The following is a 72,089-nucleotide window of genomic DNA, read 5'->3' on the forward strand; positions in this document are numbered from 1 at the left end:
CGTTTAACTTCCTCCTTCACCCAGTCAATCACTCGGGAGATTGTTTCGTTAGGAAATTGACCCAGAAACTCCTCCAGAACACGAGCTGACCGTGGGGAGGAGAGACCAGCGACAAAACGGAGAAATACTTCAAATCGCCCGTCTGTCGTGCTGTGGGCTTCAGACAGGAGTTTCACGATATTCCTGGGATCTACAGTCAGGAATTGTGCGAGTGCGGCTACAAACTCTTGGATGGTGAGGTGCGGGAAGGTGTACACCACACTCTGGGCTGAATCCTCTCTCTCCAAAATTTCCATCAGGAACCCGGACAGGAACACAATGTTCTTATTGGACACTCCAGTGAAGGCCATCTGACCAACCCTCAGTAACACCTCACGGGGGCTCTCAATCTCTCGGCCGTGGTTTTTCAGGATGTTGTAAATAAAGTAGCAATATAGTTGGGTGATGGTCTTGGGAACTTGCTGCGGGTCCCGGTGTGTTTGTGTGAAGAAGGGACCCAGTGTCAGGCCGAGGATCCAGCAGTAGGAGGGGTTGTAGCTCATGGTGTACAGGATCTCGTTCTCCTTTACATGTTTGAAAACAGCTGCTGCCACCGACTGATCTTCAAAATACCTGGTGAAATATTCCTTCCGTTCCTCACCAACAAATCCCAGGATTTCAGCCCAGACACTGATCTCTGCCTTTTCCAGTAAATGTAACGCAGTGGGGCGGGTGGTCACTAGCACTGAACACCCTGGGAGCAGCTTGTGCTGGATTAAACTGTACACAATGTCAGACACTTTACACCGGGATTCAGGATCTGGGCACATGTGCTGAGGTTCTGTGTCTCTCTGACTGTCAGCAAAATCAATTCTGCCCTTGAATTCATCCAGACCGTCGAATATAAACAGCAATCCCTCTGGGTTCTTCCAGACCTCTCCTAGCATATTCCCAAAGTAAGGATACTGATCCAGAATTAGTTCCCTCAAGTTTACTCTGCAGTTAATAGTGTTCAAATCCCGGAATTTAAAACTGAAGACAAACTGGAAGCGTTGGTATATTTTCCCCGTGGCCCAGTCATGAACAATCTTTTGCACCATTGTTGTTTTTCCGATCCCCGGGACTCCGGCCACGGCAGATGAACTCCCAGATCGGGACTTCCTCCGGGAAAAGCTGCTGTGGAACAATTGATCAGTCCTGATTTTTTCCAGTTCTCTCCGGAGACATTCATCTCTCCACTCTTCATGGTCCCGACCTCTTGCCAGCAGCTCATGTTCCACCAGTGTCCGATCTCGAACAGTGGAGATGATTGTGAGCTCAGCGTATCGATCAAGCAGCTGGAAAACCTTAACCTTCTCCTTCATCAGGATGGTGTTGACGCTCAGTGTTTCAGTCTGTGCTCGCAGAGTCTCCTTGTGTTTCTGTTGAACATCTTGCACGGGAACAGGCAGATAATGGACACAATGTTAGATGAAGACTCAAAACTCAACATTCAAGATTACAAGAATGAGTTCAATGCCCTTCAATTAAATCAATTCACTGATGATTTTCAGTGGAGTGAGGTAAACCTGGTTACAGACACGCGAGCCAATGCTGAACTAATAACCAGCCAAGCACATTGTGATATTAACTGCGCTTTGAAAGTGAGACCATTCCTCGGACAGTTCACTGGTCCCTGCATGTTCTGCAGTAGATTCTCCCATGACAAACACAGCTAACATTTTATTTTGGGTTTGAACACAGTTTTGAAGAACCCAGTGTTGATCTGCTGGGCACAGACAGGGTGAAGGACATTGGGTGTTCTGTCAGAGGGACATCTGGAGGTAAATACCCAGCAGTTCAGGCAGCACATGTGGGGAGGGGGGGGAATGAGGGTGGGGGGAAGGAGGTGGGCAGGGAGGAGTAGCAGAATGGGAGGGAGAGAGAGAAAGAGAGAGAAGGGGGACATAGGGAGAGGAAAAGGGTGCAGGGGTGGAAGGGCGAGAGGGAAGGGTGCAGGGGGAATGGGACTTGGAGGGGAAGCAAAGCGAGGGGAGGAGGAAGAGATTGGGAGTTGGGGAAGGGGAGAGAGCGAGTGGGAGAAGGAGGTGGGAATGGAAGGGGAAAGGTGATGCTGATCATTGAAACATATTGCGATCAATGTCGATTGTTCAGAGTCATCGGTGAAAACTGCAAATAGCTTCAACTAGAAAGACATGTTGTGTCCCTTCATGGTTGGAAGCAAAGTGGGGAAAGGACAGGTGTTCATGGGGAAGTGACATTAGAAATGGAATAGACAATAGACAATAGGTGCAGGAGTAGGCCATCCGGCCCTTCGAGCCAGCACCGCCATTTAATGTGAGCATGGCTGATCATCCCCAATCAGTACCCCGTTCCTGCCTTCTCCCCTGATCCCCTGACAGTTTTGAAGAACCCAGTGTTGATCTGCTGGGCACAGACAGGGTGAAGGACATTGGGTGTTCTGTCAGAGGGACATCTGGAGGGAAATACCTCATGATAGGGCTCTATTTTTAAGAGCCCTATCTAGCTCTCTCTTGAAAGCATTCAGCGAACCTGTCTCCACCGCCCTCTGAGGCAGAGAATTCCACAGACACCACTCTCTGTCAGAAAAATTGTTCCCTCGTCTCAATTCTAAATGGCTTACCCCTTATTCTTAAACAGTGGCCCCTGGTTCAGGACTCCCCCAACATCGGGAACATGTTTCCCGCCTCTAGCGTGTCCAAGCCCTTAACAATCTGATATGTTTCAATGAGAATGCCTCTCATCCTTAAAACTCCAGAGTGTACAAGCCCAGCTGCTCCATTCTCTCAGCATATGACAGTCCTGCCATCCCGGGAATTAACCTTGTAAACCTACGCTGCACTCCCTCAATAGCAAGAATGTCCTTCCTCAAATGAGGGGACAAAAACTGCACACAATCCTCCAGGTGTGGTCTCACAAGGGCTCTGTACAACCGCAGAAGGACCTCTTTGCTCCTATATTCGATTCTTCTAGTTATAAAGGCCAACATGCCAACACTCAATTCACTTTCTTCACTTCCTGCTGTACCTGCATGCTTACTTTCATAGACTGATGTACAAGGACCCCCCAGATTCCATTGTACTTCCCATTTTAATACACTAAACTAAGCCAAACCTGAATCTACAGTCAAAGAAACAATCCATAGTGAATCCCCGTGTCAGTCTAACAATTGCTTAGCCTTTGATCTTCTAATTTTCCATTCTGCAAAACTAATAAGTTTCAGTATTACATCAATTAAATATTCCAACGCTGGATAAACAGGAGGCGGTAGGAATGGAGGAGCTAAATACTATTAAGATCACCAAGGAGGTGGTATTAGGGAAATTAATGAGACTGAAGGAGGATAAATCCCCTGGGCCTGATGGATTACATCCAAGGGTCTTGAGGGAGATAGCAGTGGGGATTGTAGATGCATTAGTGATAATTTTCCAAAACTCCCTGGAGGCAGGAACGGTCCCAGTGGATTGGAAAATGGCCAATGTAACACCTATATTTAAAAAAGGAAGTAAACAGAAGGCGGGTAACTATAGACCGGTTAGTCTAACATCGGTGGTGGGTAAAATGTTGGAGACAATTATTAAAGAATCACTAACGGGCCACTTGGATAAACATGACTTCATCAGACAGAACCAACATGGTTTTGTGAAGGGGAAATCGTGTTTAACGAATCTGCTCGAATTCTTTGAGGAAGTAACAACCCGAGTGGATAAAGGGGAACCGGTGGATGTGGTATACTTGGACTTCCAAAAGGCTTTTGACAAGGTGCCACATAAGAGACTATTGCTAAAAATAAAAAATTGTGGGATTGGGGGTAATATATTAGCATGGGTAGAGGATTGGCTAACGAATAGGAAGCAGAGAGTGGGGATAAATGGTTCATACTCGGGATGGCAACCGGTAACTAGCGGGGTTCCGCAAGGGTCGGTGCTGGGACCCCAGTTGTTCACAATTTATATAAATGATTTGGAGGAGGGAACCAAGTGTAATATATCAAAATTTGCGGACGATACGAAAATGGGAGGGAAAGTAGGGGATGAGGAGGATAGGAAGAGTCTGCAAAAGGATATAGATAAGCTAGGTGAGTGGGCAACAACTTGGCAGATGAAATTTAATACTAATAAATGTGAAGTCATTCACTTTGGGGAAAAAAATGATAGGGCAAGTTATTTTCTAAATGAGGAGGAGCTGCGTTGTAATGCAACGCAAAGGGATCTAGGGGTATTAGTACATGAATCACTAAAAGTCAGTATGCAGGTGCAGCAAGCAATCAGGAAGGCCAATGGAGTTTTGGCCTTTATTGCTAGGGGGATTGAGTATAAAAACACGGAGGTCTTGCTGCAGCTGTACACGGTATTAGTGAGACCACATTTGGAATACTGTGTACAGTTCTGGGGTCCATACTTAAGAAAGGATGTACTAGCCCTGGAGGCAGTGCAGCGAAGGTTTACAAGATTAATTCCTGCAATGAGGGGATTGACATATGAGGAAAGGTTAAGTAAGCTGGGACTCTACTCTTTGGAGTTTAGAAGAATGAGAGGCGATCTCATTGAAACGTATAAGATCGTAAGGGGCCTTGATCGGGTGGATGCACCGAGGATGTTCCCAATGATCGGGGAGGCTAGAACTAGGGGACATAGTTGCAGAGTGAGGGGGGGCTCTTTTAAAACTGAGATGAGGAAGAACTTCTTCACCCAGAGGGTGGTTAGTTTGTGGAATTCACTGCCCCAGGGAGCAGTGGAAGCAGAAACGTTAAATATATTTAAGTCAAAAATAGATGGTTTTTTAGCTGCCAAGGGGATAAGGGGCTACGGGGAGAGGGCAGGGATATGGACCTAGGTATGGTTAGTATAGTAGGCCTGAGTGATCTCCTGGACAAGTGTCGATCGCCTGGATTGGGGTCGGAGAGGAATTTCCCGGATTTTTTTCCCGAATTGGACCTGGGTTTTTATCCGGTTTTTTGCCTCCCCCAGGAGATCACGCGGTTCTTGGGGTGGAGAGGGGTGATAGCGGTATAAAGGGGAGGGTAGTGTCTTGTGTTCTGTGTCTTGTGTCTACTGTTTGTGGGTAAGTGTGTCTGTTTAGTGTTCAGCCATGAGTGAATGGCGGTGCGGGCTCGACGGACCTGGTGGTCTACTCTCGCACCTACTTTCTATGATTCTATGATTCTAATTGGAAAGTCATTGGTGTGAACTGTACATTTCAACTCTCACCTTCCATATGAGAGGGTAATTCAGATAAACCTCTGATGATGTTCATATATTCTTGTGGATCAGGACCTGTTCAAATCAACAAGCATTCATTAAACCAGACTTGAATAACATTGTTAACTCCAGTATTTCAATGTGATATTCAGTTCAGTGTGTTGATTTACCGTACCGAGCTCCTGGATTTCTTTCAGTATTTTGTTCAGCTTTGGTAATTCATTCTGCATTTTCACAAAGGATTCCCACATCACGCGCCGGGACCGGTTGCCTTTTTCCATTACCAGACTGAGGAAGAGTATGGAACTGTCTCTGCGGTTTCCCTTTACCACCAGCTCAGCGACACTCTGTGGAGAATAACAATGAATATATTGGCAAGTGTCTGCGACAATGCTGATTAGATGTTGAATGATGGGATAGTCTGGACGTTTTGAGCATAGTGGCAGGCATTGGTTTGTCCCTTCATACACCCACGACAAAGTGCTGACAAACTGTGTACTCCCAGAGCCCTGACTGAGTGAAACTTGCTTCATACCTGGCTGTGTCCGCAAACACAGCAGCGTACAGCAAGTGAACAGGCCATTCAGTCCATGTGCAGACGTGGCGTCGACGGACAAGAAGCCAAAGCAAAGAAGTGGAAGCCAAATAACCGAAAGGAAACGAAGCTGAAACGCCAAATGACCGAATGGAAACAAAGCCGAAATGTCAAATAACCGAAAGGATGGGATGCTAAATGCAAATTAAGCAAAAGGGCGGGACACCTAAAAGCCAACTAACTGAAAGGCTGCGTCACCTAAAAACAAACTCACTGCTCTGACGAAACGCCACCTACCCGAAAGGCGACGTCGCTTACAAGCCAACGAACCGAATGCCGCTCAACAGAGAAGTCCAATAACGGACATGACGTTGCTGGGGGGCAGGACTTGTCAGCGATTAGTCTAGACCCCCGCGTCCATCACAACACAATGGAGGTATGAACATTGTCCTATACCTCCAATCCACCCTACCCGCAGCCCGCGGAGGATGGCCGTGGGAGTGTGGGGGCTGCCCCGAGGGATATACACCTTCAGCCGCTTACAACTTGGTGTTTGGATTCAGATTGCCCAGTCACCTATGGCTTGTGTGGGAAAAAGACCCCCACGCTCCTGTCTCCCCTTTCTCTCTCCCCTCTTCTCTATCTCTCTCCCCACTCTCTCCCCCCCCTCTATCTCCCTTCTCTCTCTCCCCTTCTCTCTCTCTCCTCTTCTCTCTCCCCCTGCTCTGTCTCTCCCCCTCTCTCCCTTCTCTCTTTCCCCATCTCTCTTTCTCCACCCTCTTCTCTCTCTCTCCTCTCTCCCACTACTCTCCCCCCTCGCTCTCCCTTCTCCCTTTCTCTCCCATCTTCTCTATCTCCCCCTTCTCTCCCCCTCACTCACCCTTCTCTTTCTCTCCTTCTCTCTCACCTCTCTCCCCCCTTTTTCTCCCTTCGCTCTCTCCCCTTCTCTCTCACTTCCTCTCTCTCCCTCCTCTTTCTCCCTTCTCTCTCACCACTTCTCTCTTTCTCCCATTTTCTCTCTCTCCTTCGTCTCTCTCCCTTCTCTCTCTCCCCCCAACTTATTCAGAGCGGCAATGGAAGTTGAGAAAACTGGCACCGACAGCAAAGATAGACACAAAATGCTGGAGTGACTCAGTGGGACAAGCAGTATCTCTGGAGAATTGCCTGATCTGCCGAGTTACTCCAGCTTCTTGTGTCCATCTTCGGTTAAAACAGTTTCCAGATTCTGGTGTTTTGTGCATGGGAGCTTGCTCTGTGTGTTCCGAGGGAGAGTGGGGGCTGTCCTGAGGTATATGCACCTTCGGCCACTTACAACTTGGTGCTTGGGTTCAGATTGCCCAGTCACCTATGGCTTATGTGGGAAAATGATCCCCACCCTCCTGCCGGTGGAGACGGAGGAGAGAGAGGGGGAGAGAGAGAGAGAAGGGGGAGAGAAAGCGAGAAGGGGAGAGAGAGGAGAGAGAGGGGGAGAGAGAGAGAAGGGGGAGAGAGAGAGAAGGGAGAGAGAGGAGGGAGCGAGGGACGGGAGAAAGAGAGAAGAGGGTACAGAGACGGGAGCGAGGCCAACACTGTACACAATACTCCAGATGAGGTCTTACCACAGCCTTATACAATTGCAGAAATCCTCTTTACCCCTTTACTGAAATCCTCTTGTTATGAAGGCCAAGTTCTACTGCAGTTGTACAGGGTCTTGGTGAGACCACAACTGGAGTATTGCGTACAGTTTTGGTCTCCAAATCTGAGGAAGGACATTATTGCCATAGAGGGAGTGCAGAGAAGGTTCACCAGACTGATTCCTGGGATGACAGGACTGTCTTATGAAGAAAGACTGGATAGACTTGGTTTATACTCTCTAGAATTTAGGAGATTGAGAGGGGATCTTATAGAAACTTACAAAATTCTTAAGGGGTTGGACAGGCTAGATGCAGGAAGATTGCTCCCGATGTTGGGGAAGTCCAGGACAAGGGGTCACAGCTTAAGGATAAGGAGGAAATCCTTTAAAACCGAGATGAGAAGAACTTTTTTCACACAGAGAGTGGTGAATCTCTGGAACTCCCTGCCACAGAGGGTAGTCGAGGCCAGTTCATTGGCTATATTTAAGAGGGAGTTAGATGTGGCCCTTGTGGCTAAGGGGATCAGAGGGTATGGAGAGAAGGCAGGTACGGGATACTGAGTTGGATGATCAGCCATGATCATATTGAATGGCGGTGCAGGCTCGAAGGTCCGAATGGCCTACTCCTGCACCTAATTTCTATGTTTCTATGTTTCTATTCCATTAGCTTTCTTCATTGCCTGCTGTACCTGCACGCCAACTTTCAGTGACCGGTGTACAAGGACGCCCAGGTCTCGCTGTACCTCCCCCTTACCCAAACCCATTGAGATTATAATCTGCCCCCTTGTTTTTGCCGTCAAAGTGGATAACCTTACATTTATCTATATTCTACTGCATCTGCCACGCATCGGCCCACTCACTCAACCTGTCCAGGTCATCCTGCAACCTCCTAACATCCTCTTCACAGTCCACACTGCCACCCAGCTTTGTGTCATCCACAAACTTGCTAGTGTTGCTCCTAATTCCCTCTTCCAAATCATTAATATATATGGTAAACAGTTGCGGCCCCAACACCGAGCCTTGCGGCACTCCACTCGCCACTGCCTGCCATTCTGAAAAGGACCCGTTCACTCCTACTCTTTGGGGGTTGGGAGGAGAGAGAGAGAAATGGGAAAGGAAAAGAGATGGGGATAGAGAGAAGGGAGCGAGAGGGAGAGAGAGAGAGGAGGGGATAGTGAAGGGGAGAGAGAAGGGAGAGAGAGGGGGGCAAAGAGAGGAGGGCAGATAGAGGAGGAGAGAGAGAAGGGAAGAAAAAGAAGGTATAGACAGGGGGAGACAGAGAGGGGGGGGGGTGAGGAGGAGAGAGAAGAGGGGAGAGAGAGAAGGGAGAGAGGGGGAGAGAGAGTAAGAGGAGGAGAGAGAGAAGGGGGGAGAGGGAAAGGAGAGAGAGGGGGCAGAGAGAAGGGAGAGAGAGAAGGGGGGTGAGAGGAGAGGGAGAGGAGGGAGAGAGAGGGGGAGCGGGAGAGAAGGGAGAGAGAGAGAAGGGAGAGAGAAAGAGAGGAGAGAGAGAAGGGGGGTGAGAGGAGGGGGAGAGAGGGGGAGCAGGAGAGAAGAGAGAGAGAGAGAAGGGAGAGAAAGGTTATTTGGCGTTTCGGCTTCGTTTCCATTCGGTTATTTGGCTTCCGCTTATTTGCTTCGGCTTCTCGTCTGTCGGTGCCACGTCCGGGTGCCAGTGTTGTATTATTTAAGCTGTCAAATGCTTTCTCAAAGTCAATGGAGTTGATGTACAGGGACGTATTCCATTAAATATGTTGAATAAGTTAGGTCTTTATTCTCTGGAGCGCAGAAGGTTAAGGGGGGACTTGATAGAGGTCTTTAAAATGATGAGAGGGGTAGACAGAGTTGATGTGATCAAGCTTTTCCCTTTGAGAATAGGGAAGATTCAAACCAGAGGACATGACTTCAGAATTAAGGGACAGAAGTTTAGGGGTAACATGAGGGGGAACTTCTTTACTCAGAGAGTGGTAGCGGTGTGGAATGAGCTTCCAGTGGAAGTGGTGGCGGCAGGTTCGTTGGTATCATTTAAGAATAAATTGGATAGGCATATGGATGAGAAGGGAATGGAGGGTTATGGTATGAGTGCAGGCAGGTGGGACTAAGGGAAAAAAAAATTGTTCGGCGCGGACTTGTAGGGCCGAGATGGCCTGTTTCCGTGCTGTAATTGTTATATGGTTATATGGTTATATGGTTAAATAGACTGCTCAATGATAATGCGTAATGTTGTTATGTGGTCTGTGCATGAGCGATCCTTCCTGAATCCTGCTTGTACTTTTGTTTATTTTATTTGTGTAAATGTAATTTTATTTATTTTATTTGTCAATTGAATGATAAGCAAACAGTTCAATGTCTTAGAGTAATTCAGCAGGTCAGACAGCTTCTCCAAAAACAGAGTTATATTGTGCAGCACATTGTGTGTTTTTCTGTAAAATAGAATCTGTGCTTAATGAACTAAACTAAATGTGACCAATGAAACTGGTCACACTTGAAAAGTATTATCGTTATTGGTACAGGTTTACTGCTCCTGACCGTTGAGCTAAGATGCATGGGTAGGAAGAACAGCTGGATCAGAATGGACAATTCTCAGATATCCCCAGGTTAAAGTTTTATTCCTGATAGCAGATCAACAGGATACAAACTGATCAAAAATCAGCGCCTCAATTGCACTGTTCAACCCAGGGAGTGCAAGGTGAATATGATTGCTTTGGTCACTCTTCCCCCCTTGATGCCTTCAGTTCTGTGACAAAAAGAATTGTCACCGTGTTCTTGTTCACTGAAATATCCGTGCCATCTCATCATGAAGCCGAGACTCTCAACCCTTTCTTCAATCGCCTGTTTCAGTCTCTCCCGATAGAATTTTGTCAGCTGGAACAATTGGTACTCGCTCCACTGTGTCAGGAGCTCAGAGAATGTAGACGTTAGATCTGTGTATTCAAAGAGAGAAACTAAACACCATCTAAACCAGTCCCCTTGGCTCCTGCTACAACAGCAATCCTCATCCTGACTGTTCCTGCCCCCTAATTGCAATGATCAAAACTGAATATCGGAATAAGACAATGTGCTGGAGGAGCTCAGTGGGTCAACCATCATCTCTGGAGAACATGGATAGGTGACGTTTGGACCTTTCTTCAGGCTGATTGCGGTGGAGGTGAGTGGGGAGAAATGTGGACAAGAGGAGGGAAAGGTCAAAGCCTGGTAAGTAAGGTGGATACAGGTGAGGGGAGTTTTTGATAGGCTGATAATTGGACAAAGACCAGAGATGAAAAAGTGGATGTGAAACAAGGAGTGAAAAGTTGCAAATTGTGACGCAAGACTAATTAATGTATGTGGAAAGAGAGGGGAAGGGTGAATTCTGCACAAGGAATAAAAATGGTTAGCAACCTGAAAATCCAGTAGGTCCAGGAATGTTCAGCAATACAGTCACCGAAAATCCCAGTCGCCGAGTCTATGCATTGACTCGCCAATTGCGAACCATTGTAATTCTATTCCCATTGACATTGCAACCTGTCTGTCCTTAGACACATGCTTACTGGAAGAACAGCGCCTTAAATTCCGCTTGGGTAGCCTACATTCCAATTGTATGAACAATGAATTCTCCAATTTTAATTGACAATCCAAACCGCACACCCGCCTTATTTCCTCCCACTCTCTCCAGTGTCTTGCACCGCTTACTGCCCCCCCACCCATTTCCTTCCTCCTATATTCCTTTCATTATTTACGCAATTTCCAACACTCAATCCTTCTGCCTAACATCTTAATTTTCCATCTTTATCCTTTGGCGAACCACCTACCTATCAAAAAACTCAATTATATCCATCTCATTTGCCAGGCTTTGTGTTGCCGTTCCTCTCTGCCAGCCTACGGCTGCCCCCTACAATCAGTCTGAAGGATCGTGGAAGCCGAGTGAGAGCAGGGGAGGATGGGACAGTGTGTGACCCAGGGAGCATGGGTCCCAGGGGGATGGGACAGTGTGTGTCCCAGGGAGCATGTGACAGTGTGTGTCCCAGGGAGCATGGGTCCCAGGGAGCATGGGTCCCAGGGGGATGGGACAGTGTGTGACCCAGGGAGCATGGGTCCCAGGGAGCATGTGACAGTATGTGTCCCAGGGAGCATGGGTCCCATGGAGCATGTGACAGTATGTGTCCCAGGGAGCATGGGTCCCAGGGGGATGGGACAGTGTGACCCAGGGAGCATGGGTCCCAGGGGGATGGGACAGTGTGACCCAGGGAGCATGGGTCCCAGGGGGATGGGACAGTGTGCCCCAGGGAGCATGGGTCACAGGGGGATGGGACAGTGTGTCCCAGGGAGCATGGGTCCCAGGGGGATGGGACAGTGTTTCCCAGGGGGATGGGACAGTGTGACCCAGGGAGCATTGGTCCCAGGGGGATGGGACAGTGTGTGTCCCAGGGGGTGGTGACAGTGTGTGTCCCAGGGGGATGGGACAGTGTGTGTCCCAGGGGGATGGGACAGTGTGACCCAGGGAGCATTGGTCCCAGGGGGATGGGACAGTGTCTGACCCAGGGAGCATGGGTTCCAGGGGGCTGGGACAGTGTGTGACCCAGGGGGTTGTGACAGTGTGTGTCCCAGGGGGATGGGACAGTGTCTGACCCAGGGAGCATTGGTCCCAGGGGGATGGGACAGTGTGTGTCCCAGGGGGTTGTGACAGTGTGTGTCCCAGGGGGATGGGACAGTGTGACCCAGGGAGCATGGGCACCAGGGGGATGGGACAGTGTGTGACCCAGGGAGGATGGGCACAGGGGGAGTGTGATAATCTGCATAGCTGGTGTTCAGACAGAGAACAAAGCACAGTAGACAAATGCACTGATGAAGAGGTGCAGATGCACTTATCACCTGAGGCAACACTGTAGTTGATGCCAGCTAATCTCCCCAGGATTATCTTCCACATGCATGAACCACCCAGTTTACTCATGGATAATGGACACGCCTTGCAATTGCTCTCCTTCAACCAAGTGTGTCCTACCCATCACCATCGCTCCACTATCTGTGGCCTCATGCTCCCTGGCTTCAATACTTTGTCATGTGTACACAATTTCAGTGACCATCCTCCTCTACACGAGGATCAGGATAGGAAAAGTTACACTATATATTATCATTGGGGCTATCCCTCAAGGTCGAAGATGATGGTCTACTTTCTGTTGTGTTTATGGACTCTCAGGTGGCTTTGGAGTCCAATATATTATAGATTATATATAGTAGATAAATGCACACCATCTTTCACGCAGACGAGGAAAATCAAGAAACAAATGACATAGGTTTCAGGTGGGGTCGGGGATTTTCTGGTAAAATCGGTACATGGATAGGATACGTTTCGAGTGACATGGGCCTTACGCAACTTGTGGAACTATAGTAGCTAGAAACATAGAAAATAGGTCTTTAAAATGATGAGAGGGATAGACAGAGTTGACGTGGATAAGCTTTTCCCACTGAGAGTAGGGAAGATTCAAACAAGGGGACATGACTTGAGAATTAAGGGACAGAGGTTTAGGGGTAACATGAGGGGGAACTTCTTTACTCAGAGAGTGTTGGCTGTGGGGAATGAGCTTCCAGTGAAGGTGGTGGAGGCAGGTTCGTTTTTATCATTTAAAAATAAATTGGATAGTTATATGGACGTGAAAGGAATGGAGAGTTATGGTCTGAGCGCAGGTATATGGGACTAGGGGAGAATACGTGTTCGGCACGGACTGGAAGGATCGAGATGGCCTGGTTCCATGCTGTAATTGTTATATGGTAGGTGCAGGAGTAGGCCATTTGGCTCTTCGAGCCTACAACGCCATTCAACATGATCATGGCTGATCATACAAATCAGTATCCTGTACCTGGCTTCTCTCCATACCCCCTGATCCCTTTAGCCACAAGGGCCACATCTAACTCCCTCTTAAATATAGCCAATGAACTAGCCTCAACTACTTTCTGTGGCAGAGAATTCCACAGATTCACCACTCTGTGTGAAAAAAAAATTCTCATCTCGGTCCAAAAGGACTTCCCCCTTATCCTTAAATTGTGACCCCTCGTTCTGGATTACCCAACATCGGGAACAATCTTCCTGCATCTAGACCTGTCCAGCCCCTTAAGAATTTTGTAAGTTTCTATAAGATCCCCCCTCAATCTTCTAAATTCTAGCGAGTACAAGCCGAGTCTATCCAGTCTTTCTTCATATGAAAGTCCTGCCATTCCAGGAATCAGTCTGATGAACCCTCTCTGTACTCTCTCTATGGCAAGAATGTCTTTCCTCAGAATAGGAGACCAAAACTGTATGCAATACTCCAGGTGTGGTCTCACCAAGGCCCTGTACAAGTGCAGTACAACCTCCCTGCTCCTACACTGAAATCCTTTTGCTATGAATGCTAACATACCATTCGCTTTCTGCACTGCCTGCTGCACCTGCATGCCTACTTTCAATGACTGGTGTATCATGACTCCCTCGTCTCGTTGCATCCCCCCTTTCCTAATCGGCCACCATTCAGATAATAGTCTATTTCCTGTTCTTGCCACCAAAGTGCATAACATTTAGCCACATTATACTGCTTCTGCCATGCATTTGCCCACTCACCCAACCTATCCAAGTCACCTTGCAGCCTCCTAGCATCCTCCTCACAGCTAACACTGCCTCCCAGCTTTGTGTCATCCGCAAACTTGGAGATGTTGCATTTAATTCCCTTGTCCAAATCATTAATATATATTGTAAATAGCTGGGGTCCTAGCGCTGAGCCTTGCGGTACCCCACTCGTCACTGCCTGCCATTCTGAAAAGGACCCGTTTACTCCTACTCTTTGCTTCCTGTCTGCCAGCCAGTTCTCTATCCACCTCAATACTGAACCCCCAATACCATGTGCCTTAAGTTTGCATACTAATCTCTTATGTGGGACCTTGTCGAAAGCCTTCTGAAAGTCCAGATATAACACATCCACTGGTTCTCCCTTATCCACTCTACAAGTTACATCCTCGAAAAATTCTATAAGATTCGTCAGACATGATTTACCTTTCATAAATCCATGCTGACTTTGTCCAATGATTTCACCACTTACCAAATGTGCTGCTATCCCATCTTTATCAACTGACTAGTATTTTCCCCACTACCGATGTTAGACTAACTGGTTTGTAATTCCCTGTTTTCTCTCTCCCTCCCTTTTTAAAAAGTGGGGTTACATTAGCTACCCTCCAATCCTCAGGAACTACTCCAGAATCTAAAGGGTTTTGAAAAATTATCACTAATGCATCCACTATTTCTGGGGCTACTTCCTTAAGTACTCTGGGATGCAGCCTATCTGGCCCTGGGGATTTATCGACCTTTAATCCATTCAATTCACCTAACACCTCCTTCCCAACTAACCTGGATTTCACTCAGTTCCTCCATCTCATTTGACCCCCGGTCCCCTGCTATTTCCGGCAGATTATTTATGTCTTCCTTAGTGAAGACAGAACCAAAGTAGTTATTCAATTGGTCTGCCATGTCCTTGTTCCCCGTGATCAATTCACCTGTTTCTGACTGTAAGGGGCCTATATTTGTCTTTTTCTCTTCACATATCTATAAACGCTTTTGCAGTTAGTTTTTATGTTCCCTGACAATTTTCTTTCATAATCTATTTTCTCTTTCCTAATTAAGCCCTTTGTCCTCCTCTGCTGGACTCTGAATTTCTCGCTGTCCTCTGGTAGGCTTCTTTTTCTGGCTAATTTGTACGCTTCATCTTTTGTTTTGATACTATCCCTGATTTCCCTTGTTATCCACGGATGCACTACCTTCCCTGATTTATTCTTTTGCCAAAATGGGATGAACAATTGTTGTAGTTCATCCATGCAGTCTTTAAATGCCTTCCATTGCGTATCCACCGTCAACCCTTTAAGAATCAATTGCCAGTCTATCCTGGCCAATTCACGTCTCATACCTTTCTTTAAGTTCAGAACCCTTGTTTCTGAATTAACTATGTCACTCTCCATCCTAATGAAGAACTCAACAATATTATGGTCACTCTTGCCCAAGGGGCCACGCACAACACGACTGCTAACTAACCCTTCCTCATTACTCAATACCCAGTCTAGAATAGCCTGCTCTCTTGTTGGTTCCTCTACATGCTGGTTTAGAAAACTATCCCGCATACATTCCAAGAAATCCTCTTCCTCAGCACCCCTGCCAATTTGATTTACCCAATCTATATGTAGATTGAAGTCACCCATTATAACTGTTTTACCTTTGTTGCACGCATTTCTAATTTCCTGTTTGATGCCATCCCCAACTCCACTACTACTGTTAGGTGGCCTGTACACAACTCCCACTAGCGTTTTCTGCCCCTTAGTGTTTCGCAACTCTACCCATATCGATTCCACATCCTCCAAGGTAATGTCCTTCCTTTCTATTGCGTTAATCTCCTCTCTAACCGGCAACGCTACCCCACCTCCTTTTCCTTTCTGTCTATCCCTCCTGAAAATTGAATATCCCTGGATGTTCAGCTCCCAGCCTTGGTCACCTTGGCGCCATGTCTCCGTGATCCCAACTATATCATATTCATTAATAACTATCTGCACATTCAACTCATCCACCTTATTATGAATACTCCTTGCATTGAGACACAAAGCCTTCAGGCTAATTTTTACAACACTCTTACCCCTAATGCAATTTTACTTCGGTGTCACGTGAGTGACTACGTGAAGACCCCGCCAGCACGCGTGCGCGACATAGCGTCTCACGCAGTGCAACAGCGACGGGCGGGGGTGGAGCGCTCCTGCGGCAAAATTGAAAGACGGACCTAGAAGGTAAGAAGAAATTTATTCTAAAGTTTTATTTCTTCCCCTTGCTGTGCTTTATGTTGCAGCACGTTGGACAAGGGGAAGAAAAAACGGGCACCTGGACCGCAGGCTGTGGGGAACCAGGTAGATCCCGGCAGCCAACAACCATGGACGACCAGTGGCTCCAGGACCGCAGGCTGCGGGGAACTAGGAAGGTTCCGACAGCCGACAGCCATGGGAGACCAGCGGCTCCAGGACCACAGGCTGTGGGGAACCAGGAAGGTTCCGACAGCCGATAGCCATGAGTGACCAGCGGCTCCAGGACCGCAGGCTGTGAGGAACTAGGAAGGTTCCGACAGCTGACAGCCAGGTACGACCGGCGCAGGCTGAGCCCAGCACCGCAAGCTGTATACCCGGAAACAACACAGCGGGCTGGAGGCAAGCAGAACAGGAATCGGTCCGGCCGATTGACTCAGGGAGTCCGGTCAGGAGGAAGGGCTGCCCAAGGGCAGTGGAAGTGACCGTTTGGAGTGGTTACTAAGGTTCACTTACCAACTCCAACTCTGCTAAGCTGAATCCAGCGCCATGAGTCGTACAGCTCAAATCAGCGCAGCAGGCTGGAGGTAAAGCCCAGCAGGATGCAGCCCGGCCGATCATACTCATCTGCGTCCGGCCGAGAGGACGCGCTGCCCGAGTGCAGCGGAGGTCCGCCGTGACTTGCTCCAGGAGATGGAGCAAGCTCACTATGGGAGTCTTCGCACTCCCACAACAGCACCTTATCGGGGGCTGTAAAACAATGCATCTCCCTCGACAGCATTGCGGACCAGGGATGGGCCGGTCCTGAAGAAGGGGACGTGGCTGAAGAAAACGGCAGTGTGCAGGGGGTGCAGAATCCTAAGGAGCTACTGGGAGTGGTCACCAAAATTACGGATCAACGAAAGCAGTAGTACCATTGCAGACCAAGCTGGCGGCCAGCATCGACTACCTGTACTTCCATCCTCTGCAGGAACAGGTAACAAAATTACAGAGAAGTATATGCCTACTGTGAACTTTACTTCGTTAAAAGTGCCTGCAGCAACCAATGCGATCTGGGGGTACAGTGGGCCTGTCTAACTTGTCTAAACAAGTAAAAAAGCTCAACAAAGAGTTTAAAGTGGTCAGGCTCATAACAGCGTCATCAGCAACGGGCAGACCACACACCTCAGACGGCAGCACCCCTATGCATCCACCAGCAGGCATCAACACCAGGACGCTGGTGAAAGCATGAGGGCCGCGCAGCAACCACGAAGGTCCTTTTTAGGCCAAGGCCCAGAGCAACCCTCATGGAAAACGTGCCAACCCCGCACTCCAACACCTCTTCCGCAGAAGAGGCAGAAGTTGAAGAAAGGGACGTACCACCGGCAACCAGGGAGGTAGGTGGATCTGGTTCCTTCCAGAAGACAAAGGTGTACGACCTGTACTAACAGTGGGAATGTTACACTTGTTTTGGGAGACATGGAGGGATCATTGTCGATACCTAAAATTTTACTGGATAGGGCAACTATGGCAGAGTATAGTGTTGCCTAATGGGCTAAACTTCAGCCCCAAGACTGTTCACCAAGATATTAAAACTGGCCTTAGCAATACTCAGGAAACAAAATATATTTCATGGCATATCTTGATGATATATCAATTGTGGGGGAAAACCCTGGAACTAGCTAAATCAGCAGTATTAGCTATCAAACATTGGGTTGAAACTCTGGGGTCATCTCCATCCAGATAAATCTAAGTTGACGGCATCCACAACTATGGATTTACAATTAACATTATCCATATGTCTGTAACATTGCCAAAGAGTAAAGCAGCAGACTTGGTGGAAGCCTACAACAAAATTAATTATTATAAAATAAACCTTCTATTCGACAGGAGACAAGAGTATTTGGGAAACTAGTAGCAGTATTTCCAGCCACTCAGTTTGGGCCTTGCATCATTAAAGCTCAAAAAGGGCAAAAGTGCAAGAGCAAAAACACCTTGCAGGTAACTTTGATCGACCTATGCAGTTACCAGCCAAAGCAATTTGGAGTTATAATGATGAAAGGGAATACTTGGCATAGTTCCAGCCCATCATTATTAGTAATCATCATTCACATTACAAATGGAGGTCAGCGTCATGGCTGGGGAGCTACTAACACTATATCCAGAACTGGTGGTAGATGAAACATTAGGAATCATAATTACTAAAAACACTGGGTATAAATTATTTAGAGATGTTGGATGCGTTTCATGGGCAAAAAGCATATTGCTCACAATACACCATCTGCATGTCCACCTACAAATTGATAATACCACAGTGGTGGCATATATAAATCATATGGGTGGAATAAAATCGATATAATGTGTCAATCTGGCCAATACAATCTGGCAATTGTGTGTTAACATACATATTTGGTTATCAGCAACTTACCTACCAGGTAAGCTCAATACAGTGGCAGACACCAGGTCATGAAAATTCAATGACAACACTGAATGGCTGTTGGACCACAAAAAAAGTTTGCTGATATTACTAAAAGATAGGGACACCAGATATCGATCTATTTGCATCTAGACCCAATCACCAGTTACCAACATATGTCGCTTGGGAACCACACTTGGGGCAGCAGCAATGGACGTTTCTCACTGAATTGGGGAAAATTGTTTACAATGTTTTCCCCTCCTGCCTCATCAGTCGGATCCTATGCAAAATACATATGGTCTCAACATCAGGTGTCTTGAAAGTACATGATTGGCCTACACAGCGATGGATCCCTGTGGTCTCGGACATAGTCTCTGAACCATAGACCACCATGCTAAGATCCGGGCTGGCGGACAGGACCATTAACATGATCACGGCGACCTATCAAGAATCAACAAGGACTGGTGTAGCGTATAATACAGCTACAACCACCAACGTCCTGGGAATTCCAATCCAGCCTTCATGTACATGAAGGTCTGAGCGGCAGCGCTATAATTGGGCAGCAGTGCCCTGTCAACTTGCTGGTGGCGGGCGCCACGACAACTTTCCATGGGATCTCACCCTCTAGTTGCCAAACTTATGAGGATTATTTACAATACTAACCCTCCTACAGCGAGGTACTCCCAGATCTGGGACGCCAGTGTTGTAGTAACATTGCTAGAGGCACCAGCAATGTCTCTGTCCCTGGGGGGTAAACTGGAATTCCAGGCATACCCACCTGACACCCGACTGTGTGTAATGATACACCTTCTACTATACCTTAAGACTACTAAAACTTTAAGAGGAAGTAAATTGGCACTATGATCAGCCATAAACAGCCTAATGGCCGGGTATCAGCTCAAACCATCTCTAGATGGCTCAGACAGGTTTGGGAGCTGCTGGGGTGGATACTGACATCTCCATCCACAAGGGAAACAGCAACACCGGCAGCAGGAGACAAGGATGTGCCTATGGACCATATCCTGGCAACAGCAGGCTGGTCTAGATAAAGACCTTCGAATTCTTTATAATAAGCCCATAACCAAAACTGCAGTGTTGCAGAATCAAGTTTGAATTCTGTAATATATTTAGCCCTAGGGAGCATTATTTTGTTAAAATAAATTGTTATTGTTTGAATTGGATACATGTCTGAATACGATAACATACTTCCTCCTTTGAATGACCGGCAGTGAGTGAAGCATGGACTGTTCCACGGCTTGAAATCAGTGATCTTTAAAATCTTCACGTAGTCACTCACGTGACTCCGAAGTAAAATAGTAAGATTAAATGAGAATTTACCAGTTTGAAGTTTGATCTTTATTTTATGAGGAGTTACGATGAGGGATTACGTGCCTCCGCTCCCGCCCTCTATTATGAAGGTCAACTGGTATATTAGTTCTTCTTATCTTACTATGTTTATTTCAATTACTATTACTGTGATTCCACACCGCTGCTTTGAAGAAAGTCGCGCACGCGTGCTGGCGGGGTCTTCACGTAATCCCGCATCGTAACTCCTCATAAAATAAAGATCAAACTTCAAACTGATAAGTTCTCGTTTAATCTTACTATTATGTTGAAAAGTGGCCCTTTTTGATTTTTGCCCTGGATTTGTCTGTCTGCCACTTTTACTTTTCACCTTGCTACCTATTGCTTCTACCCTCATTTTACACCCCTCTGTCTCTCTGCTCATGCTCCCATCCCCCATGTTGGTTGACGTGTCCAAGGTGGACCGAAGAGTCTTGTTCCATGCCGCATGCCTCTATGTCTCTGAGGCACACCTTGCACCATAATACATCTAACAGTGCGGACTACACAGAGTCCAAACACATAAGAGTCGCCACGTTTTATGTACCCTTATAATCTTCTCTCTTCATTCCTCAGTTACCGCTTTAATGCACATCTGAATCTTCAATGAGGATGATTCATCACCTCCACGATCACTCCCTCTGTCCTTTCAACTACTGCCTGCAGATGTTAACATCCTCTCTTTCTCAGTCCCTTCCTTAATCCCCTATCCTTCTGACCTGTGGACCATGTATTAGATGCAAACCAGATATCAAGACAACATTTATATTGTGAAGAATTCTGCAACACACCTGTGTCTGCCTTTGTTGTTGAGGTCACTGGAGCCACAGTCCTGTTTCCAACTTCAGCCGTGGTGTGGATAGGTGTTACCATATTCTGCTGCTCTGCAGTAACCCGAATAATAATAGTGGGATTAGACAATGATTAAGTCGAGAAGGAAAAGATTACCCAGTGAACCGTGAACCACTATCCACCACTATGATCTCCCGGTGTTGGTGGTGGGAACGGGTAGGTCTTGGGGGGGGGGGGGGGGGGGGGGGGGCATGGAATGTCAATATTGAACCAGAAACTAAACTGAATCAGCCATTTCCATCCTGTGGCCTGGTGGTATAACAGTATTGAAACCTTGCACTGAGCGACTCGCTTCTTCACATTCAAATCTTTCCCCATGGACCACAAGGGACACATCAAGAGATGTGACAGCTCCTACACCATCCAGGATAACACTGGCCACTTGCCTGGCAGCTCATTCACTTGGATAAATGGGTCAATAACTAGACCGATGCTGCAAAGGCCAGTGCTGGGTCTCCCGGCTTTACAGCCTATATTAATGACGCGGATAAAAGGACTTCACAGTTTAGCAGGGCACTTGAAAATATGGCACGTGGATTGTTTGGATCGTCGAAATAGGCTGATTGAGCAACTAATGAAATGGAAAGATGCAGCCTGTTGGGAGTAGTTGTATTGGTAGAGTGGCTGTGTTGAGATAAAGTGCTGCGTAGAGGGCAAGTGCGAGTTTTCGGCAAGGAGTCTAAGAAGATAAAGGTACAGTCTGTTGAACATGCGTGAGATTGTTGAGCTTGTTGGTTCTGATTTCAGTGCCGTCAACACAGGTCGCTCCTCCCTCTGTCACGGCTCCCGGGCCTCTGTTGAGACAAGCCCCGCGATGGGTTTTTAACTCACCACACGGAGGTCGCTCCGTGTGGTGAGTTAAAAACCCATCGCGGGGCTTGTCTCAACAGAGGCCCGGGAGCCGTGACAGAGGGAGGAGCGACCTCCGTGTGGTGAGTTAAAAACCCATCGCGGGGCTTGTCTCAACAGAGGCCCGGGAGCCGTGACAGAGGGAGGAGCGACCTCCGTGTGGTGAGTTAAAAACCCATCGCGGGGCTTGTCTCAACAGAGGCCCGGGAGCCGTGACAGAGGGAGGAGCGACCTCCGTGTGGTGAGTTAAAAACCCATCGCGTGGCTTGTCTCAACAGAGGCCCGGGAGCCGTGACAGAGGGAGGAGCGACCTCCGTGTGGTGAGTTAAAAACCCATCGCGTGGCTTGTCTCAACAGAGGCCCGGGAGCCGTGACAGAGGGAGGAGCGACCAAAATCTGCAACGTTCCATTCGCAGATCTCACTTCCAGAGAAGGAGTCTGGTGGAAGCCTCTGATTGGTCAAACGGACTAGAGGAAGCAGCTGATTGGCTTGTATCCCGGGTAAGGCTTTATTGTATTCGGTTAAGGGGGAGAATGAGGGCCAGGGCAGTTTACTGTTCTGGATGTCAGATGTGGGAGGTCATGGAGTCTGAGTGCCCTCCAGATGTCCACATCTGCGCCAGGTGCGTCGAGATGGGGCTCCTAAGGGACCGTGTTAGGAACCTGGAACAGCAACTTGATGACCTCTGTCTGCTCAGGGAGTGCGAGGAGGTCATAGATAGGAGTTACAGGGAGGTGGTCACTCCAAGACCACGGGAGACAGAAAACTGGGTCACAGTTAGGAAGGGCAACGGGCAGAGGCAGGGACTGGTGAGTACCCCGGTGGCTGTACACCTTGAAAATAAGTACTCATGTTTGAGTAAAGGTGGGGGAGACAGCCTACCTGGGGGCAGCGACAGCGGCCGGGCCTCTGGCATAAAGACCGGTCTTGTTGCTCAGAAGGGTAAGGAAAAGAAGAGGAGGGCAATTGTAATAGGGGACTCTATAGTCAGGGGGTCGGATAGGCGATTCGGTGGACGCAGACAGGAGACCCGGATGGTAGTTTGCCTCCCTGGTGCCAGGGTCAGGGATGTGTCTGAACGTGTCCAAGAAATCCTGAAATGGGAGGGAGAGGAGCCTGAGGTTGTGGTACATATAGGTACCAACGACATAGGTAAAAAAAGAGAAGAGGTCCTGAAAGAAGAATTTAGGGAGTTAGGTAGAGAGTTAAGGAGAAGGACTGCAAAGGTAACAATCTCAGGATTACTGCCTGTACCACGCGACAGTGAGAGTAGGAATGGAGCGAGATGGAGGATAAATGAGTGGATGAGGGACTGGTGCAGTGGGTATGGATTCAAGTTTCTGGATCATTGGGACCTCTTTTGGGGAAGGTGTGACCTGTACAGAAAGGACGGGTTGCACTTGAACTCGAGGGGGACCAATATCCTGGCGGGGAGATTTGCAAAGGCTACTGGGGAGACTTTAAACTAGTATGGTTGGGGGGAGGGACTCAAATTGGGAAAGCTAGCAGTCAGAGAGATTTATGCCAGTTGGAAGAGTGGGCTGAAAGATGGCAGATGGAGTTTAATGCTGATAAGTGTGAGGTGCTACATCTTGGCAGGACAAATCAAAATAGGACATACATGGTAAATGGTAGGGAATTGAAGAATGCAGGTGTACAGAGGGATCTGGGAATAACTGTGCACAGTTCCCTGAAAGTGGAATGTCATGTAGATAGGGTGGTAAAGAAAGCTTTTGGTGTGCTGGCCTTTATAAATCAGAGCATTGAGTATAGAAGTTGGGATGTAATGTTAAAATTGTACAAGGCATTGGTGAGGCCAATTCTGGAGTATGGGGCACAATTTTGGTCGCCTAATTATAGGAAGGATGTCAACAAAATAGAGAGAGTACAGAGGAGATTTACTAGAATGTTGCCTGGGTTTCAGCAACTAAGTTACAGAGAAAGGTTGAACAAATTAGGGCTTTATCCTTTGGAGCGCAGAAGGTTAAGGGGGGACTTGATAGAGGTCTTTAAAATGATGAGAGGGATAGACAGAGTTGACGTGGATAAGCTTTTCCCACTGAGAGTAGGGAAGATTCAAACAAGGGGACATGACTTGAGAATTAAGGGACAGAGGTTTAGGGGTAACATGAGGGGGAACTTCTTTACTCAGAGAGTGGTGGCTGTGTGGAATGAGCTTCCAGGGAAGGTGGTGGAGGCAGGTTCGTTTTTATCATTTAAAAATAAATTGGATAGTTATATGGACGGGAAAGGAATGGAGGGTTATGGTCTGAGCGCAGGTATATGGGACTTGGGGAGAATACGTGTTTGGCACGGACTAGAAGGGTCGAGATGGCCTGTTTCCGTGCTGTAATTGTTATATGGTTATATGGTTATAACAGGCAGGTGGAATGATGCGACGTTCCTCCGGCAACACGTGGGATGTCAGAGCAACTGTTGGTGTCCCTGGTGACTAAACCTGTGGGACATGTGTCCAGGAGCAGCTCCTTGCAGGCAGTATTTGGGAACTGGAGATGCAGATGGATGACCTAGGGATCATCTGAGAGCTCTTTTGGACAAAACTAACAGCAAGATGGTCATGCTCAAAGACCAGGACGAAAGGATGTGGGTGAACCACCAGGACCTCTAGTCAGTAAAAGGTGTAGGTGACCATTCTTTGTGGCCATTCCCTTTCAAAGCAGGTAGCAGTTTTGGAGACTGTTAGGGGATGACCCGTCAGGGAACAGCAGTAGTATTAGGCAGGATGAGGCTACGTGCCTGGCAAAGCCATAGTGGTAGGATACACATCTGTTGGGGAGAGGGGAGGGTGGTGGACAGGAGATTATGTGGCAACAATCGAGACTGCAGGATTGTGCGTTGCTTTCTGGTGCCAGGGTCCACGATGACTCGGAGCGGCTACTTGATATTCTCAAGGGGGAGAATGAGCCAGAAGACGCCGTGCATGTTGACACAAATTACATTGGACTTAATGAAAAATGTAAAAATAAAACGGCAGTGATCTTGTGGGCGTACTCCTTGTGCTCCGTACTAGTGAGCGTGGGAACAGGGAAACAAGGGCAGGTGAATGCATTGCAAAGGAGCTGATGGGGGGTGCAGGAATTCATACTTTTGTACCACTAGGATTTCTTCTAGGGCAGACGTGACTGTACAAGAGCGATGAACCCAAGGCGAATGTCAATATTCCGAGAGGAAGTTCCCACAGTCTTCATCACAAGAAACAGACAATTGACTGATGTCTTTTACAAACCCACCGACTCCCACAACTATCGCGACTACATTTATTCCCACTCTGCTTCCTGCAAATACTCTATCCCCTACTTCAATTCCTCCGTCTACGCCACATGTACGCCCAAGATGAGGGTTTCCATACTAGAACATCCGAGATGTCTTCATGCTATATGGGAATGGGGGTTCTCCTCTCCCATCATAGATGAGGCCCTCACTCCTGTCTCCTCTGTACCTCGCAGCTCTGCCCTTGCACTCCCTCCGCCTAGTCATAACAGACAGAACACCCCCTTGGCCTTACCTTCCACCACAGCAGCCGTCGCCTGCAACACATATAACCATATAACAATTACAGCACGGAAACAGGCCGTCTCGGCCCTACAAGTCCGTGCCGAACAACTTTTTCCCTTAGTCCCACCTGCCTGCACTCATACCATAACCCTCCATTCCCTTCTCATCCATATGCCTATCCAATTTATTTTTAAATGATACCAACGAACCTGCCTCCACCACTTCCACTGGAAGCTCATTCCACACCGCTACCATCTCTGAGTAAAGAAGTTCCCCCTCATGTTACCCCTAAACTTCTGTCCCTTAATTCTGAAGTCATGTCCTCTTGTTTGAATCTTCCCTATTCTCGAAGGGAAAAGCTGATCCACATCAACTCTGTCTATCCCTCTCATCATTTTAAAGACCTCTATCATGTCCCCCCCTTAACCTTCTGCGCTCCAGAGAATAAAGACCTAACTTATTCAACCTTTCTCTGTAACTTAGTTGCTGAAACCCAGGCAACATTCTAGTAAATCTCCTCTGTACTCTCTCTATTTTGTTGACATCCTTCCTATAATTGGGCGACCAAAATTGCACACATAATCTTCAAAAATTTCCGGCACCTCCAACTGGATCCCCACCACTAGCCACATTTTCCCATCCGCACCCCTTTCCGCCTTCCGCAGAGGCCGTTCCCTCCACACATCCCTGGCTAACTCATCCTTTCCCACCCAAACCAGAACCAGGGGCCACAATTTCAGAATAAGGAGAAGGCCATTTAGAACGGAGACGAGGAAACACTTTTTCTCACAGAGAGTTGTGAATCTGTGGAATTCTCTGCCTCAGAGGGCGGTGGAGGCTGGTTCTCTGGATGCTTTCCAGAGAGAGCTAGATAGGGTTCTTAAAGATAGCGGAATCAGGGGATATGGGGAGAAGGCAGGAACGGGGTACTGATTGGGGATGATCAGCCATGATCACATTGAATGGCGGTGCTAGCTCGAAGGGCCAAATGGCCTATTCCTGCACCTATTGTCTAAACCACCCCCTCCCCAGGTACCATCCCCTGCAACCGCAGAAGCTGCAACAACTGTCGCCATACCTCCTCCCTCGGCCTGGTCCAGGGACCCCGACAGACCTTACAGGTTAGGCAGAGGTTCACTTGCACGTCTTCCAACCTCATCTACTGTATCCGTTGATCAAGATGTGTACTCTTATGCCCTTGTCCGACTTAGGAAACCTGAACGGAAACCTCTGGAGACTTTGCGCCCCACCCAAGGTTTCCGTGCGGTTCCTGGAGGTTTTTATCAGTCTCCCTACCAGCTTCCACTACCTGCAACCACCGGCAACCACCTGCAACCTCCAGGAACCGCACGGAAACCTTGGGTGCGGCGCAAAGTCTCCAGAGGTTTCCGTTCAGGTTTCCGAAGTGGGACAGGGGCATTATACATCGGCGAGACCAAATGTAGACTGGGCGATCGTTTCGCGGAACAAACTTCGCTCATCCCGTTTGAACCAACCTGATATCCCGGTTGCTTGCCACTTTAATTCTCCTTCCCATTCCCACACAGACCTTTCTGTCCTCGGCCTCCTCCATTGTCAGAGTGAGGCTAAACGCAAATTGGAGGAACAGCATCTCATATGTCGCTTGGGCAGCTTACAGCCCACTCTGCACATCACCGTCTATATCTCTCGTTTCCCTTATCCCTAACCAATCTGAAGAAGGGTCTAGACCCAAAACATCACCCATTCCTTCCCTCCAGAGATGCTGCCTGACCCGCTGAGTTACTCCAGCTTTGTGTGTCTATCTTCGGTTCAAACGGGCATCTGCAGTTCCTACTTATACATCCTGACCGGCAGGTTTGCTACTGCTATGTGGGTGGATCAAAACTAGATTGGTTGAAGGCTGGGATCCAATGCATGACTGAGGCAGATGAGAAGCTGGAGGCCAGTATGGAAAGGTGATTCTGTGGAAGCAGTCGGGAATTCTGGATGGTGTGCTGCTGTCTCAGAGCAGCTATTTGGCATCCTGCTCCATGATGGCGGCCCATGACGACTCGGAGCGGCGACTTGACATTCTCAAGGGGGAGATTGAGACGCTAGAGGTTGTTGTGCATGTTGGCACAAATGACATAGGATATTAGGTCAAAGGTAAACAATAAACAGGGTAGTGATCTCCGTAGTATTTCCTATGCTACGTCCTAGTGAGTGTAGGAACAGGACAAAATGCCACGTGAATGAGTGACTAAGGAGCTGATGCAGGGGGAAGGGATCTAGACTTTGGTACCACTGTGATCACTGATGGGGCAGACGTGACTTGCACAAGAGGGATGAGTTGCACCTGAAGCGGATGGGAATCCCAATATCCGGGAGGTTTGCTGCTGCTATGTGGTTGTACCTAAACTAGATTGGTTGAAGAGTGGGATCCAATGCATGACAAAAGCAGATGAGAAGCTGGAGGTTAGTATGGATTGTGATCTTGACAACGAGCAAGGAAGGGCTGCTTCATTGAATTGCAATTATTTTAATGCGAGAGGACTGAGAGGTAAGGTGGATGAGCTGAGGGTGTGGATAGGTGTGTGCAACTGGGATGTTGTAGCCATTACAGAAATCTGGCTGAGAGGGGCAGGTCTGGCAGCTTAATGTTCCAGGATATAGGTGCTACAGGAGCGAGTGAGGTGAGCGTGAAAGAGGACATGTGATGCTTTATTGATTAGGAAGAATGTTACAGCAGTAGACGAGATTACATGACTAATGGATCCTTCAAGTAAGTCTGTATATTCGGGAACTGAGGAACATATTAAATGAAGCAATCCGGCGGGTATAAAGGGGTCAGGAGATCGCCCTGGCAGATAACATTAGGGGAAATTCAAAGATCTAATATTTACATAAGGGGAAATTGGGCCCTTTAGAATCCAAAGCGGTCATCTCTGTGTGGAGCCATAGGAAATGTACAATACTCCTATTGAGTATTTTATGTCTGTGTTTAATGTTTAAAAATATGAGTAAACCAGGGAACGTGGGACAATTAATGGAAGTGTTGAGGAGGTGCTGAATATCTCAAGGCGTATGAAGGTGGATACACCTCCCAGGTCTGATCAGTTATATCCGAGGTCAGTGTGAGAAGGTAGAATAGAAATTGTAGGTGCCTTGGCTTAGAAAAAACGAATAATCATTAAGTATGGGTAAGGTTCCGGATGACATGGGGGGAGGGGTGGGGGGAAGCTATGCTGTATGTGGCTGCATTTAAGATGGGCTGCAAGGTAAACCATGGGAAGTATAGACTAGTGAACAGAACGTCTGTGCGGGGCAAATTACAGGAAAATATTGAAGGGAACGATATATCTGTTGGTATGGATAAGGGCTGATAAACGGATAGTTAACATAGTTTTGTACGTCAGATATCATGTCTCACAAATCTGATTTAATTATCTGAAGTAACTTAAAAGATCTATAAGGGACTTTACTTACATGGTCTTCAGGGTATTTGGTAATGTTCCACATGATAGGCTGCTTTGGAAGGTTTTATCACAAGTGATCCAGGGAGAGCTAACTGACTGGATAGAGAATTGACCATGAAAGGAAGGGGAGGGTGAGGGTGGACGTTTGTTTTACAGACTGTAGGCCTGTGACTAGTGGTCCTCCCCAGGGATTATTGTTGGCCCCATTGTTGTTTGTGGTTGATATCAAATATGTGGATGAGAACACAAGGCAAAGGGGTCTTCATCTGTTGGGCTGAGGAATGTTGAATGGAGTTTAATAACGATAAGCACAAGGTATTGCATTCTGGGAAGACAAAGCAAGACAGGACCTCAGTGAATGGTCAATCAGAATATTGAGTGTAGAAGTCGGGACATTATGTAACAGATGTACAAGACTTTGGCCAGGTCACATTTAGTGAATTGTGTTCAGTTCTGGACACCCTGTTATAAGAAATATGTTACCAAACTGGAAAGGGCCAGGACTTGAGGGCCTGAATTACATGGAGAGGTTGAGCATGCAAGCACTTTATCCTTAGGAGCGCAGGGGGACGAGGGATGATCTTATTGAGGTGGATATGTTTGTGATGGGAGTGAATAGTGTTTTAGACCGAGAGTAGGGGAATGAAGAACCAGAGAACATAGATTTAAGGTTAGAGGAGAAAGACTTAGGAATCTGCGGGGAGACCATTTTCACACAGAGCGTGTTGGACATATGGAACAAGCTACCAGAGGAGGTAGTTGAGGCAGGAGCTACCACAATATGTAAAATATATTTGCATAGGTGCACGGATCAGGAAGGTTTACAAGGGTTTGGACCAGATGCAGGCAGGTGGGACCAGTACAGATGGGGCATCTTGGGCCGAAGAGCCTGTTTCATTGCTGTACGAGTCTATGACTATGATTTGGATTAATGAAGCCAAACCTGGAGATGATACATAGAACATTGAACAGTGCAGCACAGGAACTGACCCATCGATGCCCCATATCTGCACCAACAATATCATGCCAATTTGATCTAATCTCATCTACCTGCTCATGGACTGGATCCTCTGTTCCCTGACTGTGTCAGACTAAACAGCGTTTCCACCGCCTCCTCATGCAGGACCTTCCAGGAACCGACCAAAGTCTGTGTAAAAAACTAGTCCAGCCTGTACGCTTTAAACATTCCTGTCTCCAGTCAGAGACATCCCCACCCTGGGAACAAGACTGACAATATCTATGCCCCTTATATTCTATACTTCTAATGGGCCGCCACTCAGCCTTCATTACTCAGATAAAACAATCCAGTCTTTGTCTGCCTTAACACAGACCATATTTCCAACAGATGTGTATTCTAGTGGATCATTTGACAGCTTTCCTCATGATCCACAACTCTGCAAATAGTTCTATTGTTTTTAAACTTACTAACTCGTCCACCAAGACTTCCGGTGGCGCTATGGAGGCTTGAGTCCAGCGCCAACTAGCTCCGTGCCGAAGAATCTAAAAACGGGAGAAAATCGGTTTTCACCTGCAGCGATCGCGATCTGAACGGCTGCCTGCGTGACGTCATCAGGCGCGCGACTTTATGGTATGTCGCTACAACGTACCCCCCCCCCCGTGGGACACAAAAAAAAGCCGGTAAAGGGAAACCGCAGATGGAAGAGGAGGGCCCTACAGAGGCCTCGGCCTCAATTACAACGACGGCCCAGGAAGACCCTCCGAAGAAAATGAAACAGAAAAAGTCTGAAATGGAGGATCTTAAAACCTTTCTCGCTGCCGAAATGAAAACCTTTGGAGAGAATTTTAAAGAGGTACTTGACGCTTTTAAGGTAGATTTTAAAGCAGAAATGCTTTCTACCGTTCAACAAATGCTGGAAATCTGGAAGAGGACGAGGGAGGAAGAGGTCAAGGATCAGATGGAAATGCTGGAAGCCAGGCTCGTTTCGGTGGAAACGAAGGTTAAAACGGAGGTGGACCCCATTCATCACGAACTTGATCAACATAGAACAGCGATAACCGAACTTGAGAAATGGGCGACGACAAGTGCGGAAACTGTAAGTCGACTCCTTACTGAAAACCAACGCCTCTCCGATATGGTGATCAAATTAAGTGATAAATGTACCGATTTGGAGGGGCGTCAAAGACGTAAGAATCTAAGAATTGTAGGGGTGAAAGAAGGAAGCGAGAGGGAAATGGGCACTCGGGATTTTGTGGCAGACCTATTACAAAAAGCCTTAAAATTAGATCACAAACCTTCACTTGGTCGAGCTCATAGAGCGCAGCGACGTCGTATACAAGATGATGCCCATCCAAGACAAATTATCGTAAAAGTGCAACTGGATCATGAATTTGACGATATAATGAAGAAAATTGTTCGAGGCGGACAGCTCCTCTTTGAAGGTGTGAGATTCAGTATTTACCGAGATTATCCGGCAGAAGTCTTCAAGAAAAGAGCGCTGTTCACTGAGACAAAAAGAATATTGAAGAATGTACCTGATTTGAGATACAGCTTGCTTTATCCCGCAAGATTAAGAGTCTCCTACAAGTCCAAGGAGCACTTTTTTACAGACCACGAAAAAGCACTGGAATATGCCAAAGAAGTCGGTAACATGACCATAGACTGAAGAATTTACATTACTCCTTAGGAGTCAAGGACTAACAGGACCGCCAGATCTAAAAGGACCTTTAAAGTTCTTTCAAGAGCTTTAAGGACATTCGGAAACCGAAATCGACGGAGGACATTGGATAAAACCGTGATCTTTGTTTTTTTTTTTTTTTTTTTTTTTTTTTTTTTGTTTACTAATCATTATTATTATCTGTATATTCATATCTAACTATATATGTAACAACTAATACTTATTAAATATCCATATTACCACTAAAATTATTAACATTAACATTTCTCATAAAAAGTTAATACTGTATATGATTGATAACAATGATTAATAATTAATAGTCTTTGATTAACGTAGAAATGAATTATATACTTATATTATATAGGAAGATATGCAAGAGGTAAATTAGCCTACGTCATAATAAAGTTTGACGGTTTTTCTCTTTATTTTTCAATTTAAAATTAAATTTATAGATTTAGCGAAAAAATTAATATGATATGTAGAGAATAATAACGTTGTGAATTTTTGCTGTCCTTGAACTTTTCTGCAGGGTTACGTGCTTATGTATGTATACATATGGGTATATATATATATATATATATATATATATATATATATTGTGTGTGTGTATGTATGGGTATGTAAATAAGTTTGTTACTCCCAAAGAAGTTATTTGAATGTTAGAAATAATCTTTTTTTTCTTCGGGCACGGAGCTGGGAATTTTTTTTTTTTACAAAGGCTACGGAAGTCTTTAGAATTCTAGCCACGTTAGTGTGGCTATCACTAACTACACTAATTGTAGATGTAGTTCTTTTTCTTTCACCCTACACTAACCAACTCTGTCACTTTCTTCACTTTAAATATTTTTATAACTTAATGTTTGAATGGAAAAATAAGACTAATACAAGGAGATGTGTTCGGAAGAGCGACGTATATGATTTTAAATTCATCTATTTGAGGTTCGGGAGCAGGGTCAGGTTCTATGTGTTGTACCTTCTGCTCGGTTATAGACCACCTTGGAAACAATATGCAAGATGTTAACATGACAAGAGGGGGTCAGGGAATAACATTTTGTAGTTGGAATGTCAAGGGAATCAATTAACCAATTAAGAGAGGTAAAGTTTTGGCACATCTAAATTTAATCAAAACAGATATAATATTTCTTCAAGAAACACACCTTAAAAAGGAATCTCAACATAGACTTAAAGCTAAGTGGATCGCTGAATCATATCATTCCTCCTTTTCCCACAAGTCCAGAGGAGTTGCAATATTAATTCGTAAAGGAATACCTTTTACGAACTCTTCAACAATAGTGGATATTGATGGTAGATATATTATATTAGTTGGAGAGTTAAATGGAGAAAAAGTGATTCTTCTAAATGTTTATGGGCCTAATTTTGATAACCCCACGTTTTTTAATAAAACATTTAATAAAATTCCTGAATTTACACAATATAAATTAATAATTGGAGGAGACTTCAATTGTACATTAGATTCATACTTAGATAGATCATCAAGGCAAAAAAAAGTAAAATCTCAATCAAGTGTATTTTTAAATTCATTTATTAATACCACTAATATTAAGGATGTCTGGAGAATAGAAAACCCAACTGGACGGGAATATTCATTTTACTCACCAGTACACAAAACATACTCAAGAATAGATTATTTTTTAGTTGACTCTACGTTTATCCCATTTATTTATAATTCAAAATACCATAACATTATAATCTCAGATCATGCACCTGTAACATTCATGATTAAATTAAATGGAATGTCCGAGAAACAAGCATATTGGAGATTTAACCCACAAATTTTGAACGAAAGATCATGCCAGGAATATATTATTAAACAGATTCAAATATTTTTTGAGGTAAATGACAACCCTGACACACCTACTTCTCTTATGTGGGAAACGTTCAAAGCTTATGTTCGAGGTACATTAATTTCTGCTCAAGCATTTTATAATAAAGAGAACAGGATTAAGCAACAAACATTGGAAAGTGAAATCAAGCAACTAGATATAGAAAATGCGAGAATGCCATCTACGTTAAAACATAATAAAATTGCGGTATTGAAATATAAATTAAATAAAATGTATTCAGAACAAGTAATAAAACTTTATCAAAAAACCAAACAATTACATTTTGAATTTGGAGACAAACCACAAAAACTATTAGCACGCCAGTTACGAAAAATGGAAGGGGAAAAAATAATTCATAAAATTAGAACAGAGACAGGAGAATTATTAAAAATGCCCAAGGACATAAATGATAGATTTCTCCAATACTATCATAACCTTTATTCAACTAAAACCGTAGCACAATCAGAAGGAATAGCAGATTTTTTAATAAAATGTAATTTAAAAGGTTTAGATTCAAACGATAGAGAATTATTAGAAAGGGAGATTACGATAAAGGATATTGAGGAGTCTATTGGCTCTTTAAAAAATGGTAAAGCAGTAGGACCAGATGGTTTAGGCTCCGAATTTTACAAAAAAATTTATGATTTGCTTTGCCCACGTTTACAAAGACTGTATGAGTATATCTATACTCAACAGAAACTTCCAGACACTTTAAATGAATCTATAATAACACTTATTCCTAAAGCTGATAAAGATCCGGAAGACCCGGGATCATACAGAGCAATTGCACTTTTAAATACAGATCAGAAAATATTAACTAAAATACTAGCGCATAGATTAAGTACAGTGATGAATAAATTAATACACCCTGACCAAACAGGCTTTATTCAGAAACGGTACTCATATTATAATTTAAGAAGATTATTCAATATTATATATTCCAAGAGAATTATTAATGAAGATCTAGCAATAATCTCACTTGACGCTGAAAAAGCATTTGATCAGGTCGAATGGTCTTATTTATTTTCGGTGATGGAAAAGATGCAGCTAGGGGAGAAATTCTGTACATGGATAAAACTGTTATATACAAATCCCACGGCTAGAATATTTACAAACCAAAGGTTGTCATCTAAATTTAGCCTATCTAGAGGTTGTAGACAAGGATGCCCGTTATCTCCATTATTATTTGCGCTTGCTATTGAGCCACTGGCAGAAAGAGTTAGGGGGCATCCGGAAATACATGGGTATAACACAAAGGACACAGTGAATAAAATTTATCTATACGCAGATGATGTATTAATTTACATTACAAAACCAGAAATTAGTATTCCAAACTTATTAAAGCTAATAACCCAATTTGGTTCACTTTCAGGATACAGAATAAATTGGAATAAAAGTGAAATTATGCCAATAAGGGAACATAACAAACAGATAATACAACAATTTCCATTTAAAATAGTAAATGAAAAATTTAAATATCTAGGTATTTATGTAACTAAGATATATACATCATTATTTAAAGCAAATTTCCCCCCATTACTGAACAAACTACATAAGAATATTCAATACTGGAAAACACTTCCTATCTCAATGGTTGGCAAAATTAATGCCATAAAAATGATTTTTTTACCGCAAATATTATACCTTTTTCAGACAATTCCGATATATCTGGCAAAAAACTTTAAAAAAAAATTGGACTCTATTGTTAATGATTTTATCTGGGATTATAAGAATCATAGGATAAACAAAAGACACTTGTGTAAATCAAAAATAAATGGAGGCTTGGTTTTACCTAATTTTTTGTTTTATTTCTGGGCAGTTAATATCAAAAATATGAATTTCTGGTTGGAAGAAATAGATCATCAACCAGACTGGTTAAAAATGGAAAAGGAAGATTGTTTACCTTTTGATATCGGTTCGATATTATTTGCTACGTCTAAATTAAACAAAAAAATTTATAGGGAAAACCCTATAATATTTAGTGCTATACGAATTTGGAAACAATTAAAAAGGACATTAAAATTAGATAATTTATCACTTTTTCTTCCAATTGTGAATAATCCTTTGTTTAAGCCTTCATGGTTGGACGGGGGTTTTACACAATGGAAGAATTATGGAATTAAAAATATGGGACAACTTTACAAGGAAGGCACTTTTCTGACATTTCAGGAGTTGCAACAGACTTATGGACTTCGAGGAAATGATTATTTCAGATATCTTCAACTTAGAGATTATGTAAAATCGAACTCTCAAAATTTTCGAATTAGAAATTCAGAAATTCTTGATGAATGTTGGAACAAACATCCTAATACAGAAAAATTAATATCTTATATATATAATATCTTATTAGACAGTGACATTCCTTCGACGGACTTACACAGACAAACATGGGAAAAAGAATTAAATCAAGTAATAACGAAAGATACTTGGGAAGAAAGTTTGCAACACATACATCAGTGTTCACTAAACGCCAGACATTCTCTAATACAATTTAAAGTAATACATAGGTTACATTATTCAAAAACAAAACTACATAAAAATGTTCAACATATCTCACCTATATGTGATAAATGTCAACATTTAGAAGCTACATTATCTCATATGTTTGCAAACTGTATAAAAATTAAAAAATTCTGGGTAAATATTTTCAGTATAATATCTAAAGTAACCAACACACAATTGGACCCAGATCCAAAATTAATAATACTCGGAATATTAGAATTAAATCAAACATTTAGAACAACACAAAGAAACTTTATTGATTATAGTTTAATAACAGGAAAAAAATAATTCTAAAATTTTGGAAAGGCCCTACGGCCCCCACAATCAAAATGTGGATTATAGAAATGACGGAGACCTTAAACGTGGAAAGAATCAGATTTTCCCTGTTGGACAAACAGGAATTATTCGTTGGAACATGGTCTCCTTTTATTGATTACTTAAAGGGTCAGAATAGTTCAGCACAGGAACCTGACTAGCACGCGGGCTAAAGAATGGATGAAATGCTATACTTTGAAATGTACGAATATATCTCGAAAGAAGTTTTTTATTTTAATAAATTTTTCCATTCTTCTTTAACTAACTTTTTCCTTTTTTTTTTTTTTTTTTTTTTTCTTCTCTTTCTTTTCTTTCTTTACTTCACCTATCTCTTTAGTTCTATCTAGTTTAAAAAAAAAAAAAAAAGGCAAAAGGTATTGGAGACAATGTAATAATAATTGACAATATTATCAATTTAAAAATGTAAGACTGTAATGATGTAATAGGTTATGTACCTATCTCCAATAAAAAATATTTTCAAAAAAAAAAAAAAAAAAAAACTCGTCCACCAACGTTTTTGTCCAAATCATGGACATGTTTAGAAATTGCGGAGGTTCCAGAACTGATACTTGCGGAATACTATTGGTCACGAACCTCGTCAGTATAACACTCCTCCACCACTATTCCTCTCTCCTGTTTCCCCTCGCTCTAACCCCTTTGGTTTTTTCTCTTCCCCGTCCCTACAGTCTTCACCATTCTGCAGCATCCAATCCACTCCAATTTCACTCACCTGCCCCTTGGATGAGACTCGATGATTCCTTGTTAGGTGAAGCTCGGTCATGATGGATTTCCCCACTTGGGTCAGTTCCACGGCCGTGAACCACGTCTCCTATTCCTCTCTCTCGGGACTGACATTGTTCCCTTTTCTCTTCGGCGGCTTCACATCCCATTGAGGTTCTACTCTCAATCCGACTTTGCTTTTCTGTCGTTGTTCCTGTGTTCTGGCCATCTTTCTTTGATTTGGTGCCTGGCCAAAGTCTTTTGAGGACCTTGCCCACTTGAGTTAATTTCCCACCTGAAATAAAAAATTCCCGGTTGCAGAGCAATTTCTAATTGAGAAAACCACAGGTTGTGAATAGCCGGCAGCAATCTGAGCTGACATTCTGGGACAAGTGGAAGTTAATGGTCGTCTTAAATACAGAGCAAAAAATAGGCTCTTTGGTTCAACCTAACCAAAATCCCCCATCAATCCACGGTTTGACCTTAATATCTCTAAACCACACTGTCCAAATGTCTTTTGGGGAAAAGATTTAATAGGAATCTGAGGGGTAGATTTTCACACAGGTGGGTGTATGGAACAAGCTTCCAGAGGAGGTAGTTGAGGCTGGAATTATCCCAACGTTTAATAAACTGTTAGACAGGTTCATGGATAGGACAGAATTGGTGGGGTATGTGCCAAACGCGGGCAGGTGGGACGAGTGCTGCTGGGACATGTTGGCCTGTGTGGGCAAGTTGGGCGGAAGGGCCTATTTCCACACTGTATCACTCTACAACTCTATGACACGTTATTATTGTACCCACTTTATTTGCCACACCGGACAGCTTGTTCCAGAAACCCACCACTCCGCGTGAAGATGTTAACCGCCAGGTTCCCTATTAAATGGTTCCTCTCTCACCTTAAGCCTTCGCCCTTCAGATTATTCTACTTTGAGGAAAGAAATACCTGTGCATACACCCTATCTATTTCCCCGCATGATTTTATACATCTCTATAAGATCGCCCTTCACTCACAATATTCAATGATTTTCTCATGTACCGAGGTACAGTGAAATGCTTTGTTTTGCACACAACCCTGTAAAAGTATACAGCAGACCGCAGCTTGGCCATACACAAGAGTCGCCACGTTAATGGAACAGTTCTATCTGCAGCTCTCAACGGCGAACCAGCCTGCCACTGCAAGCTGCCACAACAACAACCTCTCTCCCCCCCACCACTGGGTAAATTTCGTTCTCAGTGATCTCCGATGTGTCCCCCTATGTTCTCACAATCCCCTCTGGGCTGCCCTTTGTTATCCGTGACCTCCCGTTGGTCCCCTGTTTTTGTTGGCCCTTTGTCGAGTCCCACCTTTGTCTTCTGCGACCTTCCCTTGCCCCTCCCCATATTTGTTCTCAGTGCCTCCCACCTCCCCCTTGCTGCATCCCACATTTGTTCTCGGCGACCATTCCACCCAGTCGCTCCTCTCCTGTAGTCCTGGAATCTGGAACGTGGCTGACAAGGATAGTGAGTAAGGGGCGACCGTAGCTGACAAGGGAAGTCAGGGAGAATTTAAAAATAAAAGAGATGTTAAATGTAGCACAGATGAGCGGGAAGCAAGAGGATTGGATAATGTTTAAAGAACAACATAAGATAACCAAAAAAACAATACGGGGAAAAAAGATGAGGTACGAAGAGCTAGCCAAGAATATAAAGCAGGATAGTAAAAGCTTCTTTAGGTATGTGAAGAGGAAAAAATTAGTTAAGACCCTTGACTGAAAAAGGTGAATTTATTATGGGGAACGAGGAAATGGCAGATGAGTTGAACAGGTACTTTGGAACCGTCTTCACTAAGGAGGACACAAACAATCTTCCTGATGTACTAGTGGCCAGAGGATCTGGGGTGACGGAGGAACTGGAGGAAATCCAAATTAGGCAGGAAATGGTGTTGTGTAGACTAATGGGACTGAAGGCTGATAAATCTCCAGGGCCTGATGGTCTGCATCCCAGGGTACTTAAGGAAGTGGCTCTAGAAATCGTGGATGCATTGGTGATAATTTTCCAATTTTCTATCGACTCAGGATCAGTTCCTATGGATTCAAAGGTAGCTAATGTTATCCTACATTTTAAGAAGGCGGGAGAGAGAGAACAGGGAATTATGGACCAGTTAGCCTGACAGCGGTGGTAGGGAAGTGGCTGGAGTCAATTATAAAAGATGAGATAGCCGCACATTTGGATAGCAGTAACAGGATCGGTCCTAGTCAGCATAGATTTACGAAGGGGAAATCATGCTTCACTAATCTTCTGGATTATTTTGAGGATGTATCTAGGAAAATGGACAAGGGAGAGCCAGTGGATGTAGTGTACCAGGACTTTCAGAAAGCATTTGATAAGGTATCACATAGGAGATTAATGGGGAAAATTAGGGCACATGGTATTGGGGGTTGAGTGCTGGCATGGATAGAGAAGTGGTTGGCAGACAGGGAACAAAGATTAGGGATTAACAGGTCCCTTTCAGTGACTAGTGGGGTACCGCAAGGCTCGGTGCTGGGACAGCACCTATTTACAAAATAAATTAATGATTCAGATGAAGGGATTCAAAGTAACATTAGCAATTTTTCAGTTGGCACAAAGGTGGGTGCTATTGTGAACTGTGAGGAAGATGCCATGGGAATGCAGGATGACTTGGACAGGTTGGGTGAGTGGGCAGATGCATGGCAGATGCAGTTTATTATGGATAAATGTGAGGTTATGCACTTTGGTAGCAAAAACAGGAAGGCAGATTATTATGAAAATGGTGTCAAGTTGGTAAAATGGGAAGGACAACAAAATGGTATCTGGTGGTCCTTGTTCGTCATTCAATGAAAGTAACCATGCTGGCACAGCATGCAGAGAAGAAAGCAAAATAAATATAAACCCCTAGTGGGGTACCGCAAGGCTCGGTGCTGGGACAGCACCTATTTACAAAATAAATTAATGATTTAGATGAAGGGATTCAAATTAACATTAGCAATTTTTCAGTTGGCACAAAGGTGGGTGCTATTGTGAACTGTGAGGAAGATGCCATGGGAATGCAGGATGACTTGGACAGGTTGGGTGAGTGGGCAGATGCATGGCAGATGCAGTTTATTATGGATAAATGTGAGGTTATGCACTTTGGTAGCAAAAACAGGAAGGCAGATTATTATGAAAATGGTGTCAAGTTGGTAAAATGGGAAGGACAACAAAATGGTATCTGGTGGTCCTTGTTCGTCATTCAATGAAAGTAACCATGCTGGCACAGCATGCAGAGAAGAAAGCAAAAAGCAAAGAGGTCCTTCTGCAGTTGTATAGGGCCCTAGTGAGACCACACCTGGAGTACTGTGTGCAGTTCGTTCCCCTAATTTGAGGAAGACATTCTTGATAGTGAGGGAGTGCAGCGTACGTTCACAAGATTAATTCACGGGTTGGCTGTAGTGTCATATGCTGAGAGAATGGAGCGGCTGGGCTTGTACACTCTGGAATATAGAAAGATGAGATGGGATCTTATTGAAAAAGTTAAGATTATTAAGGGTTTGGTCACGCTAGAGGCAGGAAACATGTTCCCGATGTTGGGAGAGTCCAGAACCAGGGGCCACAGTTTAAGAATAAGGGATAAAGCATTTAGAATGGAGATGAGGACACACTTTTTCACACAGAGAGTTGTGAGTATGTGGAATTCTCTGCCTCAGAGGGTGGTGGAGTCCGGTTCTGTAGGTACTTTCATGAGAGAGCTTGATAGGGCTGTTAAAGATAGCGGAGTCAGGGGATATGGGGAGAAGGCAGGAACGGGGTACTGATTGTGGATGGTCAGCCATGATCACATTGAATGGCAGACTCGAAGGGCCGAATGGCCTACTCCTGCACCTATTGTGTATTGTCTATTGTCTATTCCCTCTTGGACATTTCAACTGAGCTGGGAGGACAAATTCTGGACAGACCCAAGAGTACCACACTCCTGAAGAACTAAGATTAATGTCTCCTGCACACCAAAGAATAAAGTCCTAGCCGGCTCAACCTCGTTCTATAGTTCATGCCATCAGGAACTGGGCACATCCCCGTCAATCTTCCTAGCACAACCTTCCAGATCAATGTTATCTTTTCTGAAATAGGTTTACTAAACTGACAAAATACACGTGGGTCAATGTATTGTAACATAATGTCCCAACTTCTATACTCAATTTCCAGAATGATGATGGCCAGCATGCCAAAAGCACCATTATACACTCGTGATGCCATGTGTTGGGACATAAGTAGTTTAATTAAGTTTACACATAATGGGCATAATGGTCCGTGCCGACCAGCGAAACCCTCACAATAGCACTCTCCTACACACAACATGGACATTGTTCTAACAAAGCAAATTAACCTACAAATCTGCACGTCTTTGGAGTGTGGGAGGGAACCGGAGCACCCGGAGAAAACCCGCGCAGGTCACAGGGAGAAACTAAATACTCCATGCAGACATTACCCGTAGTAAAGATCAAGCCCTGGACTCTAACGCTGTGCATTCAAAGTTCTCCAGGGCGATACTCTCCAGGGTGCTTTCGTTCAACGTGAAGGTCCTGTCCTAGTTCAACTTCCCAAACATTCATGTTCAAACTTACTAAAGATATGTTGTGCATCCTCATTTAATACATTTCTTCAGATCAGTTAGCAGTGGGCCCAACATGGACCCCAAGTTGCGCACCATTCACAGACCTCCGATCTGAAAAGCAATATTCGCTCTGCATCCAGCCATCAAGCCAATTCTGTATCTAGTTAGACATCTCCCCTAAGACACCATACAATCTAACCTACCACAGGCAATCTTATCGGCTGAAATCTGTATAGACTCTGTCTCTGGCCCTGCCCTCATCAATGTTCTCAGTTACTTCATCAAAAGAGCCAATCAAATTTGTGAAAGACGACCTCCAAACCCAAAATCATGCTGACCATCCCCAATACCTGTCTTGTCAAATACACATACATCTTTATATCCTCTCCCGTAACTGCCTTACCAAAAACATTAGGCTTACTATAGCTTTCATTCTTCGCGTGGTTCCCAGTCTCGAGTTTACTGTTTTTTTCTTTGCAATGTTAAGGACATCCAGCATCACCACGACTGTAATGCAACTGCACTCACATGTAGAGGACAACTGAGGGTATCCTTTCACTCTCCAGTTACCACTTTTCCTTTAATATAGTTGTAAAATCTATTTGGCTTCTCCTTAATTATAAGTACCACCATGTGCACCCTTTTGCCCTCCTCATGTCAAGTCAGTTTATTCGTCACATACACATACGAGATGTGCAGTGAAATGAAAAGTGGCAATGCTCGCGGACTTTGTGCAAAAAGACAAACAAACAAACAACCAAACAAACTATAAACACAATCATAAACACACATATTCTTTTACATAATAAATAATGGAAGGAAAAACGTTCAGTAAAGTTAGTCCCTGGTGAGATAGGAGTTTACAGTCCGAATGGCCTCTGGGAAGAAACTCCTTCTCAACCTCTCCGTTCTCACAGCATGGCAACGGAGGCGTTTGCCTGACCGTAGCAGCTGGAAGTCTGTTGCATGGGTGGAAGGGGTCTCCCATGATTTTATTGGCTCTGGAGTTGCACCTCCTGATGTATAGTTCCTGCAGGGGGGCGAGTGAAGTTCCCATAGTGCGTTCGGCCGAACGCACTACTCTCTGCAGAGCCTTCTTGTCCTGGGCAGAGCAATTCCCAAACCAGATGGTAATGTTTCCGGACAAGATGCTTTCCACAGCCGCTGAGTAGAAGCACTGGAGGATCCTCGGAGACACTCTGAATTTCCTCAATTGCCTGAGGTCTTAAAGGTGCTGCCTTGCCTTACTCACCAGTGCTGCAGCGTGTGATGCCCATGTCATATCCTCAGAGATGTGGCATCCCAGATATTTAAAACAGCTCACCCTATCCACAGGATCCCCATTTATCCTCAATGGAGTGTACGTCCTCGGATGATGTGCCCTCCTAAAGTCCACGATCAGTTCCTTAGTTTTTTTGATGTTCAAGAGGAGGCTGTTGTCCTGGCTCCAGAGTGCTAGATCAGCCACCTCCTCCCGGTAGGCCTTCTCATCGTTGTCTGAGATCAGGCCCACCGCCACAGTGTCATCAGCAAACTTAATTATTGAGTTGGAGCTGAACCTAGCCACACAGTCATGTGTGTACAGGGAGTACAATAGGGGGCTGAGGACGCAAACCTGGGGCGATCCTGTGCTCAGGGTGAGGGACTTTGATGTATTCCCTCCCATCTTGACTACCTGGGGTCTGGCGGTGAGAAAGTCCAAGGCCCAGGCACACAGGGGGGTGTTGAGCTCTAATTCCAGTAGCTTCCCGGCCAGTCTGGTGGGGACTATCGTGTTGAAGGCTGAACTGTAGTCTATGAACAGCATCCTCGCGTAGCCCCCCTGCTGGCTGTCCAGATGGGAGAGAGCGGTGTGCAAGACCTGGGAGACCGCATCGTCCGTGGATCTGTTCGGACGGTATGCAAACTGCAACGGGTCCATGTTGCGAGGGAGGAAGGCGCAGATGTGATTCTTCACCAGCCACTCAAAGCATTTCATGACTACCGAGGTAAGGGCCACCGGACGGTAGTCATTCAGACAGGCTGGGGTGGCATTTTTTGGTACCGGTACAATGATCGATTTTTTGAAGCAGGCAGGGACCACGGACTTGTCCAGGGAGAGGTTGAATAATGTAGTGAGCACTGGAGCTAGCTGCGTAGCACAGGACTTGAGTACTCGCCCCGAGATGCCATCGGGGCCTGCAGCTTTCCTCGTGTTCACCCATGTCAGAGCCCTCCTCACGTCGTGCTGGAACAGCGAGAATGTGTGCACATTCCTCCCTTCAGCTTCGGTAGCCAGCCCGCTGGCGGTATTGTCGATAGTCGGCAGACCTGGAGTGGTGTTGCCCCTCTCGAAACGAGCGTAAAAGGAGTTCAAGTAATCAGCTATGGAGGTGCTGGCACTTGCGGATGAGGGAGGGGTGCTCCGGTAGTTACTTACAATCCGTAACCCCTGCCACAGGCTTCTGGTGTCCTGCTGCTCCATCTGTGACTCCATCTTGTCCCTGTACCTCCTTTTTGCATCCTTCACCGCCCTTCGCAGTCGGTAGGACTCTGCCTTGTAGACGTCCATGTTTCCTGATGCCAGGCCCGAGTTGTAGGCAGCAGTGCGAGCATTCAAGGCCACACGAACGGACCTGTCCACCCAGGGATTTTGGTTCGGAAAGGTGCTTACCCTTACCGTGGGGACAATGTTGTCGGTTATTATTGTGATGAAGTCCGTGACTGCTTCCGTGAACTCACTGACGTCACTGGAACTTGCTTCGAACATATTCCAGTCGACATCACACAATGCATCTTGCCACATGGCCTCTGACTGCTCGGATCACCGCTTTACGTCCCTCATCTCTACCGCTTCCCGAACTATCCTCTGTTTATACTCCGGCAGCAGGAAAATGGCAGTGTGGTCAGATTTTCCTAGGGGAGGGAGTGAAACGGCCTTGTAGCCCTTCCTGAACGGCGTGTAGCAGTGGTCCTAAGTTCTCTCCCCCCTGGTGGCACACGTGATGTGTTGGTAGAAGTTTGGCATGACTTTCTTGAGATTTGATTTATTAAAATCTCCAGCCACCACCATAGCCACATCCGGGTATTTGTTTTGATGTCGACATAACACATCGTGTAGGGCCATTAGTGCCATGTCAGTGTCCGCCTGTGGTGGAATGTAGACAGCTGTGATGCTCACTGAGCCGAACTCCTGGGGAAGGTAGAATGGGCGGCATGAGATCGTCAGGTGCTCCAGGTCCGGCGAGCAGGAACTGGAAAGCATCTTGATATTTCCAGGGTTGCACCAATTGTTATTGGTCATGAAGCAGACTCCTCCACCCTTGCATTTACCAGATGCTTAAGTATGCTCCTCAACCTCTCACCCTTGCCCCAGGAAAGCATTGATATGAGCAGCCTATCCCTAACCCATGTCTCCTTTTCCATAACCAGAGTCTCAATTTCTCTCATCATCCTGGGTTCCTTACTTCCACTTCACCAATAATATGCATATCTTGAAATCTCACTGTCATAATTTAAAACTTCCCCTTGCAGACGTCCCTTTACCCACATACGACTTACTCCAATGTATGTTCCTATCTCATATTGACAAAGGTGGACTTCCACCATTCAATTTAGAATTTTACATTGAAGGTCAGAACTGTTGTTTTCCGCAAGGTTTCAAAGCTAATTAAAGAGTAGTCATAGGTCACATCGTGCTCGTCCACTGACATCTCAGTTTGAACGGTCTGAATGCTACTTTGGATGATGTCCACCAGCCAATCAGTTTAAAACTTCCTTTGCATCACTTTCAAAACTGCCCACCAGGATGTTAGTCTCCTTCCAGTTCAGGTCACCTCTATCCCTTAAAAGATCCAAATTGTCCAAATATCTGAATCTCCGACCCTTGCACCAACTCCTCAGTCGTGCGTTCATTTTAACTGTACGTGCATTAAAAAATATGTACCAAAGCTTGGTTTTGCATGTAATCCAAATCAGTTATACCACACACATACAATTAGTTGAAACTGAAGAACAGATGGAGAAAATGTGGAGATACAGAGTGGAGAATGTAGTTCACAGCATTACAGCGCAGCTGTTCCTTAGAGAAAGTGCAATGTCATTGACGGGGTGTGTAGTGGCCATTTGGCCTGTTTTGCATGTCATTGAGGATGGCATGTGCCTTTAAATTATAGACTGCCCATTATATTGTGGGTGGGATTTATGACGTATTTTTGGGCGTCTTTGGAGCACAGATGCTTACGCAGAAGTTTAGGTTTTAGTGTATTTGGAACGAGCAGGGAGAAGGTTAACCCTTCAATCATGCGAGATCATGCGAGTTTTAAAGTAGATCATGCCAGTGTTACTGAGACATGAGGAGTTTTCTAATGTTTAATGTTATAAGTTCGATGAAGATTGCTGTAATGTCGGAAGACGTTTGGATGTGTCTTACTCTTTTCAATCAACAATAAAGCATTTATTAATCAAAGCACTGTGTTTTTGAAGACTTATCTGAGAAGAAGCTCTGAAGTTCTCTGTGTGATGAGCTCGCATGCATTTCGAAGACACCCCCTTTAACCATGCTTATCCATTTAGTGGCTAGGGAATTTCTCGAAAGATATGAAAATCTGCTGCTACATTAAATCGAAGCAAATCTCCGGCAGGGGGGTTAAATACTAGTCTCAGAAATGGGGACAGAAGATTAAGTCGAAGGAGACCGCCGTCATAGGGGTGATAAAAGTCCCAGAAATTGGGACAGAAGATTGGCTAAGATTCTCGGAGAGGTTTTAGCCAGTAGAAAGTGGTTCCAGTTGTGCAACTGGAGGAAAAATACTAGTCCCAGAGATTGTCTAAGATTCTCCAAGAGGTTTTAGCCAGTAGAGACTGGTTCCAGGAGGAACTGAAAATAATACATCTCGGCCAGAGGTGGCGTTGAGGTTTATCGACAGCATCAAGACATATCTGAAGATGTATCACAGGATTTGTGAGTACAAATCGATTGTATTTCTTTGAATTTGTAGCTACAAGCTTTAATTTTAAACGACAAATGTAACAGAGACTCAGAAAGTGTTTTTCCAGTCTGTATGAAGATTCCAGCCAGACCGACCTTGGATCGTTTCATTTTCCATTTGAATTATCGTCATCTTTTAGCACCTGGGGTTAGGGAGATGTTATCAGTATGTTTTGGTTTTGATGGAAATGTTGATAAAACAAAGCCAGAGCTACTAGCAGAACACTTTGTTCGATTAATTTAAAGACTTGGCCATCTGCCAAGACCTCTTTAAATTATGGAATCAGAAGATGAAGAAAGTTTCACGCCTGAGGGTGGTGGTGAAAGACCAGACAGACAACTTATCCAAGAAAAGGAAAACTCGATATGGGAACAAGTTATCAAATCCACAGAGAGCTACAGAGAACTCGTGTATCGAGAAGAAACAGCTCAAGTTCAAGTGAGTTTATTGTCATGTGTCCCTGTATAGGACAATGAAATTCTTGCTTTGCTTCAGCACACAGAACATAGTAGGCATTTACTACAAAACAGATAAGTGTGTCCATATACCATGATATAAATATATACACACATGAATGAATAAATAAACTGATAAAGTGCAAATAACAGAAAATGGTTATTAATAATCAGAGTTTTGTCCGAGCCAGGTTTAATAGCCTGATGGCTGTGGGGAAGTAGCTATTCCTGAACCTGGTTGTTGCAGTCTTCAGGCTCCTGTACCTTCTACCTGAAGGTAGCAGGGAGATGAGTGTGTGCCAGGATGGTGTGGGTCTTTGATGATACTGCCAGCCTTTTTGAGGCAGCGACTGCGATAAATCCACTCGATGGTAGGAAGGTCAAAGCCGATGATGGACTGGGCAGTGTTTACTACTTTTTGTAGACTTCTTTTCCTCTCCAGGGCGCTCAAATTGCCGAACCAAGCCACGATGCAACCGGTCAGCATGCTCTCTAGTGTGCACCTATAGAAGTTAGAGAGAGTCCTCCTTGACAAACCGACTCTCTGTAATCTTCTCAGGAAGTAGAGGCGCTGATGAGCTTTGTTGATAATTGCATTAGTGTTCTCGGACCAGGAAAGATCTTCAGAGATGTGCACGCCCAGGAATTTGTAGCTCTTGACCCTTTCAACCATCGACCCATTGATATAAATGGGGGCTTGGGGCCCCCTCCTACTCCTTCCAAAGTCCACAATCAGTTCCTTGGTTTTGCTGGTGTTGAGGGCCATGTTATTGTGCTGGCACCATATGGACAGTCGCCGATCTCTCTTCTATACTCTGACTCATCCCCATCAGTGCTGTCAGCGAACTTGATGATGGAGTTCGCACTGTGACTGGCTACGCAGTCATGAGTATAGAGTGAGTATAGCAGGGGGCTGAGCACGCAGCCTTGAGGTACTCCCTTGCTGATTGCTATCGAGGCTGACACATTTCCACCAATACGAACAGACTGTGGTCTGTGAATGAGGAAGTCGAGGATCCAATTGCAGAGGGATGCGCATAGACCCAGTTCTGCGACTTTGTAACTAGCTTGGAGGGGATGATTGTGATAAATGCCGAGCAGTAATCGATAAATAACAGCCTGACATATGAGTTTTTGTTGTCCCAGTGGTCAAGAGCGGAGTGGAGGGCCAGCGAGATCGCATCCACCGTTGATCTGTTGTGGCGGTAAGTGAACTGCAGTGGGTCCAGGTTTTTGTCGAAGTAGGTGTTGATTTGCTCCATGATCAACCTCTCAAAGCACTTCATCACCACCGGCGTTAGTGCCGCTGGTCGATAGTCATTGAGGCATGTCACTTTATTCTTCTTGGGCACCGGTATAATTGATGCCCTTTTAAAGCAGGTGGGGACCTCAGACCTCAGAAGTGAGAGGTTGAAAATGTCTGTAAAAACTCTAGCCAGTTGGTCAGCACAGGTTTTTAGAACACGACCGGGTATACCATCAGGTCCAGGTGCTTTTCGGGGGTTCACCCCTCTGAAGGATTTCCTGACGTCAGCCTCTGTGACTGAGACTGAAATGCCATCACAGCGAATGGGGGATCGGGAAGGCACATCATTATTCTCCGTATCAAAGCGTGCGTAAAACGCATTGAGCTCGTCAGGGAGTGATGTTTCGCCGACATTCGAGCTGCCTCCTGGTGTCGCCTTGTAAGAGGAGATTGCATTCAGGCCCCGCCACAGCTGCCGAACATCTGTCTCGTCCTCCAGTTTAGAGCAGAAGTCCCTTTTGGCCTTTTTGATGGCCTTACCAAGGTCGTATCTAGACTTCATGTAGGCCACTGTATCATTGGAAGTGAATGCCCTGTGTCTGGACTTCAGAAGAGTGCGAATCTCAAAGTTCATCCAAGGTTTCTGATTGGGAAACACTCGAAAGGTTTTTGTAGGGATGCAGTCCTCCACACATTTCTTTACGAAGTCTATAATGACTGTGGCGTATTCGTTCAAGTCCGTTGCCGAGTCCTTGAACATTGCCCAGTCTACAGACTCCAAACAGTCCTGGAGTTGTTCTTCTGCCCCCCCCCCCCCCCTCCCGACCAGCTCTGTGCTGTCCTCACTTCTGGGGGTGCGCTCTTCAATTGCTGCCTGTAGGCAGGAGGAAGCAGCACCACGGTATGGTTGGATTTACCGAAGTGAGGGCGAGGGATAGAACGATAGGCATTCTTGATGGTGGTGTAGCAGTGGTCGAGGGTGTTTGGTCCTCTGGTGCAGCAGGAGACATGTTGGTGGAAGTTAGGGAGTGATTTCTTTAGGTTTGCCTTATTGAAGTCCCCAGCAATAGTGGTAAATGCCTCGGGGTAAGACGTCTGGTGTTTGTTGACCATGGCGTGCAGCTCCTCCAGTGCCAGACGGACATCTGCCTGGGGTGGGATGTAGACCGTAGTCAGGATGAAGGAGTTGAATTCCCTTGGGAGGTAGAAGGGACGGCACTTCACCGCCAGATGTTCGAGGTGTGGAGAGCAGGAGTTGGACAGGACTGCCACGTCTGAGCACCACGCAGAGTTGACCATGAGGCAGACGCCCCCTCCTCTCCCTTTCCCAGATGCCAAGGTACGGTCCATACGGTGGATGGAGAACCCTTCAGGCTGGACCACTGAGTCTGGGGAGCTGGGGGTGAGCCATGTCTCTGTGAAACAGAACACAGAGCATTCCCTCAGCTCCCTTTGATAAAGCAGCCTTGCCCTTAATACCTCCACTTTGTTTTCAAGGGACCGTACATTGGCCAATAGGATAGGGAGAGGGGGCCGAAGTCCCCTGCGCTTCATTCTAACCTGAAGTCCTGCCCGTCAGCCACGTTTCCGGACACAATGGAGGCTTCCCCTTTGTTTCCAGGTACTGTGTTTACTGTACCTGCTGTTTCTGCGAACCTGCGCTGGAACGGGGATTCCCTCACAGACGGCAGTTCCAGCTCCGTAACGAACGGGGGTTCCCTCAAAGTCGGCAGCTCCAGCTCCGTTGTTCCTGAAAGATCCAGCCCGTCGGCTCTGGGAGTCATCCTGGGGTCTCCAGGTACCGTGCCTGGGATCCTCAGTTGGGTCGGGAGTTCCACAGCCAGCGGGGGAACGTTTAAAGTCCGGGGCTCCCGCAGCTGCGGGAGATCACAAAATTGCGAGAGCCTTGAGGTGCTCAAGCAGCTTGTCCGAAACGGCACCGATTTCTGCCCTTTTTCTGATCCAGGTAAGTTGTTGGAAGTTGTAATTGAGCCTTTTATGTGCCGGAGCTCCGCAAAAGTCGCCGCAGGCAGGCGCCATCTTGCTCCAGATAATACACTAACTGAGAGAAACTGGGAATGAGGTAAGCGAATTATGGAACCAAGTTACCAGATTAATTGAGAAACAAAAGAAACTAATGCAATCAGAACAGAACGTGATCACGGTGAAATCTAATATGAGACAACTATGGAACCTCTACCAGGAGGTTGGCAAGAAACAAGATGTACTGCTGTGCTTGGTGCTGTATTGGGGACAATGCAGATGACATATCCAGTGGGATGAAGACAAGAGGAAGATATTCAATGGTTTAACGGAAAAGGCTGATAAGTGGTTATCTGAAATTATCCACAACTTAGTAGCTGGAAGTGCAAAGCAACAAGGTGCCAGAATCGAAGATGAAAATTCAAGCAGTGTGGTGTCTGACAGGCCAGATGATGAGTCTCTGCGAAACTCAAAGCACAACAAGGTTTGTACAGTGCTGTACCAACTCCCAAAGTTCAGAATGGAAAAGCAGGCATGGCCAAGAAGAAACTAGCCGCAGGAGTGAGTAAAATTATATCTTACCAGTACACGTAAGGAACAACAAGATGAACACTGTGTTGCAAACATATGCTTTTCTGGATCACGGAAGTTTGGCTACCTTTTGTACAGAAAACCTGACGAGAAGACTGAATATCACAGAAGAGAGTAAGGTTCGATTACGTACCATGACTAAAGATAAAGAGAGCATGAGTCATTACATTACGAGTATGGAGATGTCCAGTTTGGATGAAAATAATTTTATACCGATATCTGAAATGTTTACGCATGGAACTATGCCTGTTGGTCGTCAAAATATACCAAGACATGGGCTTAAAGCAATGGGCTTACCTGAAGGATGTCAAGATATCTGAAATAAATTCTAGTGTTGATCTACTTATTGGAATGAATGTTTTGAAGGCTTTGGACCCTGAACAGATTGTTAGGAGCCAAGGGGATGGACCGTATGCTACAAAAACCCGACTTGGATGGGTTATCTATGGCTCCTTGAAAAGGAACCACAAAATCGGAAATCAGAAGAACTGTCCTGCCATTGCTGTTAATCAAATGTCTACTGATGAATTATAAAAGTCGGTGATGAAGAACCATACAATCATGACTCTAATGAAAGTACTAGCAAGGAATCTGAAGAGATGTAGAATGAGGAGTTCATGGATGTTATGAACTACTCAGTGAAAACTGATGGACGCTGTTGTGTGGACTTATCTTTCAAACAAGAAAGTGTTAATCTGCTGAATAATCGTCGTAAGGCAGAGCAACATACCCAGACTTTGAAACACAAGGGTGGCGAGAATAGTACATTTCATGAAGTAAGAATCTCTTTGAAAAATAATTTATACCAGGATGATTGCTTAAAATCCATGTCTACTGAGCAGGAAGCAATTCTACCAGTAGAACATCTGACTTCTCTTTGTAATAAGGGAGGATTTATACTTTCTAAGTGGAACAGCGACAATTGTGAAAGCATTCCACTAGATGATAGAGCCAAAGAAACCAGAGAGTTGGATTTGAACAAAGACTATCTGCCAATGGAAAGAGCATTGGGAGTTACTCATGTTGTACAATTGAAATATGTTAACACAGAAGAAAATTCTGCGAATGAGGTTTCCAGAGAACCGTTTCTTAAGCGATAAGAGATGGATCAATGAACTAAAATCTCCTTGTAAGCCAGACAGAGAATAACCAAGGCTTGAGCTAGGATTTGAAATCTCTGCTAATGATCCGGACATTAAATCAAACCTAACGGTGAACTTTATTGGTGAAGATCCTGTTAATGTTTTGAAGGATTTTCACACTTCAACATTACTGTTACAACACATCCACGAGTTGATCGGACATGGAGGAAAGCGTTTCATGCTATCAAAGCTTTGGATTATAATGTTTCGAACGATATACTGGGTATCATGCCTGATTTTAAGGGTTTGTTGCACACGAAACGACTTTGAACTAAAACCACTGTTTGTAATAACCAAGTTGAGCTTGCTTCTAGAAGGTGAAAGTGAAGATGGAAGAGTCGATGAAGAATTCTGATTGCGGATATATAGTGCATGCTATTTTTTCCTTGTTCATTTAATGATTAGTATCCCCGCCTGTCACGCGGTAGACCGGGGTTCAATTTCCCGACGAGGAGCCACCGGGGTTTAATTCCCTGACTTTTTGCTAAGTCTATATGTTAAGCCTTTATGGCCACTTTTTAATGTTTATTAGTAATTGCCTCATTATGTATTCGGAACAATTAGGGGCTGATATGTAGTGGCCATTTGGCCTGTTTTGCATGTCACTGATGATGGCATGTGCCTTTAAATTTTAGATTGCCCGTTATATTGTGGGTGGGATTTATGACGTGTTTTGGGGCGTCTTTGGAGCTCAGATGCTTACGCAGAAGTTTAGTTTTTAGTGTATTTGGAGCGAACAGGGAGAAGGTTCGATCATGCGAGTTTTAAACGAGATCATGCCCGTGTTACGGAGACACGAGGAGTTTTCTAATGTTTAAAGTAATAAGCTGGAGTTCGATGAAGATTGCAGTAACGTCGGAAGAAGTTTGGATGTATTTTACTTTCTATCAACAATAAAGCATTTATTAATCAAAGGACTGGGTTGTTGAAGACTTATCTGAGAAGAAGCTCTGAAGGTCCCTGTGTGATGAGCTCGCATGTGTTTCGAAGACACCCCCTTTAACCATGCTTATCCATTTAGCGGCTAGGGAGTTAATTTCTCGAAAAATATGAAAATCTGCCGCTATAGGGAAGACGTAAATAGGTAAAAAGGTAAATTGGGAGAACAGGAATATATCTCTTGTTTCTGAGGGGTTCATTCACAAATTCGATAAGAGCGTGGAAGAAGCTGCCCTTGAAACTTGTGTTATGTTATCTCCAGATATCCAATATCAAATTTGGAAGCTTGTTACTTTGACATAATCTGATAATTTTGTTTCAAGTATTCCTGATTTTGGCCTTTCAGTTACCATATAACATATAACAATTACAGCACGGAAACAGGCCATCTCGGCCCTACAAGTCCGTACTGAACAACTTTTTTCCTTTAGTCCCACCTGCCTGCACTCATACCAGAACCCTCCATTACCTTCTCATCCATATGCCTATCCAATTTATTTTTAAATTATACCAACGGACCTGCCTCCACCACTTCCACTAGAAGCTCATTCCACACCGCTACCACTCTCTGAGTAAAGAAGATCCCCCTCATGTTACCCCTAAACTTCTGTCCCTTAATTCTGAAGTCATGTCCTCTTGTTTGAATCTTCCCTATTCTCAAAGGGAAAAGCTTGTCCACATCAACTGTCTATCCCTCTCATCATTTTAAAGACCTCTATCAAGTCCCCCCTTAACCTTCTGCGCTCCAGAGAATAAAGACCTAACTTATTCAACCTTTCTCTGTAACTTAGTTGTTGAAACCCAGGCAACATTCTAGTAAATCTCCTCTGTACTCTTTCTATTTTGTTGACATCCTTCCTATAATTGGGCGACCAAAATTGTACACCATACTACAGATTTGGTCTCACTTGTACCTTGTACAATTTTAACTTAACATCCCAGCTTCTATACTCAATGCTCTGATTTATAAAGGCTAGCATACCAAAAGCTTTCTTTACCACCCTATCTATATGAGATTCCACCTTCAAGGAACTATGCACGGTTATTCCCAGATCCCTCTGTTCAACTGTATTCTTCAATTCCCTACCATTTACCATGTACGTCCTATTTTGATTTGTCCTGCCAAGGTGTAGCACCTCACATTTATCAGCATACCTGCCAAAATTGTGATCACTTGACTGTGCATTTATACCCCCAGAACTGGATTTGGACCAGTTTTTTGTGGATGAATAGTCAACATGTTAGGCGGAGAAATCACATTTAAAATTTAATCCTGATAAGGGCAAGCGAACGCATGCTGCAGGGATAAATAAACCAGGATATTCACCATGAATGACAAGGACCTGGAGACCACTGAGAAACACCCGTACAAATCCATAGATCCCTAAAGTCAGCAGCACACAGCATTTAGCATTCTTGTCATTAGCTACAGCATAGAATGCAAGTGCTGGGCGGCCTGGATACAAATTTATAGGGAGTTGAATAAGCCTTCAGTTGGAGGAAAGATGCCTTTGCACTGGAGAAGATGCAGAGGAAATTCTTCAGGATATTGCTTGGAAATTTAAATTATCAGCTGATGGCAAAAAATACTTTCGAATTGTATGGATAGTATGCAACATACCTAGGAGTGCTGGGAAATGGAATTACTTTAGTTGTTGTCACGTGTACCAAGCGACAGTGTAAAGCTTTTTTTTGCCGCGCTGTTGATGTGGACAAGCTTTTCCCTTTGAGAATAGGGAAGATTCAAACAAGAGAACATGACTTCAGAATTAAGGGACAGAAGTTTAGGGGTAACATGAGGGGGAACTTCTTTACTCAGAGAGTGGTAGCGGTGTGGAATGAGCTTCCACTGGAAGTGGTGGAGGCAGATTTGTTGGTATCATTTAAAAATAAATTGGATAGGCATATGGATGAGAAGCGAATGGAGGGTTATGGTATGAGTGCAGGCAGGTGGGACTAAGGGAAAAAAGTTGTTCGGCACGGACTTGTAGGGCCGAGATGGCCTGTTTCCGTGCTGTAATTGTTATATGGTTATATGGTACTAACCAGAGAAAATGCTATACATTGCAATCAAGTCAGCCACTAGGTTCTGAACAAGAAAATGGGAATGGGATTCAGTGTATGCTAAATTCCAGTAAAGTGTGATTAAAGATAGTCCGATGGTCCTCAATTGAGCGGATGGAACCACTAGCTATCTAGTGAGAGGATGGTTCAGTTGCCTGATAACAGCTTGGAAGAAACTGTCCCTAACCTCTTGTATGGTGGGAGATGGGAGAAGAGGGGATGATCGGCGTGAGACTCATCATTGATTGTGCAGGTGGCATTGCCAAGGCAGCGGGAAGTGTAGATTGATTTAATGGTATGGATGTTGGTTTATCTGATCGTCTAGTTGCATTCACAATTTGTTGCAACTTATTGAGGTCTTGAATGGAGCTCTTACAAAACCATAGATAGACACAAAGTGCTGGAGTAACTCAGCGGGACAGGCACCATCTCTGGAGGGATGGGATGGGTGACATTTTGGGTCGAGACCATTCTTCTCGATCTGAAACATCACCCATTCCTTCTCTTCAGAGATGTTGCCTGTCCCGCTGAGTTACTCCAGCACTTTGTCTATCTTCAGTTTAAACTTGAATTTGCAGTTCCCTCTTTCAAAACCATGCTGTGATGCACCTTGATAAAATGCTTACCGCGGCGCATCTGCAGATATTGGTAGGAGTGTAGAGGGACTGGCAGCTGGCAGACCCATTGTGGGTCAAAGACCCATTTCTGCGCTGTATGACCCTTGATTCTGGACATTGATATTCTGACAACTTTTGTCATAACACAAACCAAAATGCAGCGTTTTATCACACAGTTCCTGCATCCGTCCACATGTGACTGTGCGGTCCTTGAAGATGTAAATTGTCTCTGCTCAGCCCCTTCTCTATTTCCACTTCTTTTGTTAACCTCAGTATTTGCACGAACTCCACGCCCATTGTCAGGGCAACATTTATATTTCACAGAATGCTCTACAAACCTTTATGTTTACTTGATGTAGATGTCACTGCATCCCTTCCACAATCGCCACCTTCAGCCATGATGGTGACAAGCGTTCTAAAATTCTGTGGTTCTGGAATGAACAATATTAAGATATCCGTCAAGCAACAATTGAATGTGAAGGAAAACGTTGCCTTGGTGAACCAACACACACAATATCTGATCCAATCAACCCGTCCTCCCAAGATCATAGACTATCTGTGCTCACACAACGACCGACAAAGAGATTTGAAAGTCGAAATACAACCCACTACCTAATTCCCGCTTTTCTATTCTAAATGTTATCTCCTCAGAGAACTGGAAGATGATTGCATCCTATTGCCAGAAAACCGACAGAAAGTGATTGTTTAATTTCTCTGCCATTACTCACGGATCTTTATAAACTCTTCAATGTTTGTCAGCTTAGTTTCGTTTGGGCGATCACGGTGGCGCAGCGGTAGAGGTACTACCTTACAGCGAATGCAGCGCCGGAGACCCGGGTTCCATCCTGACTACGGGTGCTGTCTCTACATTGTTTGTACGTTTTCCCCGTGATCTGCGGGGGTTTTCTCGGAGATCTTCAACTTCCTCTCACACTCCAAAGTCGTACAGGTTTGTGGGTTAATTGACTTGGTAAATGTAAAAAAATGGCCCAAGTGGATGAATGTGCGGTTGGTCGGCGCGGACTCGGTGGGCTGAAGGGGCTGTTTCCCCACTGTATCTCTAAACTAAACTAAATTATGTCCCCACGCTACTGATTATGGTGCCGATAATATGTATGTCATTTTACGTTTTAAATATTGATTGAAAACAAAGATCAGAAATAAATCTGAGCTGTGATAGCCTCACCTTAATTCCACAAGGATGTGTTGACTGCACACGGATATGTTTTTAAATTGTTTCTTCCTTACTGCATTCCAGCTAGTCAGGTGAATATAGGGTGATTTCACGAAAGGTCACTGGAGCGTAGTTCCGCACCCACGTGACCGCAAAATTTAACTGGAGTACATGCGTCACTGCCGGTACATGTTAGTGATGCTGAAAACACGCTTTCATACCCGTTAAAAACATCGAAACCGAAAGAAAGATAGAAACTAAGGTAAATTCAAATGGGAGCTGAAGGTGCAAAAACAGCGGAAGTGCTTAGTGGACATTTGCCGTGGAGATTTAAAGATCGAAAATATCGGGAATTATCGCGTTTGCTCGCTGCATTTCATCAAATGAAATATGACAAATGAATAAAGATAAAAAGTCAATAATGCCTTACTTTTGATGAAATGCAGCGAGCAAACGCGATAATTCCCGATATTTTCGATCTTTAAATCTCCACGGCAAATGTCCGCTAACCACTTCCGCTGTTTTTGCACCTTCAGCTCCCTCTTGAATTTACCTTAGTTTCTATCTTTCTTTTGGACTGTAAATTTAGGTAGCTGTGCCTCATGGTCACCCCGACTGGCACAGTAAATTGCAGCTCAAAAACTGGCCGGTTTCGATGTTTTTAACGGGTGTGAAAGTGCTTGATTTCCCATTCACTAACATGTACCGGAAGTGACGCATGTACTCCAGTTAAATGTTGCGGTCACGTGGGTGCGGATCTACACTCCAGTGACCTTTCGTGAAATCACCCTATTGATTTAAAAGGTGTGGCTGTTGTTGTGAGCTGCAGCGCTCAGTATCTACGTGCAAGCAGCTGCCTGTCCACAGCATAGATTCCAACCCTCACATTCCACAGAACAGGGAGTGGTCTCGCTGCAGAAACCAAGACCAACCGATTTGACAATCTACTACTAAATGCTGTGAATAAAGTTGCTTTAAAATTCCTGGTAACCCTTTCTGCTGGTCGGAATACAGTGGATAGGATTCCTGAGCAGTCATGGAATACAGAAATACAGGTATACCATATAAATAGCAGGAAGAAGATTTCTGTTCGCTTAAATTGTATCCATGTTGAAATAATCCCTCACGCAGGTAGAGACATCCGAACTGACCTCTGGAGAGGACAGTTCTGTCACCAGTTTTTAAATAACAAAAAGATGGTGACATAACTCTCCTCTCCAGAGGTCAGTGAGCAATAGCGGGCAGGAGGATGACGAAGACGTTTCCTGGAATGTCGCAGACAGAATTCCTACAGCCAGGTTATATTCAAATCGTCTTCATGCTCAAGAATCTTCGTCTTGTTATTTTTTATGGTCTCATGAACGTGAGTCTATTGCGATTCCCGTCTCCCTCTGTGTTCACATCTGATAGTGTTCTGTTGAATCGGAGAACACGTTTCTCTTTGTGGGTTGTTTTAGTTTCGGATTGAATTCTCATGTGCGGGATAAACATCGACAATCGACTGGCGCAGCATGTTCGTCTAGCAATGAGCTGAAGGGTTAACTAGAATTTATTCCATCTCGAGGTAAACGGGACTGCAGCAGTCCCGGTTCCAGCCCCTTATCTCATTGGCCATGCTCTGCTGCAAATCGGTGTCAATCTGGTGCACCATCTTCCTCTAATTGTGGGGGATTGGGAGGGGCCTCACAAGTGGAACAGTTTAGGACCAAAATCCTGCTATAGGATCTTTGCTTAGGACCTCTCCATCTAAATCCAGCCCTGACCACCCATCCTCACAGAGCGACCGGGCCAATGGTCCACGACAGGTCAGAAAGTGGCAAGAAAGGGAGGGGGCCAAATGGAGGAAACATAGGTAGCAACATCAAAGACAAACCTTACCTCACCATCGCAATCACGTTCTGCCTAGATTTCTGTGTAGATCTCACAACTTGTGTGTTTGCTATTCCATTCGGACCAATGGGGCGGGTGTTTTTGTTTTACTTCAACGACTCCCAAGCTGTGAATCTGATCCGCCCATAAACTGGGAGGTTTTCAGCTCCGCCCTGTGTGGGAATGGTGCTACCCGCCGCAGTACGAGTTTCAGCTTAAACACCCCTCACCCGTAACATGACAGAAAACCGCATTACTGTGGAAATAAAAAAATAGCCCATCGGAAATGTACTCTCTCTAATAAACGTGGTTAATGGCACCAAGTCGGTCCTTCAGAAAAGTTAAAAAAACATATTTAAAACCTGTGGATTGGAGGGTAGCTAATGTTATCCCACTTTTTAAGAAAGGCAGGAGAGAGAAAACGAGGTATAATAGACCAGTTAGCCTGACATCGGTGGTGGGGAAGGTTCTGGAGTCAATTATAAAAGATGGAATAGCGGCACATTTGGCTAGCAGTAACAGGATCGGTCCGAGTCAGCATGGATTTACGAAGGGGAAATCATGCTTGACTAAACTTCTGGAATTTTTTGAAAATGTAACTAGGAAAATGGACAAGGGAGAGCCAGTGGATGTAGTGTATCTGGACTTTCATAAAGCATTTCATAAGGTCCCACATAAGAGATTAGTGGGCAAAAGTAGGGCACATGGTATTGGGGGTAGAGTGCTGACATGGATAGAGAAGTGGTTGGCAGACAGGAAACAAAGAGTAGGGATTAACGGGACCCTTTCAGAATGGCAGGCAGTAGCTAGTGGGGTACCGCAAGGCTCGGTGCTGGGACCGCAGCTATTTACAATATACATCAATGATTTGGATGAAGGGATTCAAAGTAACATTAGCAAATTTACAGATGACACAAAGCTGGGTGGCAGTGTGAACTGTGAGGAGGATGCTATGAGAATGCAGGGTTAGGGGAGTGGGCAGGTTGGGGGAGTGGGCAGATGCATGGCAGATGAAGTTTAAAGTGGATAAATGTGAGGTTATCCACTTTAGTAGCAAAAACAGGAAGGCAGATTACTATCTAAGTGGTGTCAAGTTGGGAAGGGAAGTACAACAGGATCTGGGGGTCCTTGTACATCAGTCTATGAAAGTCAGCATGCAGGTACAGGAGGCAGTAAATAAAGCGAATGACATGTTGGCATTTATAACAAGAGGAATCGAATATAGGAGCAAAGAGGTCCTTCTGCAGTTGGACAGAGCCCTAGTGAGACCAAACCTGGAGTATTGTGTGCAGTTTTGGTCCCATAATTTGAGGAAGGACATTCTTGCTATTGAGGGAGTGCAGCCTAGGTTTACAAGGTTAATTCCCGGGATGGCGGGACTGTCATATGCTGAGAGAATGTAGCAGCTGGGCTTGTACACTCTGGAGTTTAGAAGGATGAGAGGGTATCTCATTGAAACATATAAGGTTGTTAAGGGCTTGGACACACTAGAGGCTGGAAACATGTTCCCGATGTTGGGGGAGTCCAGAACCAGGGGCCGCAGTTTAAAAATAAGGAGTAAGCCATTTAGAACGGAGACGAGGAAACGAGGTGAGTCTGTGGAATTCTCCATCTCAGAGGGCGGTGGAGGCCAGTTCTCTGGATGCTTTCAAGAGAGAGTTAGCTAGGGCTCTTAAAGATAGCGGAGTCAGGGGATATGGGGAGAAGGCAGGAACGGTGTACTGATTGGGGATAATCAGCCATGATCACATTGAATGGCGGTGCTGGCTCAAAGGGCCAAATGGTCTACTCCTGCACCTTTCCCGTGAGAGCGGCCCGGCTCGAGGGTAACGGCGCTCCCGTGAGGGTGGCCCAGCTCAAGGGTAACGGTGCTCCCGTGAGGGCGGCCCAGCTCGAGGGAAACGGCGCTCCCATGAGGGCGGCCTGGCGTGGGGCTGAGACGCTCCCGTGAGGGCAGCCTGGCTCGAGGGTGGAACGGCGCTCCCATGAGAGCGGCCTGGCGTGGGGCTGAGACGCTCCCGTGAGGGCAGCCTGGCTCGAGGGTGGAACGGCGCTCACGTGAGGGCGACCCGGCTCGGGGCTAGAAAGGTGCTCCGGTGGCTGAGACGGCGTTTTGGCAGCGGCGGCCGGATTCTGGGGTTCGGCCGTGGGCCAGTGGATGACATCGTCAACAGCTGCGTCCGCTGGACTGGAGGGCGGCAGCTTCGACCACCCCCGGGCCGCGGAGTTTGAACCGGCCCGTTCGCGGAGCTCGGTGAGCCGCGGGACTGACTTACCATCGCCCGGTGGGCTATTGCCTCAGCGCAGAGGGAGAAGAGGAGGGAAGAGACAGCAGCCCTACGATTTTTGCCTCCATCACAGTGTCACAGTGAGGAGGTGTTTGGTGGACTCACTGTGGTGGATGTTAATTTGTGTTTACTGTCTGTTCTGTTGTTTATTATTGTATGTATGGCTGCAGGTAACGACATTTCGTTCAGACCGTAAGGTCTGAATGACAAATAAAGGATCTAATATTGTCCATTGTCTATTGTCTATTGTAAAGCCATTTTGTTTACAGCTGACTAACACTGTGTTGCCGAACTGGTTGGATGTGGTTTCAGCAGAAAGGCCACTCCCTGTTCTAAGGAATGTAGGCGTCGGAATCCATCCTGTATACGGGCAGGTGCTTGCACACAGACATTGAGCTCACAGTCTCACGCAATGACAGCCCGCATCCCCTAAATCAATCAAAAAAATGCTGTAACTTAATAACTGGAAGCATAAAGTGCCAGGAGATTGCCCAAATGTAGTCGCAAACATCACGTCGATTATTGCAGTGTCTAGTATGTTTTTTTGTCTTTATTTCATATCCACCATGGGCTTTTTTCTCTCAGGTACATGCCCACCCTGCGATATAGGTGAACCGGACAGCTTAGCTACCCAGCTATTTTCAAGTTTCGCTATCAATGTAGCTACAATGTCCTCCATAATGTTTGGGACAGATACCCATCATTTATTAATTTGTCTCTGTGCTCCACAATTTGAGATTTGTAAAAGAAAAACATCGCTTGTGGTTAAAGTGCACATTGTCAGATATAATTAAAGGCCATTTTGGTTTCACCATGTAGAAATTACAGCTGTGTTTATATATAGTCCCCCCATGTCATGACACCATAATGTTTGGAAAACATGGGTTCTCAGGCGTTTATAATTGCTCAGGTGCTCTTAATTTCCTCCTTAATGCAGGTATAAGAGAGCTCTCAGCACCTAATCTTTCCCCCATCTTTCCATTACCCTTGGCAACTGTTATAGCTGTTTATTAACATGAGGTCCAAAGATGTGCCACTGAAAATCAAAAATAAATCTGTTAGAGACATCAGCCAAACCTAAGAATTACCAAAATAAACTGTCTGGAATATTGTAATGCTTGAGTGAGCTTTCCAGACGCAAAGGAACTGGCAGGCCAAGTAAGACCTCCACGGCTGATGGCAGAAGACTTCTCTCCATAATAAAGAAAAAAAACCCAAACACCTGTCCGAGAGATGAGAAGCACTCTTCTGGAGTCAGATATGGATTTGTCAATGACCACTGTCCGCAGAAGACTTCATCAACAGAAATAAAGAGGCTACACTGCAAGATGCAAACCACTGGGTAGCCACAAACATAGGATGGCCGGATTTCAGTTTGCCAAGTAGTACATGAACGAGCAACCACAGTTCTGGAAATGGGTCTTGTCGACAGATGAGTCAAAGATTAACTTAATTCAGAGTGATAGCCAATAGACAATAGGTGCAGGAGTAGGCCATTTGACCCTTCGAGCCAGCATCGTCATTCATTGTGATCATGGCTGATCATCCACAATCAGTACCCCGTTCTTGCCTTCTCCCCATATCCCTATCATTAAGAGCTCTATCTAACTCTCTATTGAAAGCATCCAGAGAAACGGTCTCCACTGCCCTCTGAGGCAAGGAACACCACAGACACACAACTCTCTGTGTGAAGAAATATTTCCTTCTCTCCGTTTTAAATGGCTTGCCGCTTATCTTAACTGTGGGCCCTGGTTCGGGACTCCCCCAGCATCGGGAACATTTTCCTGTCTCTAGCGTCTCCAAGCCATAATAATCTTACATGTTTCAATAAGATATCCAATCATCCTTCTAAATTCCAGAGTATATCAGCCCAGCAGCTCCATTCTCTCAACATATGACAGTCCCGCAGTCCCGGAAATTAACCTCCTGAACCTATGCTGAACTCCCGCAAAAGCAAGAATGTCCTTCCTGAAATATGGAGACACCAACTGCACACAATACTCCAGGTGTGGTATCACTAGGGCTCTGTACAACTGCAGAAGGACCTCTTTGCTTCTATACTCCACTCATCTTGTTATGAAGGCCAACATGCCATTAGCTTTCTTCGCTGCCTGCTGAACCTGCATGCTTACTCTCAGTGACAGATGAATAAGAACCCCCAGGTCCCGTTGTACTTCCCCTATTCCCATCTTGACACCAAACTCCGCTTTACCCAACTTGACACCAATTTCCCTTTTCCCAACTTGACACTTGACACTTTTTCGTACTGCAGAAATCAAAAAATAGCCCAAGGGAAATGTACTCTCGAATAGATGGAGTTCATGGCACCAAGTCGGTCATTCAAAAATGTTAAAACACATACTTAAAGCCATGTTATTTACAGCTGACTAACACTGTGTTGCCGAACTGGTTGGGTGTGATTTCAGCAGAAAGGCCGCTCCCTGTTCTAAGGAATGTAGGCGTCGGAATCCATCCTGTATACGGGCAGGTGCTTGCACACAGACATTGAGCTCTGAGTCTCACGCAATGACAGCCCGCATCCGCTAAATCAATCAAAATAATGCTGTAGCTTAATAACTGTAAGCATAAAGCGCCAGGAGATTTCCCAAACGTAGTCGCAAACATCATGTCGATTATTGCAGTGTCTAGTATGTTTTTCTGTCTTTGTCGTACGCCCTCTTGGGAACTGTCAGGGGAAACGATGCTTCCAGTCTGAACAGCGGGCACGTCGGTGGCTCCAATCCTAGGGGTGGGACTCGACTGGAGAGACCAACGTCGGCAGAGCCATAGTGGTGGGTAACTCCATTGTTCGATGACCAGACAGGAGATTCTGTGGCAGCAGACGAGATGCGAGGATTGTCTGTTGCCTCCCTGGTGCCAGGGTTCAGGATGTCAAGAGCCAAATTCAGAACATCCTCGAGAGAGAAGGTGAACAGCCGGCAGTAGTTGTGCACGTAGGCACAAATGACATCGGGAAGAAGAGGAAGGAGGTTCTCCAACCTGAGTTCAAAGAGTTGGGAAGAGACTGAAATGCCGGACTTCTAGGGTGGTTATCTCTGGATTGCTTCCTGTACCTCGTGCTAGTGAGGACAGGAACAGGGAGATAGGGGATCTGAATGTGTGGCTGAAGGGCTGGTGCAGGGAGCAAGGATCTAGATTTATAGACCACTGGGATCTCTTCCGGGGTAGGGGTGACCTGTACAAAAGGGACGGGTTACACCTTAACTGGAGGGGGACCGACATTCTGGCAGGCAGGTTTGCTAGGGCTACATGTGTGGATTTAAACTAAATAATGGGGGGAGGGATTGACAAATTAGGAGTATAAAGATGGTTGAAGGGGAAGTGAGTACAGGAAAAATTACAAAAGACACGAATTAATGGGAAGAAAAGTTCTGGAAGGGATAAGAGAGTAAGGTCCAGACCAATTGCGAGCGGTGCGAGGGGGGAAGTGAATACAAAGGTCAATGTGCTGTATGTGAATGCGCGAAGTATAAGCAATAAAGTGGACAAGCTTGAGGCTCAGTTAGAAATTGCCAAGTATGTTGTTGTGGGAATTACAGAGACATGGCTGCAAGTGGGCCAGGGCTGGGAACTGAATATTCAAGGGTATACCTCCTATCGAAAAGGCAGACAGGTGGATAGAGGGGGTGACATTGAAATAGGAGATGTGGAGTCAGCATGGATAGAACTAAGGAATTGTAAGGGTAAAAATACCCTAATAGGACTTATCTACAGGCCCCCAAACAGTAGCCTGGATATAGGGTGCAAGTTGATTCAGAAGTTAAAATTGGCATGTCATAAAGGTAATGCGACGATTGTTATGGGAGATTTCACCATGCAGGTAGACTGGGAAAATCAGGTTGGCATTGGACCCCAAGAAAGGGAATTTGTGGAGTGTGTCCGTGATGGATTCTTAGAACAGTTTGTACTGGAACCTACCAGGGAGAAGGCAATTCTGGATTTAGTGTTATGTAATGAACTGGATTTGATAAGAGAATTGGAGGGAAAGGGGCCATTAGGAGGCAGTGACCATAATATGGTCAAGTATAATCTACAATTGGAGAGGGAGAAGGGTGAATTGGAGGTGTCAGTGTTACAGTTGAATAAAGGGGATTATGGAGCCATGAGGGAGGAGCTGGCCAAAGTTGACTGGAAAGATACACTAGCAGGGATGACAGTGGAGCAACAATGGCAGGTGTTTCTGGGAATAATACAGATGCAGGATCTGTTCATTCCAAAGAGGAAGAAGGATTCCAAGGGGGGGGGGGGGGTAAGGGGCGACCGTGGGTGACAGTCAGGGACAGAATAAAAATAAAAGAGAAGTACAACATAGCAAAGAACAGGCGTTTGAACGCTGTAACTGCTGCCGACAGGTATCCAGGTATCCAGTCCCGAACATCCAGGATGTCTTGGCCCATCTGGACGGTGCAACTATCTTCTCAAAGTTCGACCTTATCCGCGGGTATAATCAAATCCCGGTCTGCCCCGACGACGTCCTTAAACGGTCACCATTACCCCTTTCGGCCTTTTTGAATGGCTCAGGATGCTTTTTGGCTTGAAAAACGCTGCTCAGGCGTTCCAACGGCTAATGGATCAGGTCGGCCGGGGTTTGCTGTTCATTTTCATCTTCCTGGATGACATCCTGGTGGCCAGCAGCTCGCAAGCGGAGCATACCAAGCACCTCCGCCTACTTTTCGAATGGCTGTGCAAACACGGGTTGGTGATCAACCCTGAGAAGTGCCAGTTCGGACTGTGCTCCATCTCATTCTTAGGGCATAACATCACCTCCCAGGGAGCGCAGCCACTGCCCGAGAAAGTAGACGTTACCCGTCGCTTCCCGAGGCCCCTATCAGTCAAGGGTCTACAGGTGTTTATCGGGATGGTTAACTTCTACCACCGATTCATCCCGTCAGCAACCGCCATCATGCGGCCATTGTTCCAATGCCTGGCCGGTAAGCCCAATGACCTGGTCTGGTCTAAAGGGGCACAGAATGCGTTCGATGGGGCTAAGACCGCATTGGCCAACGCCACTATGCTGGTACACCCCAGGGCTTCAGCCCCAACGACCCTCACTGTGGACGCCTCCGACGCCGTGGTAGACGCTGTCCTCGAGCAGCATGTAGGTAATCGCTGGGTGCCGCTGGCATTTTTCAGCAGGCAACTGCGAGCCCCAGAAGTTAAATACAGCGCTTTTGAAAGGGAGCTCCGTGCCCTTTACCTGGCGATCGGCCATTTTCGTTATTTATTGGAAGGGCGTGCTTTCACTGCATTCACTGACCACAAGCCGCTAACGTTCACTCTGACCAAGGTGTCTGACCCCTGGTCTGCCAGACAGCAACGGCACCTTGCCTACATTTCCGAATTCATATCTGACATTCGACATGTGGCAGGAAAGCTGAATGTTGTGGCCGACGCGTTATCCCATTCAGCACTGCCCGAAGTCTCAGCACTTAGCGTAGGCGTTGATTACCAGGAGCTGGCAGCCGCCCAACGGCAGGTGCAGCAGGCAGTGAAGAAAGCGAATGGTATGTTAGCTTTCATAGCAAAAGGATTTGAGTATAGGAGCAGGGAGGTTCTACTGCAGTTGTACAGGGTCTTGGTGAGACCACACCTGGGGTATTGCGTACAGTTTTGGTCTCCAAATCTGAGGAAGGACATTATTGACCTAGAGGGAGTACAGGGAAGGTTCACCAGACTGATTCCTGGGATGTCAGGACTGTCTTATGAAGAAAGACTGGATAGACTTGGTTTATACTCTCTAGAATTTAGGAGATTGAGAGGGGATCTTATAGAAACTTATAAAATTCTTAAGGGGTTGGACAGGCTAGATGCAGGAAGTTTGCTCCCGATGTTGGGGAAGTCCAGGACAAGGGGTCACAGCTTAAGGATAAGGGGGAAATCCTTTAAAACCGAGATGAGAAGAACTTTTTTTACACAGAGAGTGGTGAATCTCTGGAACTCTCTGCCACAGAGGGTAGTCGAGGCCAGTTCATTGGCTATATTTAAGAGGGAGTTAGATGTGGCCCTTGTGGCTAAGGGGATCAGAGGGTATGGAGAGAAGGCAGGTACGGGATACTGAGTTGGATGATCAGCCATGATCATATTGAATGGCGGTGCAGGCTCGAAGGGCCGAATGGCCTACTCCTGCACCTAATTTCTATGTTTCTATGCCGATATGGAGGTTTACCACAATGCTGAATCAGGACTCAAGCTGGTTGAAGTGCCCTGTGGCGCCGCCGGCGTGCAAGTCCTCTGTGATATTTCCACCGGTAAAGTCCGTCCTATTGTCCTGGTCACTTGGTGGCGTCGGATTTTCAACGCCATCCACAGCCTAGCGCACCCGTCCATTCACGCCACCTCTGCCTTGGTCGTGGCGAAGTTCATCTGGCACGGGTTAAGGAAGCAAGTCGCTGCATGGGCTCGTTCCTGCATCTCATGCCAGACCTCCAAAGTGCAGAGACATATACACCCGCCGGTCCAGGATTTCCCCATCCCGGACGGCAGGTTCCTGCACATCCATGTCGACCTGGTAGGTCCCTTGCCTTGTTTGCGCAGGGCGACCCACTTACTGACTATCGTAGACAGGTTTACCAGGTGGGCGGAGGCAATCCGGTTGGTGGATGCCTCTGCTGATGCATGCGCGAGGGCCATGGTATCCCAGTGGATCGCTCGTTTTGGGGTCCCTCAGATATAACTACCAATTGTGGGGCCCAGTTCACGTGCTCCTTGTGGTGTGGTATGGCGCAGATGTATGGCGCGAAGCTGCATCATACTACTGCTTATCACCCAGAGTCCAACGGGTTAGTTGAGCGTTTCCACAGACACCTCAAGTCGGCATTAAAAGCTCGACTCACCGGCCCTGATTGCGGTCGACCAGTTACCTTGGGTCCTCTTAGGCATCAGAACAACGCCCAAGGAGGACCTCAAAGCCTCTTCGGCCGAGTTGGTTTACGGTTCGGTTTTGCAGATTCCCGGGGATTTCTTGACTGTCCCTCCGGACCAGGAGGTCTCCACCTCTCAGTTGTTGGTGGATCTTCGCGAGCGGGCGCGCGCGCGCGCTTTGGTCCCGGTTCCCAATTCCCGGCATGGCTCGTCTTCGGTGCATGTGCCTACTATGTTACGGGATTGTGCTTATGTTTTTCTCCAGAGAGACGCTGACCGCTCGCCATTACAGCGGGTGTACGAGGGCCTGTACAAGGCGTTCAGTACTGGTATCTCGACGTTCACGATAGACATGGGTGTTAAGGAGGAGTTTGTCTCGGTGAGCCGACTTAAGCCTGCACACGTTGACGAGGATAGCCCAGTGACAGTGGCTACTCCACGGCGTAGAGAACATCTACCGACTGTTTCACCGCCCTCTGCACCTGTTACCCCCGGTCGCGTTTCTCCGGTCCCGTTTGTTACGCCTGTCCCTCGTTCGCTGTTTTCGCCTCCCACCGGTTCTGGTCCCTAATGTTACGCTCGCCCCGCGACCTAGGACTACGCATTCCGGTCGAACCGTCCGGTTACCCATGCATTTCCGTACCGCAAATTCTGGGGGGGGGGGGGGGGGGGGAGTAGCGGCGTCTGATAGCGCACGCAGATATCAAACCTGGCGTTCGGAAGCCGCGGTCACGTGACTCGGGAGGGGCTGCTGGTTTCGCGCGTTTTTTCACTTGCGCGCGTTAGTTCAGCGCTGATCACCGTTGTGGGCAGACGTGACTGATTAACCTGTATGCTGCAACTTGAGCTATCGAATAAAATTTAGTTGAAAACTCCAGTATTCGTTTCTCAGACCACTAAACACGTTTCAATAAAATCCTCCTGCATCCATCCAAATTCCAGAGTATACAAGCCCAGCCGCACCATTCTCTCAACATGCGACAGTCCTGCCAGCCGGGAAATTAACCTTGTGAACCTATGCTACATTCCCTCAATAGCAAGAATGTCCTTCCTGAAAATTTGAGACCAAAACTGCACACAATACTCCAGGTGTGGTCTCACCAGGGCCCTGTACAACTGCAGAAGGACCTCTTTGCTCCTATATCCACTCATCTTGTCATAAAGGCCAATTCGCTTTCTTCACTGCCTGATGTACCTGCAGGCTTACTCTCAGTGACTGATGAACAAGGATCGCCAGTTCCTGTTGTACTTCCCCTTTTCCCAACTTGACACCAACTTCCTGTTTTCCCACTTGAAAACCATTTCGCTTTTCCCAACTTGACACTTGATACTTTTTATTACTGCGGAAATAAAAAAAATAGCCCAATGGAAATTTACTCTCAAAGGTCATTGGGAAAAAATGTTAAAACACATACTTGAAGCCATTTTATTTACAACTGGCTAACACTGTGTTGCCAAACTGGTTGGATGTGGTTTCAGCAGAAAGGCCGCTCCCTGTTCTAAGGAATGTAGGCGTCAGAATCCATCCTGTATACGGGCAGGTGCTTGCACACAGACATTGAGCTCTGAGTCTCACGCAATGACAGCCCGCATCCCCTAAATCAATCAAAATAATGCTGTAGCTTAATAACTGTAAGCATAAAGCGCCAGGAGATTTCCCAAACGTAGTCGCAAACATCATGTCGATTATTGCAGTGTCTAGTATGTTTTTCTGTCTTTGTCGTACGCCCTCTTGGGAACTGTCAGGGGGGACGATGCTTCCAGTCTGAGCAGCGGGCACGTTGGTGGCTCCAATCCTAGAGGTCGGACTCGACCGGTGAGACCAACGTCGGCAGAGCCATAGTGGTGGGTAACTCCATTGTCCGATGACCAGACAGGAGATTATGTGGCGGCAGACGAGATGCGAGGATGGTCTGTTGCCTCCCTGGTGCCAGGGTTCAGGATGTCACGAGTCGAATTCAGAACATCCTCGAGAGAGAAGGTGAACAGCCGGCAGTAGTTGTGCACGTAGGCGCAAACAACATCGGGAAAAAGAGGAAGGAGATTCTCCAACATGAGTTCAATGAGTTGGGAAGAAGACTGAAATGCCGGACTTCTAGTGTCGTTATCTCTGGATTGCTTCCAGTACCACGTGCTAGTGAGGACAGAAACAGGGAGATAGGGGATCTGAATGTGTGGCTGAGGGACTGGTGCAGGGAGCAAGGATTTAGATTTATAGACCACTGGGATCTCTTCTGGGGTAGGGGTGACCTGTACAAAAGGGATGGGTTACACCTTAACTGGAGGGGGACCAACATTCTGACAGGCAGGTTTGCTAGGGCTACACGTGTGGGTTTAAACTAAATAGTGGGGGGAGGGATTGACAAATTGGAAGTATAAAGATGGAGTTAAAGGGGAAGTGAGTACAGGAAAAATTTCAAAAGACTCTCGAATTAATGGGAAGAAAAGTTCTAGAAGGGTTAAGAGAGTAAGGTCCAGGCCAATTGCGAGCGGTGCGAGGGGGGAAGTGAATACGGAGGTCAAAGGGCTGTATACGAATATGCGAAGTATAAGGAATAAAGTGGACGAGCTTGAGGCTCAGTTAGAAACTGGCAAGTATGTTGTTGTGGGAATTACAGAGACATGGCTGCATGAGGACCAGGGCTGGGAACTGAATATCCAAGTGTATACCTCCTATCAAAAAGACAGGCAGGTGGGCAGAGGGTGTGGGGTAGCTCTGTTGGTGAGGAAAGAAATTCAGTCCCTTGCAAGGGGTGACATTGAAACAGGAGATGTGGAGTCAGCATGGATAGAACTAAGGAATTGTAAGGGTAAAAATACCCTAATGGGACTAATCTACAGGCCCCCAAACAGTAGCCTGGACATAGGGCGCAAGTTGATTCAGGAATTAAAATTGGCATGTTGCACAGGTAATGCTACGGTTGTTCAGGGAGATTTCAACATGCAGGTAGACTGGGAAAATCAGGTTGGTACTGGACCCCAAGATAGGGAGTTTGTGGAATGCCTCCGTGATGGATTCTTAGAGCAGCTTGTACTGGAACCTACCAGGGAGAAGGCAATTCTGGATTTAGTTTTATGTAATGAACTGGATTTGATAAGGGAATTGGAGGGAAAGGGGCCATTAGGAGGTAGTGACCATAATATGTTCAGGTTTAATCTACAATTGGTGAGGGAGAAGGGTCAATAGTAAGATTAAACGAGAACTTACCAGTTAGAAGTTTGATCTTTATTTTATGAGGAGTTACGATGAGGGATTACGTGAAGACCCCGCCAGCATGCATGCGCGTCATTCTTCAAAGCAGCGGTGTGGAATCACAGTAATAGTAATTGAAATAAACATAGTAAGATAAAATGAACTAATATACCAGTTGACCTTTATAATAGAGGGCGGGAGCGGAGGCACGTAATCCCTCATCGTAACTCCTCATAAAATAAAGATCAAACTTCAAACTGGTAAGTTCTCATTTAATCTTACTATTTTACTTAGGAGTCACGTGAGTGACTACGTGAAGATTTTAAAGCTCTGTGATTTCAAGCCGTGGAACAGTCGATGCTTCACTCACTGCCGAAGTCATTCAAGGGAGGAAGTATGTTATTGTATTCAGACATGCATCCAATTCAGGCAATAACAATTTATTTTAACAAAATAATCCTCCCTAGGGCTAAATATATTGCAGAATTCAAACTTGATTCTGCAACACCGCAGGTTTGGTTATTGGCTTATTATAAAGAATTGAAGGTCTTTCTCTAGACCATCCTGCTGTTGCCAGGATATGGTCCATAGGCACTTCCTTGTCTCTAGCTGCCGATGTTGCTGCTGCCCTTGTGGATAGAAACTTAAGATGGCAGTATCCACCCCAGCAGCTCCCGAGCCTGTCTGAACCATCTAGAGATGGTTAGTGCTGATACCCGGCCATTAGGCTGTTTATGGCTGCCCATAGTGCTAATTTACTCCCTCCTAAGTTTTAGTAGTTTTAAGGTATAATAGAAGGTGTGTCATTACACATGGTTGGGTGTCCGTTGGGTATACCTGGAATTCCAAATGTTGTCCTGATGTTCCTGGTCTATCTTGTTTAACAAGCTCTAATATGCGAAGTTATCTTTTCTGGATATGCCATCATTTATCCCAGTCTCAGTTTATGTAGAAACAGGACCCCTAGAGCTGAGACCAGTACTATCAGCATACTGTTTTTAAATGTCCATATTGTCCAAATGACACCCCCCCCCCCCCCCCGAGTTGTCGTGGCGCCTGCCACCAGCAAGCAGACAGGGCACTGCTGCATAATTATAGTACTGCAGCTCAGTCCTTCATCTACATGAAGGCTGGATAGGAATTCCCAGGACGTTGGTGGTTGTAGCTGTATTATACGTTACACCAGTCCTTGTTGATTCTTGATAGGCCGCCGTGATCATGCTCATGGTCCTGTCCGCCAGCCCGGATCTAGCATGGTGGACTATGGTTCAGAGACTATGTCCGAGACCACAGGGATCCATGGCTGTGTAGGTCCAATCAGGTACTTTCAAGACACCTGATGCTGAGTCCATATGTGTTTTTGCTTAGGATCCGACTGATGAGGCAGGAGGGAAAAACATTGTAAACAATTATTCCCCATTCAGTGAGTAACGTCCATTGCTGCTGCCCCAAGCGTGGTTCCCAAGTGGCATATGTTGGTAACTGGTAATTGGGTCTAGATGCAAATGGATCGATATCTGGTGTCCCTCTTTTGGTAATATCAGCAACTTTTTT

At 45.7% G+C, this 72,089-nt stretch overlaps 1 protein-coding gene and 4 long non-coding RNA genes across 6 annotated transcripts in view; all 5 read right to left on the minus strand.

Moving 5' to 3' along the window:
- Positions 1–287, minus strand: part of LOC116984193 (NACHT, LRR and PYD domains-containing protein 14-like) — a 2,075-nt gene extending 1,788 nt beyond the window's left edge. The window contains exon 1 of the mRNA XM_033038342.1: positions 1–287. This exon is cut by the window's left edge and continues 282 nt beyond it. The gene's annotated coding sequence lies outside the window, so the exon portion shown is untranslated.
- Positions 288–1,371: 1,084 nt separating this feature from the next.
- LOC116984195 lies at positions 1,372–5,547 on the minus strand. Its single transcript, XR_004414913.1, has 3 exons — positions 5,377–5,547; positions 5,211–5,276; positions 1,372–1,411 (listed from the first exon to the last, which is right to left on the minus strand). It is a non-coding gene; the product is annotated as an uncharacterized LOC116984195 (long non-coding RNA).
- Positions 5,548–10,108: 4,561 nt separating this feature from the next.
- On the minus strand, positions 10,109–36,694 carry LOC116984194. The gene is made up of 3 exons (XR_004414912.1): positions 36,545–36,694; positions 20,654–20,746; positions 10,109–10,269 (listed from the first exon to the last, which is right to left on the minus strand). It is a non-coding gene; the product is annotated as an uncharacterized LOC116984194 (long non-coding RNA).
- LOC116984198 lies at positions 10,276–17,047 on the minus strand. The gene is made up of 3 exons (XR_004414917.1): positions 17,038–17,047; positions 15,627–15,630; positions 10,276–10,381 (listed from the first exon to the last, which is right to left on the minus strand). It is a non-coding gene; the product is annotated as an uncharacterized LOC116984198 (long non-coding RNA).
- A 6-nt stretch (positions 36,695–36,700) lies between the features above and the next one.
- LOC116984196 lies at positions 36,701–58,324 on the minus strand. Of its 2 annotated transcripts, none has more exons than XR_004414914.1 (3): positions 58,182–58,324; positions 55,468–55,560; positions 36,701–36,829 (listed from the first exon to the last, which is right to left on the minus strand). It is a non-coding gene; the product is annotated as an uncharacterized LOC116984196 (long non-coding RNA). The 2 variants fall into 2 exon arrangements; XR_004414915.1 differs by lacking the exon at positions 58,182–58,324 and adding an exon at positions 56,316–56,403.
- Positions 58,325–72,089: the final 13,765 nt, after the last annotated feature.

The sequence above is a fragment of the Amblyraja radiata genome, chromosome 19 (genome assembly GCF_010909765.2).
Source record: "Amblyraja radiata isolate CabotCenter1 chromosome 19, sAmbRad1.1.pri, whole genome shotgun sequence".
NCBI lineage: Eukaryota > Metazoa > Chordata > Chondrichthyes > Rajiformes > Rajidae > Amblyraja > Amblyraja radiata.